Raw genomic sequence first — 60,948 nt, 5'->3', positions numbered from 1 at the left:
TGCAAACATCAGGACCTGAGTTCAAATCCCTGGAATCTTTGTAAAAAGCCAGATGTGGTCATGCAGGCCTGCAACCCCAGCACTGTGTAAGGAATAGAAACAGAAATGCCTGGAGTTTTCAACTGCTAGTCTAGCTCCAGATCGGATGCTGGGTCCCACCTCGAGGGGTAAGACAGGATGTACAGTGTCCTCCTATGGCTTCCGTGTGCACACGCACACTCCCATGTGTCCACACAGCATATACATGCACACACATACATTACACACACACAAACAAACACACACCCTTATATACAAATGTGGAGAGTAACAGAGGAAGACACTTAACTATGCTTAGCTGTGAGCTCTGGCCTCCACAAGCACAGACACAAGTTGTACGTGTACCTGTCCTCGTAAGTACATAGGCATGCATGTACCATGTACAAAGAGGTCAGGACACAGAAAATGCAGAAGCAAATGACTATATAAGACACCGGGAAAACATGCCGGCCATCCACAAGCCACGGAGCAGCCACGTGGTGTGGCATATTCCAACAATCCCAACACTAGAGAGGCCAAAGCAAGAGGAATGAGAATCTGAGGCCAATCTGGACTTCAGGGTGAGTCAGAGGCCAGCCTGGGCCTGAGAACTGTCCTAAATAAATCAATAGCTAAGGAGCTGTCCCTGGGAACGAACCGGCTCCAGTGACGGCTTAACTCAGATGTCTAGCTCTACAGTGGTAGGGAGTGCACTTTTTGTTGAGGCTGCTCAGCCTGTGGGACACTCGTCCGTCCATAGGCTCCTTACCAGAGGCTTCAGTGAGGTGTGCACAGAAAATGAGGCTGGACTAAGATGGCCCCTCGGTAAGGAATGTGCGCAGACTTTCTTTGCTGTGATTCCCTAGCGACACCGTTGTGTGCACGAAGCCTTTGCCTTCTGCTGGGGACTGTCTACAGGAAGTCGTGTGGAGGTTCCGTGCATACACTACGCCATTTTTAAAAGGGTCTGAGGCTTCTGTAGACTTTGGTACCTTTGGGAAGGAGACCGCCAAATCAGTCACTTGTGTGTACCAAGGGTCAGTTGTACTGATGATGACAGTTCCAGGAAAGAATACATATACGCAGACCTTGCCCTGGGTGACAGTTCTGTGCACAGAACACTTAGATTGGCCCCCGGGCTAAGAGCATGGGGGGGAATGCTCTTCTTCCCTTCCTTTGCTATTTGTTTTTTTATTATCTGGTGTAGAAGATCCTTCTGTCTGTGTGTTGCTTTTATTGGTTAATGAATGAAGAAACTGCCTTGGCCTGTTGATAGGGCAGAGCTTAGGTAGGCGGGGGGGGGAAGGGGGGGCAGGGGGGGAAACTGGACTGAATGCTGGGAGAAGGAAGGCGGAGAGAGAGAGACACACACACACGTCATGGAGCCGCCGCCGGAGATAGACGTGTTGAAACTTTGCTGGTAGGCCACAACCTCGCGGTGATAACACAGATTAATAGAAATGGGCTAAATTAAGATGTAAGAGTTATCCAATAAGAAGCTAGAACTAATGGGCCAAGCAGTGTTTTAATTAATATAGTTTCTGTGTGATTATTTCGGGTCTAACCTAGCCGGGTGGCCAGGAACCAAACCAACAAGTGGCCTCTCCAACGTTTATTTATTTTTGGTTTATTGGAGACAGGGTTTCTTTGGTGACTGTCCTGGAACTTGCTCTGTAGCCCAGGCTGGCCTTGAATTCACAGAGATTTGCCTGCCTCTGCCTCCCGAGTGCTGGGATTAAAGGCATGCATCACCACCACCCGGCTTCCTTCCTTTTCTTTTCTTTAGTAATAGGATGCTATGGACATCAACCGTCCAGGCCAGCACCTAGCATTGGCGGACACTGGCAGCCCCTTTTACTTGATTTACTTGAATTTATTTGTTTGAGACAGAGTCTCCCTGGCTGGCCTGGAACTTGCAGTGAGTATGTGACTGACTCCCGAGTGTTGGGACCGTATGCCCAGCTGGTGATTTGATTTTGAGATTGGGTCTCCCTGTTTATCCCAGGCTGGCCTCTGGTTCACACTCCTGCCTCAGCCTCCCGAGAAGCTGTGATTACAAATGTGTCCCACCAGGCCAGGTTTGGGTGCCCTCTCAACTCTGCAGGGTGGCCTCCAGGGGGGCAACTGCACCTCTCTCTGCCTTTGCTTTCAATGGAGGAGCTAGTGAAGGGTCCACGGTGGGAGAAAGGAACGCTGAGGCGAAGGAGGGCCTCTTGCCAACACAACACAACACGTTCTCCAGCCAGACCTGGCTGCTCAGAGCTTCCCTCTGTGTCCCTGCCCCAGTGAGATGAGGCAGCTCCCACAGAGTCTGGGTGCAGGGGCAGAGGAGCTGTTCCAGGATGACATCAGGGATGTGAAACGCAGAAGGAGCCCTGGCCAAGGCCCTTAGGGAACAGTACCCTGGGGTGGGCAGAGGTGAGAAACTCAACGGGAGGAAATGAAGGCCTCAGGAGGAGGGATCTAGACTGGGCCAGCCTGATGGGGTGCTGTCAAGGGGAGCACCCTGCTGGGCACAGGGAGCGGGTGGGTGGAGACACAGCTGCCTCTGGATGAGGAGTGGGGGTGAAGATGTTTGTTCAATGGATACATGAGGACCAGCGGCAGGGTGTATAGCTGGGGCTGGGCTCTTTCTGCAGTGTCCCCGCAGCCGAAGCAGCTCAGGCCCCCCCCCCCAGAGTCCCAGGGCCCACACCAAGGCCTCCTCAGGCTACCTCTGGTCCCTGAGGTTACAGCCTGAGGATGCTCATTGTAGCTTGGTAGACATGCTGGGGCTTCCAAGCGTGGCCTGTGGACCTGGGTCAGCCTGGGTCTCAGTTTACCACAGTAAAGCAGCTCACCAACTGGGAGCCACTGTCTCCAGGGCCATAAATGGTCACGTTCAGCCAGTGCTGAGAAACAGGAGACCCACCCATGATGGATCACTATCTTTCAGAGAAAGTGAAACCTGGTCTCCAACTGCCACCGCAGCAGCCCCCCCCCCCCCCCCAGCTTCCCTTCTGAGCTCACGGCTTCCCCATCTCCTCCGCCCCCTCTGTATCCCGTCCCCCGAAAACTAGTACTTGGAATTCGAGTTTTGTCTTTTCCTTTTATGTCCATGTTGGCAGTGGGCCTTGTAAGGTGAACCAAGAAATGCTTTTCTCATTCTCTTTTCATTTCACAGGTGAGGCTCAGAGTTGTTAAGTGACTTGTCTCACGCCACACAGCATGTCAGAAGGTTTGAGATCTAGTCTCTGTCTTGTCCTGAGTGCCCAAGTCTTCTTAGATGATCCTGTCTACAGAGAGGGGACCTGGGATTGGGAAGGATGTAGGGGACAGCTACTGGGGGAAATGGAAATGTGGACTTGGGCTAGAGGATGCTGGTCTAGGATTAGAGCCACAATCTTGGGGCCCGAGTCTGGCTCTGTGCCCAGAGCCTGGTGGTTTCCGCTCACAGATGTCCCGACAGCCCAAGCGAGAGGGTGGGAAGGGCACTCAACGAGGAAGATGTCTAGCTCCTCTTTAGCCCTAAACCTCAGTGTCCTGTGAGGTTGGTGGTTCCTGGGCCAAAGATGGCCTGGGCTCCCAGAGGCCTGGCTTTGCAGCTCCTGCCCTGACCCCTGAACTGACTCCCTGAAGATGGCATGGACCCCCGTGCTGCCCGCTCACTCCAAGAAGGCTGGGCCTGCGGTTTACATCATCCTTGGGCGTGGGGCTGACCTCGAAGAACGAATTCGAAGAAAACGGGAGGAGGAGCGGGCTTGTCATGGCGCCCAGCGCCCATTGGCCGCCTGTGGAGACTTTGGTTTTTGGGGTCATGTTCCCAGAAGGCCTGCCCTTCCCCCTCCCCCTCCCCACCCACCTCACGAGGTGTTGGCCAATCGCCCTGTCGGGCATAAAGTGGCTGCCAGCCCGCAGGACACCCAGCCGAGCCCTGTCAACCCAGAGCAGCACGGGCCGAATCACCAGCACCCAGCATGCGGATACAGCTTCCACAGAGAACACTGCTCAGTAAGTACTTCCTTCCTTTCTGCCAGCCCAGGGCACAGCTGTGCCACCCGGCGGCTGTGGGCACTTCTTCCCTTGGGGAGCTGCAGATCTAGCATCAGGTGAAGAAGGATGCTGATGAGAGGGAGAACTAGAAGACCAGGGGTCCGCTGAGACCCCAGCATCCCTACAGGTGCAGATGAGGTATTCCTGGAAGGCTAACCGAGGGAGGCGAGATAGACTGTGTTGGGGACCAGAACATGAGGAAAGAGGATAGAGCAGAAAGAAGCTGGAGAAGCCTGGGGCAGATGGGAGAAGAACAGAAAAGGAAGTTGCAGGAGACCTGTGAGGAAGTGGGGCAAGTCCTGGGATGGGGCCTCCTTCTTGCCCTGATTCAATTCCCAGGGTCTAGGGTAGACAGAAACTCAGCAGAGTCTGAGGGCCTCAGATCATCTCGCTTCACGCACAGCCACACCCCCATGGAGACAAGCAAACAAAGCTGCCAGTATGGGTGAGGGGCTTCCCACACACTGATACAGGAAGGCTTACCTGCAGACCAGAACCCCGAAGAACCGGGAGGGTACCCCCAGTGCTTCACGCAGCCTATGGGCACACCCCTACAGGCTCTGGCCCACGTGCACTGGTTACATGCTCACCGTGGGCCCTCCCTGGCAGTGTAGCTACAGACACCTGGGGAAGTTGGGGAGGGGACTTGTGGTTGGCACGCCTGGGCTCCTGACTCTCCCCAGCAGCTGGCCCTCCCCAAGGGGCTGGTCGGTTTGTAGGAAGGGAAGGATGGTGTCACAGCCTTCCGGGCCATTGCACCACAGGCCCCTTCCGACCACGTGGCTGCCGGTGCCTGAGGGTGGGGGCCAGCAAGCTGGAAATATGCTAGTCTACCCTCACCCACCCCCACTACCTTCTCGGGGACTCCCAGTATCTCTGGTGTGCGTATGCGTGGGGCTTTTTTGACGGAAGGGCAGGGAGGTCGAGGAGAGTTGTGGGCATGTGTGACCTGAGTAGGACTTTCTCTTGTACCTAATTCACCTTTTAGTAGACCCGGTGTCCCATAGGTGGAGAGTGCCTTCCCTGGCTCTGTGAACAGAGAGCAGCTGCCCTGGGGAGTGGGGGTGGGGTGTGCACCCAGGTCCACTACTTCATTCAGCCTACATGGGATGTTATGGTCTGTACGGAAGTCAGGGACCCCAGGTCCACTACTTCATTCAGCCTACATGGGATGTTATGGTCTGTACGGAAGTCAGGGACTTGACCAGTCAGTCTTAGGTCGAGACCAAACCTTGTGTGTGAGGCCAGCCGTCTCCTAGTGGACCCAAGGCCAACAGGGATGCTTGTGCAAATGCCCAGCTTCCAGGCTTGGTGATTGCAGCCGCCTCCTCACCCTGTTTGGTCTGTGTGGTGACTCACTGGGAAGGTGGTGGCCTCAGTGAGGGTTCCTATGCAGACCAGTGCCTGCTCCATGCCCAGCTCTTGCTCTGAGCTGCACAACCAGGCATGAGGGTTGTCCATGCCACCAGCGGGTAACCATACCCTTCCTGTCTGCCCCAGGTATGGCCCTCAGTCTCCTGTTCCTGAACATGGCACGGGCCACACGCGGCTGCTCCAGCTCTTCTGCACAGCTCCTCAGCCAGCTGCTGAATCAGGCGAACATCACGGGGAACACGGAATCACTCATGGAGCCCTATGTAAGCCTCAGTCAGCCCTCAGGGTACCCGAGCCCCAAAGACTCTTAGGGACTAGTGAGAGAGTGCACACATGGAGGTCCTGGTAGGGACAGGTGGGGGAACTGTGTTTGCTGGGGACAGTGGAGCTGCCTGGCTCCCGGCTCTGTCCCTCGGTGACCACCTGCTGTCACCTGATGGTTTGGCACATGTTCTAGGTTCCCAGATATGGGAGAGAGTGAACTAGTCCAGTGCTTCTGCAGCCCCCACCGTACCTAGGGACCCTCACCCAATCCACTGCCCACAGTGACCCCCACGGCCCCAGCAGCCCTCCCGTCCCATCTCTGCTACTCAGACTCATCTCTTCTACCTTGGCTTTTGTATCTCTTTGCTGGCAAGATCACACAAGATCTAGGGTTTCAAAGGCAGCAAAGGCAGGTTCATCTGTGTGTATTTGCGGGGTTTTGGCATGCAACCCTCACTCTCTTCCTTCTTCAGCTCCTCCTCCAAGGCCTGAACACAACTACCCTGAGAGCTGCCTGCACCGAGCACCCTGTGGCTTTCCCGAGTGAGGACAACCTACGGGCACTGAGCAAGCCTCGTTTCCTGAACACTGTCCACGCCACACTGGGCAGAGTCTGGCACCAACTGGGTGCTTTAAGACAGCAATTTCTGAACATTAAGAATTTTCCAGAGCTGAAGAGGGCCAGGGGGAACATTCAAGGCATCAGGAACAATGTCTACTGCTTGGCCCAGCTGCTCCACCACCACCTGGAGATACCTGAGCCCACACAAGCAGGCTCTGGGGCCTTGCCGTCCACTACCACACCAAGCATTTTCCAGGCCAAGATAGACAGCTGCCGCTTCCTGTGGGGCTACCACAGCTTCATGGGCTCAGTAGGGAGGGTCTTCAGGGAGTGGGGAGATGGCCCTAGTCGCAGACGGAGACGGAGACGGCTCTAGGCTCACAGTCCGCAACGCAGCCTGCTCCGGGGCTGGCGCAAAGAAGCCCGCAGAATCAGACCCTCCAGGAGCAGCCAGAGCTCTAAATCCAGGGTGCAGGTGCCCCGGTAGCCTGAGGATACACTGACGGACACAGCATAGTCTGTGGATACGGGATGTCGCCTCTCAGAGGCTTTCAGGGATGCTCCTACATTCAGAGCTTTGAAGAACAGCACTTTAAAGCGTGGCTTCGGGTGGCCCCTCCCACCACGACTGGACTGCAAGGGTAGTCAGGTTGTGATGCCCCACTCCAAGCCTCCAATCTGAGTGGGGCAGCTGGGTCAGGCCACGTGGGGTCGGCTTTCCATTGATTCAGGGGTCTGATGACACACGCTGACTCACGGCTGGGCTGAAACCCCCAGGCTGTTGGTCCTTTCCTCTCATGACTTGAAGCTGTTGCCTCCAGACTTCCTCCTTTCCCTGTGGCTGAGTTCCAAAGGGGAGGTCAGGTCCAGGGCTCTCTCCTGTGTCTCATCCCACCCAGACCAGATACCTGGACGTCTGGGAGACCTCACATTTGCCCGCAACAGGGGCAGGGTATCCTAAAAGGAACACGGATGGAGAAGTTTAGGGGAAGAGAGTTCAGAGTCCTGGCTTGTTCCCCGAGTCTCTGTATGGCTGTGGTCAGGACACTTTATATATCTGAGTGTTAGCTTTCTCTATGTAAAGCTGTGGTGTGTGTGAGTGTGAGTGTGAGTGTGTGTGTGTGTGTGTGTGTGTGTGTGTTTGGGTCCTTATTTAAGGCTCTCACCGCCTGTCAGCTGCTGGACTCTGTGACATAGGGTGGACATCAAAGTCTCTGTAAATGGGAACAGGGCGCAAACGGTCATAGGGTGGGTTCATGGGAGCTCTCCCAGCGCCTGTAAGCCCTGTCGTGGGTCCTCGCTGCTTGTTGCTCCCTCTGGTGGTGTATTGTGGAATTTTCACACGCTGAACCGGTCCTCCCGGAAGGGGACTCAAAAGCAGATGAGTAATTAATTACTTGGAGAGACATGACTAATTTATTGTTTTTTATCAGTTTTAATCACTTTTATATTTATAAGGCTTATTTATAAATGTATATTTAATGTTAATATTTTGCTAACATATTTAAAACTTGCCGAGTTTCTAAAGTTGGTGTCAGTCTTTTCTTATGCGAGGTTTGGAGACCTGCCTGGGGGGAGGCCTTTAGGTGTCAAGGCCAAAGATGCTGCGCTCTAGATTAGAGGTCTGAGTTTCCCTCAGAAAGGGAAATCCCGCGGCCACAGCTGTGTCACACACGTGGAGCATCTCCTTTTCCTTAGCCGCGCATGCGTGATTAGGCTTTTCCTGGGGAGATACAACATGCGCACATCTCCTCGGTACCAGAACGGGAGCCCATAAGCGACTACAGTTCAAGGCCGAGTTGGCGAAGCAGCGCGTTCTATCGGTGTTACACACAGGAGCGTGGTGAGGGGTTACTCAGGGGAGGGATGAATCAGAAGCAGATCTTCCCTGAAAAGCCCACCCAGCGCAGGTGGCAGCAGCAGCAGGGTCTCTGAGCACTGTGCAGTCCGCTGACAACCCACTGTCCCCTCTCTGAGGCATCAGCTCAGCGCCCTTCTCCAGCACCTCCTCCTCCTTATTTTCTGGGGAGGGACCCTTCGGACTCTTGCGAGTTTTTGTTCTCCCAGAGCTATGAACTTTGGTTTACTCCCTGAGGCTCGTGAGCCTCCTGTCTCCTGGACAGTGATTCAGTTTTGAGGAAATTGTCCCGGAACCCTGTCACTGAACCTGGAGCTCCCTGTTTGCTAGGCCATATGCCTCTTCTTCTGCAACTTGGGGGTTACAAACCACCCTCCCTTTAAAGATTTTATCTGTGGGTCTGCGCACACGAGTGCAATGTTGGTGGAGGCCAGGAGAGGGCATCAGACCTCTTGGGACTGAAGTTACAGATAGTTTTGGGGGCATGTGAGTGCTGAAACTCAAACTCCAGTCCTCTGCAAGAGCAGTAAGTGTTCTTAACTGCCAAGTGTTAGAAATATTTCCTAACATCATCTCCCTGCCGATACAAAATTCCCAATCAAGCCAAATCAAAACAAGCCAAACTAAGAAATATCCAGGTTTAATGGGAGTTCTGCACTCTCAGGTGGCCCCGAGGGGGAACCAGGAAGCAGCAGGAACGCTACCCCTGGGAGGAAAAAAGGGAGACCACCTGTGTTCCTCTTTTGGGAGATCATTTAAATAAATACCCTGGGGAGTGGTCCTGACCCTATCCCCAGGGAGGGGTCAGGACCTGGCATGCCAGGATTTGGAGTCCAGACCAGGCCTGGGGGCTGGGATAGATGCGAGGGACTGGGGCCTACACTCCCAACTTGACACCGAGCTAGCTTCCCAGCTCTGGGCACACAAAATTTAACCACCCAAAATTTATAACACTTTTTTTAAAAAATGATTTATTTATACATGCAGAGTGCTCTGCTTGCACACCTTTGTGCTGGAAGAGGGCATCAGGTCCCATTACAGATGGCTGTGAGCCACCATGCGGGTGCTGGAAAATCGAACTCAGGACCTCTGGAAGAGCAGCCAGTGCTCTTAACTGCTGAGCCATCTCTCTAACCCCAAAATTTACATTTTCTAAAAAAGATGTCTGTCTGTCTGTATGTATGTATGTATATGTGTATTTTATTTGCATGTTGGAAGAGGTCATCGGATCCCACAAGACTATAGTTATAGACAGTTGTGAGTCACCATGTGGGTGCTGGGAATTGAACCCAAGACCTCTGGAAGAGCAGTCTGTGTTTTAATTGCTTAGCAATCTCTCCAGCTCCACAAATTTACACATTAAAAAAAAAAAGCTAGATGTACTCCCCCATACTGACAGTTATGTGTACCCTATGGCTGTCTTGTTTGCGATTGGAGACAGTTTTATATTAAGAGTATTTAGGGGCTGGAGAGTTTTAAAAACTGCTTTTCACACAAACAATACACGAAAACAATTAGCATAGACACATATGACACAATTACATGGAATCTAGGGGCACTCATTTAAAAAGTAGAAAGTTTATATCCCTGTATCTTTAAAACGAGATGCCGGGTGGTGGTGGCACACGCCTTTAATCCCAGCACTTGGGAGGCAGAGGCAGGCGGATCTCTGTGAGTGTGAGGCCAGCCTGGTCTACAGAGCTAGTTCCAGAGCCGGAGCTCAAAAAACAAAACAAACAAACAAACAGACAGACAAAAAGGTGTGGGGCAGGAGCTGGAGATCTGCCGCCCAGGTTGAGAGCACTGGCTGCTGGCTGACCTTCCAGAGGACCTGGGTTTGATCCCCAGCACCGGATGTGAGGAAGGGTTAGTAGCTGTGCTGCTTAGTCTTTTGTCACCTGGACACAAGCTAGGGTATCTGGGAAGAAAGAACATCAATTGAGAAGACCCCTCTATTGGACTGCCTGTAGGGAAACCTGTAGAGCAATTTCTTGATGGATAACTGATGGAGAAGGACGCTGGCCATTGTGGATGGTGTCACCGCAATGGGCAGGGGTCCTGGGTTCGATAAGAAAGCAGGCTGAGCAAGCCATGAGGAACAAGTAAGTAAGCAGCACCCTCCATGGCCTCTGCATCAGCTCCTGCCGTGAGTTCCTGGCCTGATTTTCTTCATTGAAGAAGTGTTCCTCTAGTGTAAGCTGAAAAAACCCTTTCCTCCCCAAGTTGCTTTTGGTCTTTGTGTTTTTTCACAACAATAGAAACCCAAAATAAGATAGTAGTTTAAAAGATCAAAAGATGGAACTTGTCATGCAGACTGAAGATATTATCGCTTCCTCCTTCAAGAGCTGCACAGCCCAGAGAGAGATGCTTTTACCAGTGAAAATGTTTTCCTCAATGTAGTTTTAAGCCAGGTGTGTGCGTGTACGTGTACACATATATATGCATGTGTTGTTTTAATTTACAGTGAAGGTAAATCATATTCCCCATGATTTTATTTGTATATGAAAGAAAAAGGAAAGAAATGTAAGAAGTGTAAGTTTTGGATTAAGCATAATCTGGACTTTGGTACCCTTACCTAGATTTGGTTATGCTGGCCAACCTCTTCTCTTGCATTAGGGAACACAGACTTGTCCCATATAGCTGTTTCCCCAGCTACCTTTTAAAACGTCTTATAAAGAGGTAACATGTGCAGATTAAATGTACTTATTTCGATCTTAAAAGTTAGAGAAGTCAACCTCTGGTTCAGAACACTGTGCGGGAGGAAGCTAGTGGACTCCTCCCTGCTGAAGCTGCTGGCTTTTCAGACAGCTCAGACAGGTAGGAAAGTGGAGAGCAGTGTCAAGACTTGGGAAGCCAGGCAGCGGTGGCTCATGCCTTTAGGGAGACAGAGGCAGGTGGATCTCTGAGTTCAAAGTCAGCCAGGCAACACAGAGAAACCGTCTTTTTTTTTTTTTCGAGACAGGTTTCTCCATAGCTTTTTGGTTCCTGTCCTGGAACTAGCTCTTGTAGACCAGGCTGACCTCGAACTCACAGAGATCCGCCCGCCTCTGCCTCCCGAGTGCTGGGATTAAAGGCATGTGCCACCACCGCCTGGCCAAGAAACCCTGTCTAAAAAAAACCAAAACAAGCAACAACAACAAACACCAGATATGCTGGAAACAGAAAGGGATCTACCAAACAGTATGCTTAAAAAAACAGTGCAGAATAAACAAATGGACATTGACCAAACCAAGGGAGGTCTGAGAGAACTGGGAAAGAGCCTGCTGCAGTCTGTAAATGCCGGGTGTTGCCTCTCAGAGGCTGTCAGAGATGCTCCTGCGTTGGGTGGCCCCTCCTACCACGACTGGACTGCAGGGGTAGTCAGATTGTGGCACCCCACTCCAAGCCTCCAATCCAAGTGGGGTGGCTGGGTCAGGCCACGTGGGGTCGGCTTTCCATTGGTTCAGGGGTTAGACTGTGTCTACCCAGGTTACTCCTCCGGTAAAAAGTAGACTATTTTCAGAGCCTCATGTTTGGCTCCATAACAGTCAATGCAGAAACACAGCTCTTACCTCAAACAGGTTGAGAGACGGCTTATTCTGGAGCCGAGTATGTGTGACCATGGCCATGGAACACAGATTTAGGGCACTCCAAATTCCGTGTTCCAATGTGGAGGTTGTTCCAGGAAGTTTTCTAACAAGCAGGATAAGGAATATCACAAATTCGGAGCTGGAGAGCTGGCTCAACAGTTAAGAGCAGGCATTTTCATCCAGGGGACCCAAGTTCAATTCTCGGCACGCACAGCAGGTGTAATTCCAGTTCCAGAGGGAAATCTCAGTCCTCTGGCCTCTGACCTACACATGCACATAATTTTAAATAATAACAATAAATCTTTTGGAAGTCATAAGTAAGGCACTTTTCAAATACATTAGGAGAAACACCAGAGAGGTAGTTTCAACTTGAAGGTGTAACGTCTCTCTGGGATGGTGTGTCTGTGTGCGTGTGGTACAGGTGATGAGTGTGTATAATGGGTGTATTTGATGGATTTGCACACTGATGGAGGATGCATGATGGGATTGTGTGCTGACGGCTATATACGATGGGTGCATGTGTGTTGTTCAGTTGGCTTGCTAATATGGCTGTGTGTTTTTCTGGCCTCATTTTGAAGCCCGAATATTGAAACAGACACTTAGAAATGCTGGTATGTTTCATGATAACATATGTGGGACTAGGGTGTGTTTCTAGGCTGGGTGCTCATGTGCACACGCTAAGTGTACCACCCTCATGTGTGCAGGAACAGAGGGCACAGGTCTGCCTGCTGTTTGGACCACAGTAAGTGCCGTCAGCGTTCCTGGAATGAATCACAGTCACACCCCTGCCAGCCAACACCCTGCTATCTCTGTGGCAGGTCAGGAAGACGCAGCACACAGGACAGGCTGGGAGGCAGCACAACAGAGATGAGCAGGCCTGGCTGCTTCGTTCTCCTTCCAGGCCCCTTCTGGTCTGGAGGACACTAGGAAGATTAAGGCTCCGAGCCCCGCCTTCCTCATCTGTGTGCGGCACAGGGCAGAGCTAATGACTTGATGGTGTTAACTCTCTTCCTGATGAGCCTTGCATTAGAGTTTATATCGGAAGCCCAGGGGATCGGGTCCCCGCAGCCCACAGGTCCTCCCTTGGGAGAGGGACATGCCTGTAGGCAAGGCAGGGGAACTACCAACAGATGTCAAGAGATTGGCTTTTTCTCTTTTCCTTTTGAGGTTATAATTTAATTACAACATTTCTCCCTTCCCTTTCCTCCCTCTGAACCCTCCCACATCCCCCACCCTCCTTCATATTCATGGTTTATTTTTTGTAACTGTTATTGCACGGATATATGTATTTGTGTATATAAGTATATTTCTAACTGTAACCTATTCAGTCTGTATGTATATTTCTAACTGTAACCTATTCAGTCTGTATAATGTTATTTGCATGTGTATTTTCAGGGCTGACTATTTGGCCCTGGACAATTAATTGGTGTGCTTTTGCCAAGGGAAGGCCACCTCTCCCCCTTCAGCATCTGTTGCCTATAGTTCTATGCAAGGCCTCATGGACTTTTTGCGCCATCCCCTTTGGCTCGTTCATTGGTGTCATCCTTGTTCAGCTCACGTTTGGACAGTCATATGGGCAAGACTTTGAACTTGGCTTTTAACATGCCTTAGGCATGTAGAAAATTTGTGTGTTCTTTTTCCTATAAAATGGGGCCGTGGGGACGTAGCTCAGTGGTGGGGCACTTGCCCAGTATGAGCAAGGTCCCAGGCTCAACCCTAGCATCACTAGAAAGAAAAAAGAAACAGATGAACACCATCCAATCAGTCCCCATTTCCCCCACTTCCTGAAACAGGGGCCAAGACGGGACTAGTGGGGAGTCAGCAATGGATGTCAGGCTGCAGTGAGGATGTTTGAGAGTCCTACACAGGCTCTCCAGCAAGTAGCTGTGGGCGGCATGGTTAGCATTCAGGCCCACTGGGTCCCGAGGCAGGGGCATCTTTCTGAGACTTTCTCCTGCCTCTGCAACTTGGTTGACAATTGCAAGAGTCCCTAGAGACACCGAGCTCCGGGGCAAGGGGCAGACAGACAGCAGACAAGCGAAGAAACCAATGAGGGCATCTGAGATTGCACGGACCAGGCCAACGCGGTAGATGATGTAACACGAGAGTGGGAATCGGGCGATGTGGGTGGTCAGGCTAGAGTCTGGAGAGGTGACGTCTTCGCTGTGGTCTGAATGACGTAGGTGTGATGGGGACAGCGAGGGCAAAGGCCCCCGGTGTTTAAGGGTCAGAGGTGAGTGAGTCAAGGGATGTGCTTATTCCAAGAGCTCCAGAAGGAAGAGCCCTGTGCACAGGCTCCCAGAGCGCTTGAGCTAGGGCAAGAGCCAGAACTCCAGGCCCAGGACTTCCACGCAGCAGTTGTGGAGGGCGGCTGCCTATTTGCCCAGTACGGAGCTGAAGAGATTCACTAACCACACTGGCTGTCCTGGGGCCTCCCTCGAACATACTGCTATCTTTGCCTATGATAGCCCCACTATCTTGAACGCTGTTCCTTGTTTTTTGGGGAGTCTTTTTGTTATTTATTTATTTTTTGCTAAGTTAACCCTCCCCGTTTTCAGCCGTCCTCTCAAGGGCACAGGGCTGAAGCAATGGCTCCCAGGTTGAGAGTGCACACACTGTTCTCACGGAAAGCCAAAGTTTGGCTCCCAACAACCATAACTGCAGCTATGGAGGGATCCAATGCCTCTGGCCCCCACAGGCACCTGCACTCAAGAACCACATACATAATTAAAGATAAACTAAATCTCAAAAACAAAGACCAAGTGGTCTGTGCGTTTTTCTCAAAAACCGTTCCTGTGGGAACATTCTCTATGATGCTCCCATCCCTGACTACCTTCCCAGTAGGCCTATGGCCTCAGAGGACAGAACCATCCTCTATGCCTTCATTTTGTCTCAGTCTAGCACACAAGGAGCTAAATGGGAAGGAGGTGGGATAGGGCCCGCCCTTAGGGGGCTAGGCGCCGCCCTCAGGGAATAGGCCCCGCCCTCAGCCCAGAGAGGACGAGGATGGCTGCTCCTGAGCCCACCGGAGGAGAGTTCACTCTACCCATCCCAACATCCCCACAGCTGGAGCACCAGGTCTGCCAAATCAGAGGATGGCTCTCTCTCTCACGGCTGCCCTGACCACAATGAAGAAGGGGGCTTTCCTTGGCTCCGGCTGCTGGGAAGCTGTGGGTGGGAGGTGATACCCACAGAAAGACAGGCACCCCCAGCTTCCTGAAGCAGAAGGGGAGCCGGGGCTGCGGCAGGCGCTGAGGTTGCCCACAGAGAGGGCAGAGGTTGGTCTGCAGAGGCCGGGCAGGGAGGCCTGTGGCTGCCCCGCCCTGGCTGAGTTCCGCACACAGGAGGCTGTGTGAGCTGCCTCTGGCCTGGAGCAGCTGTTATCCTAGGAAGTAGCTGAGGGAGTTTCCTGCTCTGTGGAAGAGTCTAAGGTATCACCAAAGTCGACCAGTGTCTGTCTCCCAAGGCTGGCTCCTGCTCCTCCTCCTCAGCTCCGTAAGACTGAAGGTGTTTAAATCAAGTTCACCGTCTTCTTGGCCAGCCCCATCCACTGTCTGAGTTCTGTTTGTTCCCCCACAATGTTGTGGAATCCCAGCCCACCCCCTAACTCTCCACTGTTTATCTAATGCTCCTGCTCCTCCCCCATCCTGTAGGGCTCATGCCTCATCTTGCTCCACGTTCAGCCTCTTTTCCCCATCTGCAGCCAGAGTCTAGTTCTTTCAACACATTTTAGATGTCTCAGTGTTATCATGTCTTCTTCCACTCACAAAATGTCCACAATACCTTCCTGCCTTCTAGACGGAAGCTTCCATTCCACACGACCCTCCCGGTAGCTGGGCTACCTCTCAGGCCCAGCCCATCTGTTTTGGTCGTTGTTCTATTCACTGGGGGCGTGCTTAACGTTTCCTCATGGCAGGAAGCAGACAGGCATGTCCTGAGAGCTTTACATCCTGATCCACAGACAGCTAGCAGAGACTGGGCCTGGTGCAGGTTTTTGAAACCTCAAAGTCCACCTCTAGTGACACACCTTTTCCAACAAGGCCACGCCTCCTCATCCTTCCCCAAATAGGTCCACTCCTTGGTGACTAAGCTTTCAAATATATGAGCCTATGGGACCATTCTCATTCAAAGCACAACATCCTGTGCAGCCTGGCCCCTCCTCTCAGGCCAAGCACAGCCCTGCAGCTGTCCTCTCTGTCTGCTCCCCCAATTCCAACCGCTTGCATGGGCTTGCTGCCTCTCAAGTACCCCCCCCCATCTCCTCTGTCTCCCCAAGAGAAGGACTGTGGGGCTTCCCCGTTGCTGGCAGCAGCTCCCAGAGTGTAGAATGTGCAGTCTGCACTGGCCCAGGCACGCGTGTAGGAACACTCAAGATGACCTGCTGAGACAGGACTCTAGGCAGCTGCTTCTGAGCCCCCGGGTGTGAGGACCCACAAGGTGGCTTGCATAAATAAACAAGTCTCTCCATAGTCCTATGGCCCACAGAGGAACCATCACACTCCAGGAAGACAGAAGGACCCAGCCCGTTTGAAGCTGAGGTTTGTTTTTTGTGTGTGGGGTGGGTGGCAGTCGCGACCCAGCCATTGATATCCCTCACACATTTAAAAGCTGAGCCCGCAGGAAGGCTCAGCTGTTGAGAGCAGTTGCTGCTCTGGAATCCTAGTACGCAGTGGCTGCTCAGGGCAGCCTGGAACTCCAGTTCTAGGGGACACTCTTACGGCCACGGCGGGAACCAAGCACCCTATATATGATATCCTAAAAATAAGTAAGAAAATAAAAATTTTAAAGTTCTCTGGGATAAGAGGCCCGATGGTCGGAGAACGGGTCCTAGTGGATGCAGTTTGTGTTCCAATGATCCCACAGTCTGAACACTCATCCTGGACACAGCAGAGTCCGTGTGAGCACCCGGGGCTTCTGCGCTCTTTGTTCCAGCTGTCTTTCTTTCTTTGGTTGCTGGGAATAGAAACATGGGCCTTAGTCAGCAGTGGTGGTGCCCGTCTTTGATTCTGGCACTCAGGAGACAGAGGCAGGCAGATCTCTGTGAGTTTGAGGCCAGCCTGGTCTACAGATCAGAGAAACTCTGACTCAAAAAACAAACAAATGAAAGAAAGAAATTAAGAAAGAAGGAGAGAGAGAGAGAGAGAGAGAGAGAGAGAGAGAGAGGGGGAGAGGAAGAAGGAAGATGGGCTGAGCATCTGAGCATGTACTCAAGGGCCCTCCCTCAGGGCCGTTACATTTGTTTTATTTGTTGTATGTGGGGGTCTCAGTATTCTCAGCTGGCGTTGAATTTACCATCCTCCTAGATGATGGACATGCTGTCACATTGGCTTTCTCAGATTTAAAAAGAAAAAGGTGTGTGTTGAAAAGTTAAATCCCCCAGTAGTAACACCACCACTGATGTAATAAGTCAAATCAGGCTGAATTAGTAAATCCAGGTTTAATTTAAGCAGAGCAAAGCAACTCGTGGGTGACCCTTGGGAAGGCAGGGGAGGAATCACATGGCAAATATGGCTACCAAGTCTTTCTTATACAGACTGTGGACGCGGTCTTGAGCAGTCCCAGGAGGGGGCTGACTTTTGGTGGACTTTCTCAGGGTTTGGAATGGGAGGAGTGGGACCAGAGCGTGGTGTGTGGCCCCTAGCTGGAGACCCCAACATCCCAACCTTTCTGGGTATGTATGGATGGTGGTAGGGCTTCCACCTAAACGTGTGTGTGTGTGTGTGTGTGTGTGTGTGTGTGTGTGTGTGCGCGCGCACACGCGTGGTGTGTGGCCCCTAGCTGGAGACCCCAACATCCCAACCTTTCTGAGTATGTATGGATGGTGGTAGGGCTTCCACCTAAACGTGTGTGTGTGTGTGTGTGTGTGTGTGTGCGCGCGCGCGCGTGCACGTGCACGCGTGGTGTGGTTTCTGCATAGGTCATGTGTGGACAGCAGAGGTTGGTGTGAGGATGTTTCCTTCCTTAACACTTTTTTTTTTTTGGAATTATTTGTGGAGATTGGTTGTGGCACAGCTATTAATCCCAGCACTTAGGAGGCAGGGACAGGAGGATCTCTGTGAGTTTGAGGCCAACCTGGTCTACAAAGAGCAAGTTCCAGAACAACAGGATTGCATAATGGAACCCTGTATCTGTCTGTCTGTCATCTATATTATTTAAAACATTTTTTATATGTGTGTATGTGCACGTGAGTACAAGCGCCTGCAGGGCCAGAGGAGTCGGATCCCTATGGATACCTCTGGAGTTGGATTACAGGCAGCTGTGAGCCACCTGACTTAGGTTCTGGGAAATGAACTTGGGTTCTCTACAAGAGTTCCTACTCTTTAACCACTGAGCCATCTCTCCAGTTCCTCCATTTTACTATCATTCTTTGCAGATTTGTTTTATATTACAGGTTCTGTGTTTTCCCCGTGTGTATGTTTGTGCACCTGCTGCCCTTGACTGCTGGAAGATGATGTATTCCCTGGAACTGGAGTTATGTGAGCCACCACGTGGGTGCTGGGGACTGACCCTAGACCATCTACAGGAGCAACAAATGTTCTTAACCACTGAGCCATCACTCCAGCCCCAATCTACCTTTTTCCCTTCCTCCCTCCCTTTCTACCTCCGTCCCTTCCTTCCTCCCTCCCTCCCTCCCTCTCTTTGAAATACAGTCTATTATTGAACCTGACACCTACCGTTTTTTCCTAGGCTGCTTGGCCGTTTGGCATCAGAGATGTCTGTCTCCCAGAGCTGGGTCATAGGCACCTGCTGTAGAGCATTTTACCCAGTCATCTGCTGATCATTGTCCAGATTCCAGTTTAAAATATTCTGTGTGTTTTACCAGCTGGTGAGTATGTGTCTGGTGCTGACACCATTAAAAGGGGGTGCAGATTCCCTGAGCACCCTCCAGCCCCGCCACCACATCCCAGCTTTAATGTAATTCTTTCCAGTGAGAGGTGGAGACCTCAGAGGTAAAAAATGAAAATGACCCCTGCTCTTGTCTTACTTGACCTTCACAGGTAGGTCAAGCCTCAGTTTCCCCTCTGCATCGTGTGCTATTGAAGCCAACTTTCCCACTTACAGGATTTCCTGGGCAACATGTAGGGCAAACCTTGCTGGGGGTGGGGGGCAGATTTGTAAACTGTAGACAGTCCCTCCCTCCTTTATCCCCTCCCTTTATTCCCTTCCTCTCTCCCTCTCCTTCCCTCCCTCTCTTCCTTCCCTCCATCTTTTACTCCCTCCCTTTCTCCTCCCCTCCCTCCCTTTATTCCCTTGTTCCCTCCCTCTCTCCCCTTTCTTCCCTCCCTCTCCTCTTCCTTCCCTCCCTCTTTTACTCCCTCCCCTTCTCCGTCCCTCCCTCCTTTCCTTCTTCACTTCCTTCTTCCCTCTTCCCTCACTCTTTCTCCTTCCTTCTCTCCTTCCCTCTCTCCCTCTTTCCTCCTCCCTCCTTCACTTCCTCTCTTCTTGAGACTCTTTTTTTTCTTTTCTGTACAGCTCTTCTTTTAGTCCCTGTCCCCAACTATCTTCTGCAGCCCATGCCAGGCCTGTCCAGGCAGTCCACAGAATCCCTTGTGGCACCAAGAAAAAGGTCACAGTCCACAGTGGATCAAGAGGCCCTTAGCACAGGCAACGAGGTCCTTGCTTCCTGGAGTGTCCCCGAGGGCTGGGCTTGCCCAAGGAGGGACGAAGGTCCCACAGCAGGTGGGGCCCTGAAGCCTGGGACAGAGAGCAGATCAGAAGGGCCAGGGAGCTCCCAGGTTCTGAGGTGGGTGCTGGGGCAGGGGCAGCTATGGGCCTGTGGCTCTTCTTAGGACAGAGGCAGGGGATGGCTGTTTTGCACACAGCCTATGGCAGGTCTGAGTCAAAACACCTAAGGCCGACCCCAGCTGGTCATGAGGAAAGCTGCCCAGTCATTGCCTTATGCTGGCTTGGGTCACCCAGACAGGCGAGGCGCGGCCCAGTCAGCTGTGACTCAGGCCACAGTGGCCTTGCCACGCAGCCCAGGGGCATCGAGTACAGGGACGCCCCCTCCCCACACCCGGCCCCGCTGCTTCTCCTCCTAGCAACCCAGTAACACCTTCCCCACCCGTGCCAGCCTCTCTGTGCTGTGGGCTTTCTACCTCTGGGGTCCTCAGATTGGGGGTGGGGTGGAAGTAGGGGGAGCCTCAGGCCATCAGCTCTGGACGGAAGTCAGGTGGGGGGCAGGGTGAGGAGCCAACGCCTGAGAAGCCTCTGCAGGAGAGGGAAGGAGCAGAGGGGCTCAACCACGATGGTGTTGCCCTGAAGACCAGACGAGCTGTGCACACCGTGACGGGCTGCGACAGAGACCACGGTAGGCTTCCCTTGAGCGGGCAGGATTGTGGGGCGCTGCTGCTCCCCACACTTATCCCCAGGAGGGTAGATGGCCCATCAATTGCTCCCCTGTGCGTCAGGGGCAGTTGCTGGCCCACACAGCTCTCCAGGACTCCGGCTCCCAGTCTGTAATGGATGCATTGTAAGGCAGGTTCATAGGGTTCTCTTGGAGGATGTCCAGGCAGAGCTGGAGATGGGCTGAGACAGTGCCCTGTGGGTTAAAGTTCATGGGATAGAGGGCAGGGGGAAGAGCACATGTATTCCAGTCTCGCCTTGTATGATGGTGGCAGGATAAGTTGATTCCGAAGGTAGTCTTGATTTCTGGGTTTCCAAGGGACATTCAGGTTCCATTCTTTCTTTAAGAACAGTGGGGTTCTGAGCCTGCAGAGACCTCCTTTACCCTGTCCCTCCCGAGTGGGCTGCAGTGGGTGGCAGGGTGTTCTGGGGAACTTAATTAGCCAAGGTCACCACTCCTCTGCCTTTGACCTTGGGCCGGATCAGAGCTTGGCAGGTCTGTGAACCTGGACATCCTGGCCCCAGAACAGTGACGGGTGTGGGAAGAACAGAAACCGGGGCGGTGTAGAGACCCGAACTGAGGACTGGTTGCCCACAGTTAAGAGAGGCACTCATCTATAACTTGCGGTCAGTGCTTCTCCAAACCTGGTAGAGCTGCCATACAGGAGATGGTCCCCAGGATCCTGTCCATGCCGCACCATGTGGGACAAAACAGGGTAGTGGGGAGCCTATGACCACAGATGGCACAGTCAGGTGTCTCTGGGGTGAATTTTGTTTGTTTCTCTTGCTGTGTGGATTAGGGCAGCTCATTTTCCTCTTCTGGGTCAACCCGGCTCCCCTGTAAGACGAAGAGCCTGATCCCCACCTGGAAGACCTGTCAGGCCAAGGTGGGAACAGGTGGAAGGACCCAAAGGGGCGCTGCCCCCTCCTCCAAAGCCAAGGCTACACCCCCTTGGTCATGGCATGTGGTTTCAGCACCCCCTTGTGGCCACTCTTCTGGGCTTCACCCTGCAAATGTCAGGCAGGGTGAAGCCTCTCTGGGAGCCTTCAGAGGACCCTGTGTTGGCTGATGGCCTCTGCCCACCCTCGCCCTGAGCCCCAGGCACCCACTCACTTCCTCAAATCCACCAATCCAGCTCCACCTACCTGCTTGCAGCAGCTGAGTTGGCATGACCGCTGTACCTGCCACTCCTGGGCAGCGGGAGGCGCTGTTGTCCAGGACTTGCAGCTACTAAAAGTTTTCATGGCAAGGAGCCCTGAGCTCAGTTTTCCAGGATACTGAAGGGGAGGAGGGGGAGGGGGAAACCATCCACATCTCCAAGGTCAATGACTGGTTCTAGTCAGGGAAATGGAGTCTCAAGAAGCAACTCCTCTGTGGAGTCCTCAGAGGCAAACCAGCTTTGAAGCCCTGGGGTCCCATCACCTTGGAAGCCCAGGACAGGTACCAGGCCATATACTACTAAGGATGGCCCCTGATTTGCTATGTGGCTTTTGGAAAGTGTCATCCCCTCTCTGGGCCTCATCTTTGAAGTTGTACCAAATAAAGATGTCAATAAGAAAACCAGATCTGTGGCTTTGCCAACACATGATTGGCAATACTGTTACCAAGTTTACACACGTTGAAGCAGGTTTGCGTGATGCCTCGGGTGGCCCAACTTGCACGTGACAGAGTTAGGACTGGATCTGAGGTCTGACAGATTCCAGGGCCCCTGGCCCCTCTCCTCCAGCCCACAAGGTCACACCCAGCTTGGAAAGATAGGCAAGGATTCTGTGTAGTGGAGGTGGGGTGCTAAGACCAGCGCTAGAGACGACCTCTTCCCTTTAAGAGGGTCCTCAGCTAACAATCTGGAGGTCAAAGTCGGCACTGGGGAAATGTCACAGCGGAGGGGTTCACAGAGGGCCAGGCACAGGTCCCACCTGGAAAGGGAGGGAACGGAAGCAGGGTCCAGGGGTGCGGTGGGGTGAGGCTAGCTGGGCAGGAGATCAGAGCGGATTGTGTCATGGGGCCATGTGGCTGATAAGCGCTGGCCACCTGGCAGAAAGAAGGAGGTGCTCCCCTGGGGTGCCTGGCTCAGAACCCCTCACAGATCTTGCTGCCACAGCCACCCTTCGACTTCCTGGGCCCATTTTGGAGAGGATGGGGTGGGGTGGGGTGGGGATGCAGCCTTTGCACACTTTGTGGCCCTGAACATTTCATTCAACTCCCTGAGCCTCAGTTTCCAACTATGGCAAAGGAGAAGTGCCCCAGATGAGGGTGGGGCTGGAGATCTTAGGGTGTCTTCTAGGCACTCTGCCATGATTTTCTGGAGTGGAAGGGGGGGGGGGCCCTGGAGCTGATGAACATGTCAGCCTTGTGCCCTGAGAGGGTCCTTGAGATCTGCCGAGTCCCAGGGGTTTAGGGCTGGTGTGAGACTGCAGTCAAATCCGCGCTCCCTGATAGGGCAGCCGGTCCTGGTTGTGTCCTGCTGTCCTGGTGGCTCCACCTGCCCTGTCCCACAGAGTTCAGTTATTCCTTTCTTTCCCAGAAAGCAGACAGTTCACCCAGACAAGTCTTCCTCTTAACCTTCCTGGGAATGGGATCCTTCATTCTTCTCATTATTTCGTTGCTAAGATCTTAAAAAAAAAAATTTTTTTTTTCAAGTCTCCCGGGCACTGAGAGTTGAGACAGGGCTCAGGCCACCTACCCAGCATCACCTCTTGGTCCAGTTAGGTGGCCCTAGTGAACTCGCCTGGAATAGTGGACAGAGATGAGGCCAGGCCCTACGTCTGCGGCCAGCTCCCAGCTTCCTGTGTGTCTGTCCGCTGTTGTTTCCTGTTCTGTTTATTGCCTCCAAGTTCAGGAAACCAATGAGTGGCACCCCCCACACACCCGTGATTATTTAATAGCAGCCGTGCTACGGTCTCTCTTTTGGAAAACCCAGTGGGAAAAGGAAGCTGTCAAGTCGGCTCTGACATCAGCATTGTCCCTGTGCCAAAAGTCAGGGTGGCCAGGGTGGGAGGGGTAGGGCGGGGTGAGGAAACCAGCTGCCGGTGGCCCCCGTGACACAAGGCTGCTCCATGGTTCTCAGGGGCAGGGGCTAGACAGGGAAAGGCAGGGATTGACAGAGACACAGGGGCACATGCATACATGAACATGGGGTCATGCCTGTCTACCAGCCAGACTCACTATCCTTTACAGACACACGCGCGCGCGCACACACACACACACACACACACACACCAAAGGACTTGCAAATTCCAGCTCTGTCTTAGCCCCCCAAACACAGGCAAACAGCATAATCGAATGCACACGCTTGCATGATAGGGCCAGACACAATAAACACAGAGTCATGCTGACCCCATTCTGGCTGCACACACCCACAGTTCACTGAGACTCCACCAAGCGTCTGCCTCACAGGGAGCCTGCAGGGCGCCCTCTTCTGGATTTGGCTGGGCCTCTGGGCCTAGCCCCAGTCACTTCCTCCTCCCATAGTGCCTAGGAAGGGCTCCTGATGCCCCTGAGGAAGGGCTTGGTAGTTGTGGCGGTCTCCAGCCTCACCCAGGTAAGGCCAGAGCAGGGCAAGGATCCCTGAGGGTCTGAGGCTGAGGAAGGAAGTGGTTTTGGAGAAGCCGGGCTCCACAAGGGACTTCGTCACTGCTCAACCTGATGCCAGGTCTCCACCCCCACACCGTGTCCCTGGTCTGCCCATACCTGGGCCCAAGATGCACCTCTGTCCTGTTCCTGAGCTGGCTTCAGTGGCAGCCATGGTAAAAGTCAGACACTATGTGCTGCCAACTGCTGGGTGACTTTGGGCAAGTCACGCAGATTTTCTGGGCCAGGCTTGCCTTACTGATTCCCATAGTAAGAAACATGTGGGCACATAGAGACAACCGGAAAGAATACTTCAGGGAGCATGCTTGCCCTCGCTCTGGAAATGTCCAGGAATTTCATTATTCTATTTCTCTTTGAAAGCGTACTGGCTCCTGGTAACTTGAGCCTGTAACCCATGGAGCGGTAGAGGCCAGTATCTCTGCCTGGGACAGTCCTGGATATTCAGGGAAAAGAGAGCCATAGCCTAAGTGTTTACACAACATGGCCACAAAATACTGGGCCAGGGCGATCATAGCCTAGTTCACAGATAGAGGCTGGAAGGTAGTGTCAGGGTGGGACCAGCCACCCACCATGCCACAACCTGGCCTCTGGCCCTGCTGATGCTCAGCTCTGTGGGCTGCCACTTCCTTTGCAATTTCTATCAGAAGTGAAGGAGGGAAAAAAATGCAGCCACTCTGATTCACCTCCAGGAGCTCCGATTCTTGACGCAGAACCAGTCAGGAAATGTCGGGGTGATGCTGGGGCTGCTGGCCGTTGGCCAGGCTGCTTCTGGCTCTCCTTTGGCCCTGAGCGGATGTTACTGGTGTCGGCCAGAGATGTGATGGAGTGAGGGTGAGAAGAGTCAGGTTCCATGGTAGCACTAGACTTCGCCAGGACCGTGAGACAGGAGGGCTTGCTGGTACTCTCCAAGGATGCCGGCTCCCAGGGGTCATGCCCACCCCCAAGGACTGAGAGCCCCTCCCCCCCCCCCAGCCACCTCAGCTCTAACCATGAGGACTATGCTGGGTCCAGACTCCTAACTCCCCCAGAACCGGAGTTGACAGAGCATCTATTCTGAACCATCCTTGTTTTACAAATGGGAAACTGAGGCTTAGAAACACCATGGCCCAGGGCCACACAGCTGGAGTGTGGTTTGTGTTGGATTCAGACCTCACTGTTTTCCTGGATAAATAGCCCACACCACCCTCCACCTGGCAACACAGCCCACTTGTTTTAAAGGTAGTTAACTTATCAATTGGAGTGAGGGCTGCAGGTCTAATGGCACCTTCATTTCTCAAGGTGGAAAATGGAGGTGCCTCTGCCTCTTTGGACGTGGCATTCCCTGTCAAGTCCATGCCAGGCACATTCCTGAGTCTCCTATTTCCTTTAACCACCTGTCGTGAGCTCTGGCCTTATGAAGCACCCTCCAGCCCTCAGCTTCCTCCTCAAACTAGCTCCCCTTCCAGGTGAGGACACCAAAGCCCAGCTAAGGCTTTGTTTTTTGAAAACCTGAGCTCCTCCAGGGCAGGGAAAGGGTGCAGAGAGAACGGGGCTGGCCTGACTGTGGGGGCAGCTAGGCATCTGGGTCACCAGTCTTGGGGAATTCCCAGTGCCCAGAGAGCTGCTTACTTACCTGCTGAGTAACCACTGCCCACACAGGATGCCTGGCTGACAGGCCACCTCCCCAAAACTCTGTAAGCAGTCACAGCCATGTAGCCCTGTAGCCCTTTCTCCTGAGTCTGAGTGCCCCAGGGCCCAGGAAAGAGACAGCACAGCAGGCAGGCAGGCAGGCAAGGGGGCTAGCCCCCACCCCCGCGTCCTTCCCCCAGGGGCTCTGCAGGGGGGCAGCTGGTGATTCAAATTCCTCTGAGCTGAGCTTCTCAGACGGGGTCTGGGGGGTGAATCAGCTCCCGCACACGGGTGCTGTAAAGTCCAGCCAGCAACTGTCTTCGGCTCAAGCCTCTACTGGGGTAGCTGGTGTGTGTGTGTGTGTGTGTGTGTGTGTGTGTGTGTGTGTGTGTGATATGTATGTGGAGGTAAGACAGGTGTGTGTAGGTCTGTGTAACAGGTTGTGTATGTGGAGGGGTGTGTAACAGGCTGTGTGGGGGGTGTTGTATGGCACAGGAAGGCACACTACCATACCAGTTCCCTCTATCCTGTCTGCTCATCCTGAGGTATCGCTGAAGGGGAGCTGTGGGTGAGGAATATCCCCTTTCCTGTCTGTTGTTGCCCTTGTCTCCGGAGCATGGCAGTTTCTTCATCTTTAAGTAGGACGAAGACCTCTGTTTCTCAGAGGAGTCTTTAGGGTCTATGTTGACACGCGGGAGGTTTGCCGGGTGTCAGGAATCCTGCTGAACCCCAGACCCTCGCAACGAACCCATTATGTGCGTGTGTGTGTGCCATCATTCTCACTTAGAGATGAAACTGAGGGTGAGCAGTGACCACGTCCCCAAAGCCACACACCCTGTACGGCCCTGAGCCGAATCTCCAGGCTGCTTCTGAAAGAGGTCAAAGTCCACGCCTGCTTCAGCCCACTGGAGCTCCTGCCTTTGCCCAGACTGCTTTCAAGGTGTAGAAGTCACATTAACATAAGAACAAAAATAAATAGCGTCTGCTCGGCTGTTCTGCTGCAGGACCCCCTCAGAGCCCTCAGAACAGGGCAGTGTGTTCAAGAATGAGCCCGAGAGGACCAAGACCAGATGAACAGGTCAGGGCTGCAGGGGGCTGGGGGCGGGGCTTCCTGTTTAAGTCCTTATTCCCTCACAGAGGGATCTCTGTGGCCTTGTGAGACGGAGGCTTGGGCTCTGATGGTCTTTGTGTACCCTTATGCATGTGCCTTTACTTGCCCTTAGCGTCCACAAGCGCAAAACAAACAGGCCACTGTGATGTTCTAGGAGAGAGCTGGGATTGCCGAGTGACAGGCAGTGGGAGAAGCAAGGCCGACCGGCTGTGTGTTCCAAAGTGAACGGGAGCGCGGAGGGGTTAGGCCCCCCAGCCAGTCTACAGGTTCACTTCCTGGAGAGACACAGCCACCTGGAGACAGCACCTAGGGCCCAGCACGGCAGCCCCCTATCCTTGCTGAGGGAGTCCCTGTGTGGAAACTGCCTGTCCCCCTCATCCTGAAGCCTGTCAAACCCCCAGCAGGCCCAGTGTGCAGAAGCTGGGCAGGCTGCAGATGAAATCACAGCTGGAAGGGGCTGGGCTGGGGCTGCCACTCCAGGGTGGGGCCCAGGGTCATAACCCTGGGAACCAGCAGCCAAGAAGGGAGGATGCCTTCCTCGAGGCAGCAGAGGGGAAGCACACAGCAGCACAGAGAGAGAGGGAGGGACGAAAGCAAACTCCTGCTGAAGCCAGCCACGTTGCAGGCAGCTTGAAGACAGAGGCCCAGTTCTGCGCGGAGACCTTTCCTGGCATCTCCCCAGAGGCCCATCGCAGGTGGTACTCAGACATGGACTGGAGCAGGAGGCAGGGCCTGGGGCACCGAGGGGACCAGAGCGCTGGGGGAGAGCGGACTGAGTCAGGTACTGTGAGAGGGGAAATTGAGGCACAAAAGAGTCAGCTAGGAGCCTGAAATAAAAAGGCCCTAATGTCAGTGTCTTCTAGAATCTATTCCCATTTCCTGCTTCCTGGAGGGTGGAGCTGAGATTAAATGGCTATCGAGGGGGGGGGGGCTGTAGTATCAATGTGTGGTTTAGGGATCCAGAGGTCAGTGCAAGGCCTGGAGCCCGCCGGAAGGATGTAGAGGAGAGTAAGGAATAGGAACGGAACAGACCGGACTGTGGCCGCCAGGAGCACTGGAGCACTTGAGGGCTTAGCCATGGGAGAGACGAGATGGACAGAAAGGACCACGATGGGTTCCTGGGCTGATAGATTTGGGACCCATGTGAAGGAGGCTAAGCTGAGTCAGAGACCAGATGTCTGGAAGACAATGGTGGAGCTGGAGCTGATCTGGAGTTCAAGTTCTGGTGCTGGTGGTGCGGGCTGGGATGTCTCCACTAACTTATATGTTCAGGAATGGTAAGCCTCAGGTAGGGCCGCCAGGAAAAGACAAGGTGTGTTGGAGTACAGGGAGAAAGAAAGGGTGCTTGGCCTCTGGATCCGGCCCCCCTCCATCACTGGGAAGTACCAAAGGGGAGGGGCGGTTTTATCGCCCCAAGGCTCTGCCAAAAGACCACAAGGAACAAGAATCAGGATGGGGGAGGGTGTATGTGTGGCGGGGCCGGGCGGGGTGGGGTGGGGACAGCAGCTGGCACAAGGGTTCATCCTGGTAGACGTGGGAACATCTGAGCAGATCCTGGATGAGCCTAGAGGCAAGAGCTGGGGGCATGGAGGTGACCAAAGGTGTTTCAGCGCCCGGGCAAAGCTTTGGAAAACCAGTTGTCCCGACATCAGACAGAAGGGTTGGGATATGGTTCTCAGGGCAATGACATCCCTAGGTCTGGAAGGACCCAGTGGCTCTGGGGACAGGATGGCCCTAGGTAGGTGTGCCTTGTCAGTTCTCTCTCACTGCCTTATGTTTAGTCAGGAGACTCTGATCTCATTTACTCCGTCCTCTTCCTCCCTGTCCCTGAGACAGCCAGTAATCCACCAGCAGGGACCCACGCCAGGTGTGCAGACCCTGCCTTAGACTGCAGAAGCACCTGTTGGGAGTCATCGTCACACTCTGAGACCAAAGCACCAAGGGGCTTCCAAGGAGTGATTGGGGGTCATCAGCCATTCCTCTGTGCCCTAAAGGAAGCTAGGGTCCCATTTTTCCCAGCCTCCCTGGATCTCCGCTTTAGGGGTCCCTCCAGAATAGAGGCTGAGGTACCTTCCTGAAGTGCCTCCCCAGACGGTTCCCAAAGAGACACAATTTCACATCTTCCCAGAGCTCTCAAGTGCCAATCAGTAGAGGGGGCATGCTGACGGATGGATGTAAGGGGGCCAGAACCTTTGGCACAATGGTACCATACCCCGGTAGTCTCTCTTTGCCCACTGGCAATGGGCAGGCTAGAGACAGGCCACCCCTAAAGTAGCTTCCAGCGTTCATGTTCTGCTTCACTTTATGACTGTCTAAAGTCCAAAAGGGCCACAGCCCCCCTTCCTGGAAAACTGTGTCTCAGTGGAACACCAGCCCCAATTCTCCTGCTGTCCGGCAAAGCCCCCCTCCCCAGGGTTATAAAGGCAGCCTCCAGTCTGTTGCCACCCTCCAAATCCAGGTGAACCTGGGGCGTCTGAAGGGCACAAGGCTGGGGACCCCATCTGAGTTCCCCTGAGATCTCCTTCCCACCAGACCCATTTACAAACAACGCCCAGAGCAAGCCACTCAGGAAAACCACAGGGCGTTTTTTTGTTAAGACTTCATTATAATTTTATCAATCAAATTCTTAGAAGAAGGAAAAAGTCTGCCCTCCCCACCCTCCCCCTCACTCGTCCCCCTCCCCCCTTCACTCTCACTTTCTTCCATTCATAATTTCCTATGATGCACCTCAAACAACTTCCTGGACTGGGGATCCCGGCTAAATATAGCTGTTTCTGTCTTACAACACAGGCTCCAGTATATAAATCAGGCAAATTCCCCATTTGAGCATGAACTTCTGAAAACGGCCTGCATCTAAGGTCTCCTCCAAGGCCCTCTGGAGTCCAGCCCATAATGAAGGTCTTGGCCGCAGGTAAATCCACGCGCCCGGCGCCGGTTGCGAGTCTCGACTGCGGGCGCACCGGCAGCCTGGGGCACTGGGCGAGCACTCGCGGGACGCTGGCCCGCCGCGCCACTCGGACACTTGGGGCGCCCGCGCAGTTCCGAGCCAGCCGGAGGCGCTGGGTGGCGGCCGGGAGCGAGCGCCGCACATGGTCCGGGCACCGAGCGCTCAGCCAGCCGGGGCCAGCAGGTTGGCAGTGAGGGACCAGGCCGGCGCAGCCTTGCTCCATCGCCTCCACTGCTGGCCCCACTGCTCTCCCGCGCTGCTTTTGCTTCTCCGCTGTCGCCCGGATTCACCCTCCCTCTTTCTTTTTCTTTCTTTCTTTCCGCTTTCTCTTTTCCAACTGCGTCCCGGGCTGCTCCCTGGGAGGGGCGCAGGCGGCTGAGCAGCTTGCAAACTCCGGCCAGGACCGGCGCAGGTGCCGCTTCCGTCTGCTAGTCCCTGGAAAGCTGTGATTGGCGCGAGGTGAGATGCGGGTATGGGTACCCCCGCAGGCATCCCGGGGCCTTAACACTGTCTGGGGATGCTGGGATCAGCAGGGGACACCAGGGGAGTGAACTTAAGGTTCTACGGTCTTTTTAGTCCCAGCATGGAGAGTTCAGGTGGGAGATCTCCAACCTCCAAGAGTTGATTTCAGCCTCTATCACCTTTTGGTGTCTTTAGCCTGGTGTTAGAAAGGCTGGACTGGGGTGAGGGGGCCGTGTAGCTGAAAGTGAAGGAGGGGCAGGCGTCCCGGGGGAGGGGTGATTCTGGACAGGCCCGGACAGCTCCCTGTTCTCCTGACACCTTTTGCTTTCCTCTTGCGTGTCCGCCTGCGACCTTTTCCCTGGTCTCTTTCCTGGTTACACGGTTTCCTCTCACTCCAAAGTCTGTGGAGTTGGGAGCTCGGGTGGTGGGGGAACTCTAGCAAGTTGGGGTGTAGATGATTTGGATGGAGAGTGGGGACCTGCAGAGCAAACAGGTGGAAGGCTCTGCGTAGAACCTCATTGAGGAAGGATAGAGATGGATTAGAGGCAATTGGCCAGGGGAACCAGAATCTAGCTGCAGGTTTGAGAAGAGAGGGCCAATAGCAACCATGACCCTCAGCCTCCGTGGTCCGCAAGGGGTCCAGTTTGGCGTTCTAGGCCAATGAACATCGAGTAAGCTAGGAATCCGGCCCACCCTGACACGGGGAAGGTGGGATTCTTTTCTCTTCTCCTCTGCTGGACCTAATGCCATCCAGTTAGGGGACCAGGCTTTGAGACTTGGCCCTCCTGAGGGACAGGGCTAGACAGTTGAGTGGCCTCCTGGACCCTGGAGCTAGAAAAAAAAAAGGCTCCTGTCTTGATATTTTGCTTCTCCACTCAAAACAATGGCACGGGTGGGGAAACTGAGGCCAGGGAGCAGGGAAAGAGAAAGCAGAGAGAACTGGGTCAAGAGACCTGGAGCCAGGGAGTCAGAAACTGCAGCTGAGCAGTGACGCTATGGAGGGGGAGGGGGGCTTTCTACGCAGCCCCCATGCAAGGAGCCACGAGCCTCCAACTGGTCTTCCAGCTCCTCCATCCAATCCTTGTCTCTTCCCAGGAGTTGTGCCCTTACTGCTGGTTCTGCACTGGAAACACGGGGCAGGGAGTCCCTTACCCATCACCCCTGTAAATGCTACCTGTACCACACGCCACCCATGCCACGGCAACCTCATGAACCAGATCAAGAACCAACTGGCACAGCTCAATGGCAGTGCCAATGCCCTCTTCATTTCCTACGTAAGTTACCTACCTAGGGTCCCAAGGAAGGTGGGGAGCTGCCTGGGCTGGAGGGGAGCCCTTAGGAGTTGGGAGACACAGTGACAAGGGACTTGGTTCAAGCAAGCCCATCCCATCTATGGCTTCCTCCTCACACCCTAGCCCAGGCTGGAGACAGGCAGTCACTCTCCCAAGGTCACCAGTGAGTGGAGGGAGGAGGGCAGAGCTGGGCTGAAAGGTGGGGGCTTGTTACCCGGCTCAGGGTGGGCAAAGAAGAGGGATGAAGCAGTGGGTGAACAGAGGGTGTCAGTGAAAACATTGGGGTGCCCAGGAAGAGACGGGAGGTGATCAAAAGTGCAAGTGTGTGTGGTGTTCTGGCTGAGGTGACGCCTGTGAAATGCCACATTTCCTCTCTATCCATTTATGTCATAGTGACCTTGGTGAGTGAGTTCACACTTTGATTACTGCTGACTCATGATTCTAGTTGCCTCCGAGGCAATAAGTTGAGTCGCTTCCCCCCCCCCCCCCCCCCCCCCGTGTCCCAGGTGAGAAAGGAAACCCAGGGTTGGTGGCAAGCTGGAACACTCATCCTGACCCCCATGTGATCCCCTCTGTTCCTTTGCTCTTTAGTACACAGCCCAAGGGGAACCGTTTCCCAACAACCTGGACAAGCTGTGTGGGCCCAACATGACAGATTTCCCGTCTTTCCATGCCAATGGGACTGAGAAGACCAAGTTGGTGGAGCTGTATCGGATGGTCGCGTATCTGAGTGTCTTCCTGAGCAACGTCACCCGGGATCAGAGGGTCCTGAACCCCAATGCCCAGAGCCTCCACAGCAAGCTCAATGCTACTATAGACATCATGCGTGGGCTCCTCAGCAATGTGCTTTGCCGGCTGTGCAACAAGTACCACGTGGGCCATGTGGATGTGACCTATGCCCCCGACACCGCCAGCAAAGATGCCTTCCAAAAGAAAAAGTTGGGCTGCCAGCTCCTGGGGACATACAAGCAAGTCATTAGCACGGTGGCCCAGGCCTTCTAGACAGGAGGCCTTACATATGGACTGAGAGATTTCAGGAGCAGGATCCAGATGTGGGGGGTGGGGACTCAAAGTGTGCTGGGGTTCAGGGCATTGTTAAATGCAAAGGGGGCTGCTGGCAGACCCCAGGGATTTCCAGCCACTCACTGCACTCTGGGCTGGGCTGTGATGGAGTCCATTGAAGCTGAAACTTCCATAGGCAGGGCCTCCAGATAGCCCAGCCCCAGCAGGAAGTGGCATGGAAGAGGCTAAGTGTGGTGAGATTTCTGTCCCACTAACTTCCCTCGGCCTGTTGTTCACTAGGTGTGTGAACAAGATGCACGTGTTGTCTATAGCGGACAGCAAAGGTCTGAGGAGTCTCCTGGTCCCCTGCAGAGTGGCCACCATCTGGACTTTTGCTGTCCCTTTGAGAGACTTTGGAAGGCTTGGTGGTAATGTGGGCAGGCCAGAGGATCCGAAAGGACTCCTTGTCTTTTTGAAGTTTTGTGGGTGGAAGGCAGAGAGGGTACCCTGTGATGGGATGTATCTTCTCTTGAGTTTGATTGGAGAGTTCAGGCTTAGGGACTGTCATGTCAGGTGGAAGATTCTGGAAGGTCACTGGCGGTCTGGCTCTTAGGGATGACGAGAGGCCATCTGCAGGTCTGGAAGTCCCTGAACGAGGCCGAGGCCATCAGAGCGCCATGGACTCATTTTCCCTGCACTTTCCCCCACAACCTGGCACCGTTGGGGTCTCCCAGCTGGACCTAGAGGTGGGGTGTGCACAGGTGGGAAGAAGCAGGTTACAAAGGCAGGGGAGGTGTTCAGCAGGTTCCCAGAGTCCTCCCAGGGACGCAGCTGTAACCCTAGGAGCCAAGGAGGGAGCAAGGCAGGCAAGGTGGGGTGCTAGAAATGCGGGTTTCATCTGTTTCTGTTGATGCCAGAGAACAGGTGATCCTAAACAGACAGAGAGGTAGCCTAGAGTAGAAGGTCACGCCTGAGGCCCTGGAGGTCACACAAAGGTACTTGAGGGGACCGGAGGCTGTCTTGGGTTCCTGGAGCTTGGAGAAGCAGAACTTGAGGTCAGGGTCTCAGGGAAGCTGGAGACCCCAGGGCGCTGTGTGTGACCCAGTGCTGCTTTCTATTTATTACTGTATCCTATTTATGTTAACTTATTGGTGCTTGAAATGGCAAAGTTAATTCCCCGAAACAGTTTGAGGCCCCTTACATGGGTCAGGCCTCACCTTGTGGGGTTTGGTCTGGGAGCTGATGATATTACAGGGAGAATAAGCCTCATGGGTGAAGCGTAGAGAAGGGTCGAGATCAGAGAGCTGCCTAGCTCCGCTGCCTCCCACTGTGACTCACTTTGAGGGTGTCAGGGACCTCCAGAAGGAGCTGGGCCAGTTTGTGGAGTGGTTGATTTTTTTTTTCCTCTTTCTGGTCTCCAGGGGGGCGGAGCAGTTTGTGGTTGTTGTTGTTTTGTTCCACGGTGCTCTCTGGCGCCCCCTGGATTCCTGCTATGCGGCGCACCATTCATCACGAAATGAATGGCTCTGGAACCTTGGGCAAAGCAGATTCCTTGTTCCTCAAAGAGCAGCTGAAGAACACTGAGACATCCTGACTGGGCACCCAGCATGCTTCCACCCAGCATGGAAGCTCCTCGGGTGGCCTGAACACCCACAGAATGCAGGAAGTTGGGGCAGCGCAGGCCCTGAACTGGGCCTGAACGGCTGCCCAGTGCTCCGGAGAAGGGGAGAGCAAAGCCTGGGACACAGACCAGGAAGCTGCGGTCCTTGCTTCATCGCTGCCTTCCCACTCCCGCCCATGTCTGGGCTCCCAGGCAGGGAATCCGATCTGATCTCTCCTTTGTGCTGGGGCCAGGCAAGCAGAGGAACGCCCTCGATCTGGGAGCAGGGTAGGGAGGAAGGCAGCCAAGCTAGGGCAGTGGCTGAGTACAGCACTAGCTGCCTCTCAACCTCAGAGCAGGGCGGCCCTTAGCGGTTCAGCTGCAGGATTCTGCTCCATGCATATTTGCACCTTCCTTTGTCATCCTTTAAGCACTTTACCTGGACAGCAGGAGGATAGCTCCTGAAGCTCTGGGTAGACAGGCCAACCACGGACTCGCGTGCGGCAGATGCGGCAGCGACACCGTGGGCCCCGCTCTTGCCGCTGCATCAGGCCCAGCTCAGGACTGGCTGCGCTTCTCCAGGCTGAGGGGCAGCATGTCTCTACAGCGGGGGCCTGCTGGGCTTTGCCATCACTTCGCATCCCCGTGGGCATGGACTCCCTGGGCTCAGCCCACCTGGCAGCTCTGAAGCTCAGGGACCAATGGACTCTGTGTGCACAGCCCCTGGCTCCATAATACAGCCACCACCTGCCTACATCTGACTCCAGCAGTTCAGAGCCATTTTGCACAACGTCCCAGAATCATGGAGCCTTTGGGCGAAAGAAACCCTTTAGGGGCAGGCAGCTGTGCACCTTGATCTCTTACACCTGCTAGCTGTTGACTCCCATCTGCCATGGTGGGTGGGTAGTGTGCTGGGCCGGAGGAGGAGGGATGGGGCATTTCGCAATTTGTCAAGAGAGAAGCATAGGGTCCCTTATTTATTATTGAAGACTTCAAACCCCGAAGCACTGATAGTTCACTGGTCTCTCCTCCCTGTCCTTGGTCTTTGCTCAAGTGACCCAGCTCTGCTTTGCTGGCTCTCTGGAGCAGACATGGCACGTGGGCCGGAACCCCAGAGTCTTGCACGGGAGTGACTTAAGACGTGCAATGGTATGGCTGTCTGCATTCGAATGACCCCCAGCCCCAGCCCAAGCTCTCCTCTGCACTGCTGGTTCAGCCCATGGGGCCTCAGCTGTTTCCCCTTTCCTTTTCATTGGAAGGGATTTGGCCTTGGGTGACAAATTCCTCTTTGATGAATGTACCCTGTGGGAGTGTTTCATACTGACAGATTATTTTTTATTTATTCAATGTATTTAAAATATTTATTTTTTATACTGAAGGAGTACCTTTTTTTTAAAAGAAAAAATGAATTAATAAAGAACCCACTCTTGTCAAGCCTTCTGGAGTGTATTGATATGGGGGGGGGGACAGCTTGTTGGGACTTGGCTGGACAAAGGGCAGAAGGGTGGAAAGATGAGGCTCCTCCTTTGGCACAGATGCCAGCATCAGCGGGGGTAGAGGGGTGGGATTTTAGCCCAGGAATAACATGGCGAGTGGTGTTCAGAATACGAACTGCTACCCAGAAAGGGGACAGGTTGCTTCCGTGAGTGCTACTGTGTCATTCACCCACCCACGAAACACTCACACCAGCCCAATCGATCTGTTTCCACTTAGCTGAGGCGGCAACTGAAGCCCAGAGAGATGGAACGCCATGTCCAGAATAATTTGAAATGTTGAGGTCACCCCTCCCAATAAGAGGTGCAGCTAGTCCCCAGACCAATGGGCGTGGGCCTGTTCGACTTCAAGCCTCGTGTTCTTCCCTTCACATGGAGTTTCAGGGACTTAGAGATGCCAGCTGTCTGGGACTTTGTCATCCAGGAAGGGTCCATAGTGACATAACGGGTATGGGCTCCAAAGGCCTACATGAAGGAGACAGGTCCTACAGAATCACACGAGACACTAGGCTCTAGCTGGGCTGACTAACCCACGACAGTTTTTCTGCTAGGCTTTTGGGGTACAAGTGGCTCCTCAGGAGCACTGCTGTCAACCCACTCCCTCCCACTGAAAGACGCCTCTCTACAGCGACCTTTCTCCTATTCCTTGGAAAACAATGGGGTTCAAACTGGATAGCCACAGACAGATGTGTCTCTGGGGCTTTGGTCTGGGATTTGAGTCTGGGGGTTCCCTGGGAGAGTCATCCTGGAGACAGGGCAGGGTTCCCATATCTATGGATTGATGCATAGATGTGTCTGTTTGCTGTTGCCCGGATGCTCAGGCTGGACAAGGTAAGGGCTAACCGGTTCTTCTGGGGAGATGGCAATGAGAGAAAAGCTTCTTAGGAGTCGGGGTTAGGGGCAGGAGGTTATGGAATTCCAGAGTCATCAAGAACCTTCAGCCAGCATCCATTTCCTCCTCCGTGCCAGGATAGGATTCACTGCCTCCCACCTCTGCAGAGCTGCTTAGCGTGGACCTCACTGGGAGCGGATTACAGACATGGACTCTGAGCATCTCCCTCCAGCAAGGACAAACTGCAGCATCAGAAACCAGCCGTACCCCTGGGCACCTGTGGGAGAAAGGAAGGCCACACTAACCCACTCCTCCTGAAGTCTCTCTGCCAGCTGGAGCACAGTAGCCCAGGCCTGGCAATCATCCCCTCGCGGGAAGCTGTGATGGTCCTCCCCTCCTTCAGGCAGATGTGCACTGCCCCACCCAAGCAGGCCCTTAGCCGTCCTCAATCCTTATCTGGGTTGGGGGAAAAGCAGGTTGAAGTTCCTTTAAAAGCACAGGCAGGAGCTGCAGGGATGTGGAGCTAAGGTGACCTCTGGGTCTGGTTTTCTCCCCTAGGTCTTTGGTTCCTGGGCTGAAATGACCACCTGCTTGCCCTTTGGAAGAGGGCCCTGATAGAACGATGGTCTGTGAGTTGGCTATTGGGTCACTCTCGAGAGGACAGTGGCAAGCACCTGTGTGCTGTGTGAGAAGGAGGTGGTGCTGCAGGGTCCCTGTGCTGGGGAAGGTTGACTGGGGGTCCTTACCTCTCAGTATCTCTGCATCTGTGAACTTGCAAGAGCAAGCAGTAATGGGAACTGCTCCCTACCTAAGGGTGGTACCTGAGGGAGCGGAGGGGCGAGGAGACAGAGATAGCTTATGAATTGTATCTCTCTCCAAGTCTAACCTGTCCTGTCATGGATGGCAGGGACACACAGCTGGGTGAATGTCACACCCCAGCTGTCTGACTGCTTTGCCATAAGAGTCTCACAGTTCCCCAATGGGCTTAGAAGGGACAGTTCTGCTAGCTCTGAGTCCAAAGCCAGGGCCAGGCTGCTGGGGACGAATTAGAGAGAGTGGATGAGTCTTCCAACAATTGCTCCCCTGATGGCAACTGAGACCCAGGTCCACAGGACCAGGTTACAAAGGCCTCATGCCCTCTGGTACATGGTGGAGCTCTGAGACCAGGGACTGTGCCTATGGGATTGTCCCCGCCCCAGGAATTCAAGAGGACAAGGCCCCTATCTTAAAGTATGACTGCCTACAGATATCCCAGCGGCTCCACAGGTTCATGGGCTCCTAGTTTACAAAGAGCTTTGGTCTTTTGGTCTTCTGTTCCCTTCTGCTTCTGACTCTCATCTGCACCTGGCCAGAGGAACGTGGTCAGAACTGATAAGGGTCTCTTTGTACCAGGGTCTTTACCTAAGGGGCTCAAGTGTTAACTAGAAGAAAGAGAATCTCTTGAGTTAAAAGCCCAGTTCTGAAGATAATGCAACAGGAGAAATCATTTATTGCACCAAACCACCCTGTTTTCAACAATAAATGTGAAGGGCATAATGGAGCCACTGGCATGTTTATCTCCTGATTATAGTCTTCATTGTTCTCAATAGCAGCTACCAGCGGCTCACAATAGAAAGTACATTAAAAAAAACCCTACTGATAACATAGAGAATCAATAACAGAAGATTCAAACTAAAAGAGAGGACTAAGACCAGGGTGGAGGCATGGCGGGAGGAGGGGGGTTCCAGAGTGCAAAGGGCCACGCGGTGCCTACGGCTGGACTTCAAAGTTCCCTGACAGCAAAAGGAAAAAGGGAAATGTGATCTTGTCACATGAGTCTTACAGTTAGGAAGGTAAGCAGAACCTGGGACTAGTCCCTAGAAATCCCTGGAAGGTGGAAGTGAGCCCTACTTGAAGCAACACCTGTATCCCTGGGAGGGCCGTTTCTACCTCAGTCTGTGCAAATGCTGAGGCCCAGTGCAGCCCAACGGGGACTCTACAAGGGGACAGGACGACGGGCATGCAGCAGGACTTTGTCCCTCCTCGAAGGGGAGACTTTTGAATCTTGGTACTAAAAATGTCTCAGAAGCTTCCATCTGCCTTCGGGCTTTCAAAGCCTACTAGGGGACAGAGGATCCAGGCAGAGTCTCATTATGTGCCCCTGTCTAGCCTCAAACTGAAGACCCTCCTGCCTCAGCCTCCTGAGATCACAGGTAGGCACCATCGTGTCCCACTTCCTCTCTTCCTCTCATTGGTTTTTCAAGACAGGATGTCTCTGTGTAACAGACCTGGTTGTCCTGGGACTCAGGAGGTAGAGTCAGGTGGATTTCTGAGTTCAAGGCCAACCTGGTATGCAGAACGCTGGGATTAAAGTCATATGCCACCACCACCCAGCATGCCCTGCTTTCAAAATGCTTTTTGTTTATTTCTGTGTGAGAGTTGTGTGGTGTGCATGTGCTTGTGTGTGTGTGTCCCAAGCCACAGTGTCACAACGAAGGTTTTCCTTCTTTGCTCTTCTTCATCTCAGTTTTGGAGACAGGGTCTCTTGCTGAAACCGAAGCTCACGGGCTGAACTGGCTGGCCAGCAAGGCCTGGAATCCTCCTGCCTCTGCGCCCCCAGCACTAGCATTGCTGCATCCTGGTTTTCCATGAGTTTTGGGGATTCCAACCCTGGTCCTCATGCTTGTACCTTTAAAACCCCCCATTTACTGATCTATAACCAACTCCTAGAACAGGTAGCAGGGTCTTCTCCAGGAAGATTCTGTGAAGGGCAGAGCCCAATAGCAAGGGTGTCCTGAGGGAGCCAAGGAGGTGGCAGGAAAGAAGACCAGGAAGGGATTTAGAACTTGTGGCCTTGAGTGTCTGCCCTCACACCTTATTCCAAGGCTACTTGGGTCTGATGGAAAGTCTTTGGTCACTGGCTTTCCTGGCAGCTTCCGGGGCTTCCTCCTGCAATCACAGAGGCCCAGCTTGAATCTTTCCCTTTGACTTGGGGAAGTCTGGCCTCACCCCAAGCGCCAAATATTTCAATTATGAGGACGTGGTCCAGCCCTGCCCACTCCATCCAGCCTCGCGGACTGGGGGCGGGTGTATGTGAAGAAGAGGGGGAGAGCCGCAGACGGACCACAGATGGGGACCAAGCTGGGATGGGCAAGCAGAGCAGACAGGCTCTCTCCACTGTACTGACACTGAGTGAAACCGCGGGCTGAGAGGAAAATATGCGCGAGGCATTTTTGTCATTTTTAGCAGCCTGGCCAGCTCCTGCCCAGACGGTCAATGAATCAAAGCCCAGAAGGGCTTTACCTGTCAGCGGCTCTCCACCCCCGCTCCGGCCCTCCTGAGGCTCCAGGCCTCTGGGCTAGCAGGCTAGCTGGAACCCTTCCAGGTCCCCAGAAAGGATGACCTACGATCTCTACAGGGAAAAACGTGTCACGGGCAAGCCCCAGGTGTGGACCCTAAGTCCTCATCCTGGTCCCTTTCAGGAGTATCAGTGAATTCTACCCTATCCTGCCCAAAGTTAGGACTGGCGCTAATGCCCCAGGGCCGGTGACCCCCACCTTTGGGAAACAAATCTGTGCAAATTCTCAGCACGAGAGATCTTGGATTATCTAGTCAGTCTGAACTCTAAGAACCACTGTCTTCATAGAAGACACACAAAGGCGAGGCAGAGATGGCCGTGGGAGGCAGACTGGGCAACATGTGGCAAGCCAAGGGCTATATTGGCTACTGGAAGTTGGAAGGAGCCAGCAGGGGCCTTCCCTGGAGGCTTTCTGGTAGTGTGCTCCTGCAAGTCTTCCTTTTAGGTTTATGGTTCCTGAAGCCACCTTGCTTGTGACAGTTTGTAAGGACATCACTGAGACATTGCTGAGCTTTGAATAAGTTTTCTTTGAAGGCTCCATTACTCGAAAGTGGTGGCGCCTTAACGGTCAACGGGGAGGTGGTAGCGCATGCCTTTAATCCCAGCACTCCGGAGGCAAAGGCAGGCAGACCTCTGAGTTCTAGGCCAGCCTGGTCTACATAGCAAGTTCCAGAACAACCAGAGATACACAGAGAAACCCTTTCTTGAAAAACCCAAACAAAACACAAACGAAAACAAAAAACCTGTGGGGTCTAGGGAGCTGGAGAGATGGCTTAGCAGATAAGAACACATATGACACCCCCATGGCATCTCATGTCCATCTTTAACTCCAGTTCCGGGTGATGTGGCACCTGCTTCTGACCTCCGAGAGCACGAGGCGTGCACTATTAAAGCATTCATACACATAAAATAAGATAAAAAATAAGATAAAGCTTTTTTTTTAATGGGCCCAGTTGTAGGCTTTGGGTACGGGGAGCATGCTATGAGAGGGACCGTGCGAATTTAGCCCTTTCCAACCGGTGCGCAACCACGCCGTCCTGCCCCACCACAGACAGCAGCCGGTGGACCATAGACCCAGACTTTCAGACCTGTGACTCAAGGAACGGCTCTTTTCAGTTGTCTCCGGCATTTTGTTACAGCCACAGAAGGTGAACTCGCCTGCCTCCCGTAACCCAGATCTTTCCCACGCCATCTCTGTATCAAAGCTGTTCTGACGGGACTGCGTGGCCTGAGGTCCCCTGCCCCCTCCACTGCATCCCGGCCACAGTCCTGCCACAGCCCTCTGTGCTGTAGCAACAGCCTTCCTGCGCATATCCTTGCCTTAAGGCTTTCATCTCATCAAGTCATCTCTCTTCAGAAGTTCTAAAGTTTCTGCACAAGGTGCCAACAGGATTAGACCCGTTCCTTGTCAGTCACGATCTAATCCCAGCGTCAAGGCTGATTTCATGTGTGTGGACAGGGTCCTTGGGCAGAAGGGCCCTCAGCCAGGTTAACAGCCTGCTGTTGCTACCTGGCATTTCCGTCTCACCAGCTAACCTGGGCTTCCATCAGCCACAGCAGAGGAATCTCATCCTTCAACTCTTCCCTTTGTCTATAATGTCTGCTGATCCTTTAAGGCCATTCTCCCAGAAGCTCCCTATTTGTGAAGTGTTCTCTGGCTCCAAGGGTTAGTGGCTTTGCGTGCCTGCCCGGCTGAGGAAGGTGCCCGATTTTCCCTTCGCAGGGTGGTGTTTCACAAAGGCCTCTTCCCATTGAGCACCTGCTGCATACAGAGCCCCGTGCTGATTCTTCGTCCAGGTCACAGCGGACACACGTTCCCTGCGGCCTGGCCTAGATACCCGAACATGCTCTGCAGTAGAACGAGGAACTCACTGCCCAGAGCTGCCCACACTAGCGAGAGTTTAGACTCTCAGGCTACTGAGGCAGGAGGATCACCACGTGCAGGATGTATCTGGATTACAGGGTAATTCAAGGCCAACTTGAGAACTTAAAGAGACCCTGTCTCAATATTATAAGAAGTAAAGAGAGGGTTGCAGCTCAGGGCACGTGTAAGACCTGGGGTCCAGTCCTCAGTAATGGATGCTCCGAAACACAACACAAAACAAACAAAAACCCAGCCAGAGTCTCGGCCTGTCTCAAAACAGAAAGGCAGGGAAGCTGGGGGGTGGGGACACAGCGAGGTAGCACAAGATGCCCCCATTCAGGTATCTGGTTGAAGGGAGGAGATGAATTCCAGCCCAGTTAACAACTGCTTAAGGGCGCTCTCCTGCCCAGCGGTGAAGTCCAGTTTTCTAGGAATCTTGCTGCAAGTCCCATTTACAGGGGAAGGGCAGGGCATGGCTGGCGCTAAGGCATTTTAACCACTTACTCTCCCTCGATGAGTCCATGCCCACACTTGGGCACTGCTCTCTTCTGGGTGCCTTTCTCCTAACGCTCTTGTTAAACTTATATTAAAATCTTTTCTAAGACCTCTAATGCGACTTTAGAAAGTAGCTAGTTTTGGAATTCTTTTCGGAGTGGAAGGGACGAACTTGGGGTTGTCCTGATTCAAGGTCCCTAAAAGATTAGGTGAGTTCCTCAAGCTCTCTCTCTCTCTCTCTCTCTCTCTCTCTCTCTCTCTGTGTGTGTGTGTGTGTGTGTGTGTGTGTGTGTGGCGGGGAAACTATGGGGTTGCATGTCTGCCCCATCACAGCTGCAATCTACACTTTGAGGAGACTCTCAGGGGCTCTGTTCATTCCAGACGACAGGAGCTGAGGAGCCATAATACATAGACCCACGTGGCCTCTGTTACGCTTCTTGAATGCTAGGGACCACGGGTTGCTACTGAACCCCACGAGAGGTAGCTTTGAAGGAAGCCTCCATGCAACCAGGTAGCACCTGCCTTAGCGATCTCAATGGTCATTAATTTTGGGAATTTTCCAACTCCCACACTGCAATAGAAACCGTCAGAAGGCGAACCCCAGCTCTCCTGAGGTAGATAGGGAACTAAACGGGGTGTCTCCAGGTCCAGCGGAGAAAGCTCGGCTGACTCCCTGCCCTAGTTCCTGGAGGTCCAGCTTCCTGGAAGCAGGGCCGGCTAGGCGAGGCAGAGAGAGACAGACGCTGGTGGAGGGGCCGGGCATGAGGTCAGACCCACGTCAGCCCTTCTCTCTTTCTCCTAACGTGGCTGGGAAGAGGCTGCTGAGCGGGTGCCAGTCACAGAGGAGGTCTGTCCCCTGCTTTGGGGCCAGACCACAGGCAGCCATGTTGGGCCTCGGCCAGGCCCGGGGGAGGGGCGTTCTCAGCCCCTAGCTCCTCTCTGTCTGGGCCTTGGGACCCCTCCCCATCCCAGCAGCGGTCCAGGGCTCTTCCAAGCAGGTGAGGTCATTGTCTCCACCAGACCAGCCTGACGCAAAGAAGTCAGCCACCCACATGGCAGGATGCATACACCCAGGTGCCCCTCTCCCCATAGCAGCCCTGGGCCCCTGAATTTCTCCAAGGGACCCACAGAAATCCGCTCCAACACCTGCTGGGGGGCAGAGGTGGGTGGGCTGAGACCCGCAGAACAAGCCCAAGTGAGCCGGAGTGGATGTGAAGCAGACAAGTTCTGGAAGAGTTCCCTTTGGCATCATCACTGGCATGCCCACGGGACTCTTCTGTTCACGGCTTGGCAGTGCCAAACCCTTAATTCTGCATTTGGGGCTTCCCAGTACTGCTAGGATTCTGGATACCAGAAAGTTCTTAGGGAATTCCTGGGGAGATCTGAGGCCCAGAACGGGCAAAATCAGGAATTCTCATCCCTCACCAGGATGCTTGGCACTCAGGAGATAGTTTTGGCTGGCACACACCACTGCTGGGGAATCCTGGCTTTAATGGGCCAAAGCCAGGCCTGTGATGCTACTTAAGCATGTGCCACAATGCTCTGGGCAGCTCCACACCTGCCCACAGCCGTTCCTCTACATTGCAGGCTGTGCCACTAAAATAAATCTGCCCATCGGTGCCACTTCTCATTTCTCCCTGTCTAACCCCCTCGCAGTGGCACCCGAGACGTGATCCAGATGCCCAGGCCAGACTGTCACTGTTTGGCTCTTTGGCTTCACGTGTGTTTGTGCACATACATGCTCCTGTGCATATGCATACACGCATAGTCGTCACATAGAAGTGAGGTGGCCCTGGGAGCCGAGTGAGCAGGGTAGGCAGCTCTTCACCCTAGCTGGGGGCAGGCTTCCCTGTCTTAGTTCACCCTCTGAGCTTTGGCTGTCAGATTATCACAGTGTGAGGCTGCACGAGCTAGCATGAGCTGGCACAGGCTTTGGAGCCCGACTGCCCTGGCTTAGTCTCTGCCCCTCACTGGCTTTAGGGACCAGACTTTCTCCTGTTTTTGAGTTCCCATTTCCTTTCATGTCAAATGGTGGCCTCTGCTCAACTCCCAGGGCCACTAGGAAGACCTAGGAGATGTCACACAGAAGACACACCTAATGCCACCTACCCAGTAGTCTTCCATGACAATGGTTGTCCCTTTCCTTTGGAGTTCCAAGCCAGCCCAGTCGATACCCAGAGGTCAGTCAGGGTTGCAGTCAGGGTCAGTCAATCATCCTAGAGTTGCAGATAAAGGTATGCCTCAATGTAGCTGAGCATCCTGAACTTTGATTGTTCAATTCAGCTGCCTGCCTGCTTTTTTTCTTTTTGTAAATAAAGCTTTATTAGAACATAGCCTAGCCCATTAATTTACATAACCTCTGTACTTTTGTGCTCTACCCGAGATGGGTAGTGATAATAGAGACTGTAACAGTCCACACAGGTTGTAATAGCTGGGTTCTAACTTTCTGCAGGAAAAGTAGTCTGGTCCCTCGTCTGGGTCTGGAAATACTTGCTCAGGAGTGGTTGGCACGTGAGGGAAGGCTGCGGAGTGATTGCTCCTTGGTTAGAGCCGTCAAGAAGTGTGCATGGAGACAGTGGGCATTCTCCATCTCCCCGGAGTTGGCCCGGCCTGGGGTTGGAGGTTGGGGTGGCTGCCTGGGCTCTAGGCTTGGACTGTTACTTTGAAATGACCTTCACAAAATCTATTTGCGTCTTCTATTAGTTTAACACATGTGTATGGGATTTGTATTATGTTCAACACGCAGGCTGCACACAGGGCCCTGCTCTTAGGAGCATCCATCCCAGCTGGACAAAGAATGATGAGCAACTGGTCCATTGATAACAGGGTGCCCTGGACTCTGAGAAGGGGCTGGCTTAGCTGAGTAAGACCTGACCTACGAGGAGAAGCCTCAGTTTCCCCATCTACCACCCCCCATGGTACTGCAGAGGTTGCTTAGGGGAGAAATACAGTGACTAGCCAACTGGCATTTGCCTCCTAGATCCCTTTGGGTAAGAGCCCTTGTGAGGTGCAGGTGCCCCAGCTGCTTTCTCTCTTGTTTCCCAGGGAAGCATCCTACACTGTACTGGACCCATGGGAGGCTTGTCTTGCAGGCTTCCTGTACAGGTCAGCCTCTCTGAGAAGAGCCCATTTCTAGCTATTCCTGACAGTTTGGGTCACTCTCTGCAAGCTTCCAACCTCAGTGTCCTTTGAGATAGGTAAAAGGGCCTCACTGAGGGTGGCGGCTTTATCGTGGTCAGGCCGTGCTCCCTGAGGCTCCTGGCATTCAACAGCCTGACCCCACACCGCAGACTCTCTCTGGTTCCCATTCTTGCATTCAGACCAGTTTCTGACGGGATTCATTTGGTGATGAGTCATCTGCGAGGGTGACCGCGGGTGATGGGATCCCGGGTCAGGAAGCCGGCCGCTCAGAGGAGACGCTGGAGGCCACACATTCACATCTGCACTGGGGCCCGTCAGCGCTCTGAGGCAAATGGGTGACTAACAGCCATGGTTTAGGAGGCCTAAGGCCAGAGGTGTGTGTGTGTGTGTGTGTGTGTGTGTGTGTGTGTGTGTGTGTATGTGTTTTGGGGGGGTGTTGGTCAGACCCTTTGGTATATAATGTGTGCAAAACATTGTCCCTTACTGCCAAGTGGGGCTTCCAAGTTTCCTACCTTGCGCTCACCTCATAGGCACTATCAGGACTTAATTCCTCGCGGCCTCTGTGGGAGAAGCGGGCCTCATTCCACACAAGGCACCAGAATCCTACAGGGGACTCCAGAGTCACTGCAGCTGGTTAGACAGCAGTAGAGTAGGAGCGAGGAGGAGATGAAGGCCAAGACACAGCAGGTGTCCTTGTGAAGACCCTGCCTCTCAGCTCCCCATGGTCGGGTGCTCTTCTGTTCATAGCAGCATTGGCCCAAGACAGCTCTGCCGTCCTCCCTCTGCCAACGAGAGCACTGGTCAGTATTCAAAGAAAAGTAAGATTTTGTGTTCAGAAAAGTTAGGGCAATGGTGGACTAAACAAAACAGAACAGGAAGTCTTATTTATTTATTTATTTTTTTTGGTGGGGGTTCTCAAAGCTTCCGGGACAGCTGGGTGGGAGAGGCATGTATGGCATGCCTTCTCCAGCGGCTCTTCCAGGACTGCGTTCCGTGTGCACCACCTCCTGTAAGGTCCCATTAGCAAGTCCCTGCTGTGCCCTCCCCATAGGCCCCGCCCACAAGAAGGCTGGCCTTAAGGTGAATTCTCTCCCCATGCACCAGGCCCTTCAGCCAGGGCCTAAGGATTTTACCAGTGCCTCCTGACCCAAATTGCAGCTCCACCCCACACCTGGAGCTGAACTCGAGGCCTCTGCCCTCACCACATTGGGTCCCTACAGAGACCCTCCGACTCTGACCTCACCAGGCCCTCAATCAAGGCTAGAGCTAGGGAAACCTTTCTGAAATCCAAACTAGGACCAGAGAGATGGCTCAGCAGTGATGCTTCCAAGTCTGGCAGTTTGAGTTTGATCCCGGGTCCTATAGTTGCCACCTGACCTCCTTGTGTATGCACACAAATAAATAAATAAATAAATAAATAAATAAACAAACGTTTTACACACACACACACACACACACACACACACACACCCCAAACCAAAACAACAAGTAACTAAGGTACCCCTGCTCAAACTCCCTGAAGATCAGGCCAAAGTCTGCTTCTCACTTTCATTCCCCATCAATTCCTGATTTGCACTTTATAAAACCAAACTGTGTTAGGAACCGGATGTGCCCTGCTCACTCCTGTTCTGTGTGTCCAGCCCAGTCCCTGAGCATCCCTTCTTGTCATGTTCTCTCAGTGGCGTCTGCGTCCCTCGCAGTGATCTCCTCTGGGCTCCTTCTCTGTGTGACCCTTCCCATTCCCAGCAACATGCCCACTTTCTCTCTAGCTAGATCCCAGACCTTCTCCATCGGGGCCCCAGAATCCACACACCTGTACTGATTGCTATGAGCCCAAATTTTTCCGGACTCTAGAAAACACAGGGATCCCAAGGGGACGGTAGAGCCACAGGCAGGCTGCATTGTCCAGATTCTCTTCATATCTCTCTTTGCGGTGGAACAGGACATGGTCTAGCCTGTACTAAATGGTATGCATGTAGATCCCGCTGCAGCTGGGGTCCCAGTGTCAAACACAAAATGAGGCTATTGGATGACAAGCTCCAGCAGAGGACGGAATGATGGCTCTTCCCAAAGGACGGAATACGAGCATGCGATCTCACTGGCCCACAGCATGGTCGCTGTGGATGTAACTAAGTCAGAGTCCCTAGATGACATCGTCCTGGACTGTGAGGGGTTCCCTCATTCTAACATCAGGGGTGCTAGGAGAAATGCAGACAGTGCCTCTGGCATGGCAGGATCCTCTCCACGACCCCTGGATGGGACACCCTGCTTCAGACTTCTGGCCTCCTGAACTGTAGGTGAATGTTGGTGAAATGCCTGTTGTTTTAAGCCACAGTTTTTGGTGATTCACTGTGGCAACCACAGGGAAAGAGTTCTCCAACTCAGGGACTTTGACAAATCTAATAAGATATCTCAGTATCCCCAGAAACTGAGAATCCAACTCTGGAAAGAACTTTGTGTGCGTGTGTATGTGTGTGTGTATGTATGTATGATGTATGTATGTATGTGTGTGTATGTATGTATGTATGATGTATGTGTGTATGTGTGTGTGTTTATCTAAGATATTTGCCGTGGATACCCTGTCCCCTTTCACGTCACTCCTTAATGGCCTTCTAACACCCATGGAAGTTACAGATGGAAGAATTCCCTCAAGATGTCTCAGCCCCTTGGCACAGGTTGTACCTTCTGGGGCACCTGTGCTTCCCCAATACCTCCTCTGTCACTGGCCTGCACAGCCTGGAGATATTCTATTCCTGGTAAAACCTCTCTAACAACTCCCCCAACCAGCAGAGTGAACCTAGGCCCTTTGTCCTAGGGACCATGGCTTCCCCGATTTCTCAGCACTCGGGGTTGACTCGATTGGAATCCAGAGCAGACACAGTGCATTCTTGTTTCTGGTCTTCAGCTGACAGACTCATGTCAATGTCCCAATTTCCAAGTCAGCTGGCTTGGTTCAGCTTGGCTTCTGCCTTGGCAGGTGGGTGTGGGAGGTCTCCAATCACGAAGTTGCGGCTTTCATCCCTGGGAAATGATGCTGTCTCTCTGAGCATTCATTTTCTCAACAGATAAGAATCAAAACAAAAATTTGCACGGGAAAACTCAAAGGACAGAGCTGATGCTTGCATTGCTTTTTGGAGCTCTGGCCCATGACAGCTGTCTTCCTGGGGCTGTGCCCGCAGCTGCCAGTCGGGTGCAAAGTTGGGGTGTCTTTACTCTGAGCTCTGCCTTCTAGAATCAGCAGAGCTGCCTGGGTCTGTAACCCTTTCTGGGATAGTGCATCTTTGCTGATGTTTGTAAATTCCTGTTTACACTGAGACCCACTGAAGTAAACAGGCCCTCAGCTGACCAGAATTTTCCATCCTAGTATGTTCAGGGAAATCCCAGTCACAGTGTTGGCTCTGGCTCCTGTCGCTGAATCGCCCAGCATCCACTTTGTTATATGGGGGTACATGTCACTGTCAGGTGGGGGCAGTTGTAACTTGAAGACCCCGGTCCTGGATGGGCTTGCGGAGAGCCCCACGAAACAGCGATGTCACCCACTGCCTCTTTGCATGATATTTTCCTTTAAGAAGTAGGGGTTCTCTCACTACAGACAAAATAAAAACACCCACAATCGCTTGGAAACCACCAATTAGTTTGAATCTTCTGTGCTTTACAAAACAGACCCAGGATAGGCGCCCTCACAGGGCTGTGGCTTCCATGTGGCCCCTCACAGGGCTATGGCTCCCACGTAGTCCCCTGGCAGAGCTGTGGCCTTTCTGAGGTCTGGGCTGTGGTGTCTCCTTAGCCCAAATTCTCAGTTCACTGGGCCATTTACCTCCTGAATTCTTTTTTATTCCAAAGAGCCCTCCTTCTAGACTGGGGGAAGGGTACCCCTTGGGTGTGTGGGGTTGGTGGACAAGGCTAGGGTGTCACTCCCTCCTCCAGAGCAGGGTTCTGTCCCATGGGGTGTCATCTGCATCAGAGACCTGTGCACAGGGCCCAGGCAGCACACATCACCAGCAGCCTGTCCCCTGAGGATGCACTTGGGGCCATGGCTGCAGAGCTGGGCTGCCCAGGGTGGGTCGGTTGGACAGCTGTGTGTATTTCTCTTCTCACACATGACAGCCTCCAGAGAGCACATGGGGCACTCAGGCTGAGTGGAGACTCAGGATTGAGCAACACCCAGGTCTCCAGAAGTCTGCTGTCCAGAGGGAAGTCACACATGGAGACGCACAAACTCCACCGCTTTTAGGGAATCACTGACAAGGGGGACCTGCAGCATCTAGGACATAAGTTAGCACTGGAGAAATCCTGACTGAGGGTTGGGGAGTATGTCCTGAGAATAGAGAGCAGCCAAGATAGCTAGGACATTAAATGGGATGACTCAGCCAAGGCTTAGCATCACAGAGGGCACGGCAGCTCCAAACACGGGGGATTCCTGTGGTTCCTTGTGTACAATGAAGACATCATAGGATCTCTGGAAGCTTAAAGGTCATCTACCAGTCACTCTTAATCAGGGGTGAGTTTACCTGGTGTGTACAGGCACCGTTTGGGAGCAGCTTTCCTTCTCTCGCTACTGGGAGAGCTGCTAGGATGGAGGGGTGAGGGACAGGGTTGCTGTCAGTCCAAAGGACAACCCCACCTCGGAGGGTGTCACTTGTGCCAAGCCTGTGAGCCAGGCTCTGGGCTCCCTCCCCTCAGAGTTTTCTCTCCAGATTCCCTCTCCCCACTGATCCTCATAATGGTACTTCGGTGCCCTCTGTGACGGGGACTTCACTACCCATTCATTTTACTCTGTCCATGGCCCTGGCCTATGACCCTGGCCCTCCTTGTCTGACTAATAAGTTCAGAAGGTCACATGTTCCATGCCCTGGAGGAAGGCTGCAGGGACTAAGCCCTGAGGAGAAGCCCAGCTACTCTCTCAATTTATCAGCTCCCTTGCATATACAGTGAAGTCTTCCCAAACCCTAAAGACTGGGTTCAAGAAGTTTCTAGACAAAGGGAGGTTCCTTGGAGGAAGTGTCACAGAGCTGGAAGTCTCTCCCTTCTTCTGTTCCTCCCCCAGACACCTCTTCATCTGCAACCTTTGTAATAAACCCTGTGACAATCCTGTCCACAGTGGTGCTTCCCCGACTTCTGTGAAAGGCTCAAACTAACGGAAACCGGAAGAGAGTGTGGGAACCATTTTAGAGCTGGCAGGTTAAAAGCCAGGGAAAATGGCGGGCGTCTGAAGGCTCACGCTGGGGACAGCCCCCGCCTGAGTGCTGACCTGAGTGGACTCAGTGCGTGTGCCGTGTCGTGTATTTCCGAGGGACTCGATCTCTTGCTGCTGGGCAGAGGTTTCCACGTCTATTGTGGTCACAGAAAGGGTCAGGAGGGGAAACTGAGTCAGAGGTGGAATGGCTTCTTTTTATCCAGCCTCAGATGGCTCCTTGGGCAGCCCGTTCCATCATGGTCCCTTGTCCATGTTCGTGTTACCCTGACCTTGGGACTATCATGAACCAGTCTCATTGAGCTTTGCCTATGAAGTCGCCACACATTTGAAGACATCTGTGGGAATTTTCCCTTCATGAGACCCAGGCTGCTGTCTCTTTCTCTCTCCTTCCCTCTCTCCTCCCCGTGTGTGTGTGTGTGTGTGTGTGTGTGTGTGTGTGTGTGTGTTGCTGTGAACCCAGGGCCTTGTCCACACTTGGCAGGCTGACCCAGGGCACGTGACATGAATGTAGATCTGGTCCCCTGCTCATGCAGAAGTTCAGGTTCCCTGTCACCCCCTCACCTCAGCCCAGAGCCATTGGGGCTACAGGAGAGTGAGGGGGAGCCGCAGGAACCCCAACACCTTGGGTGCCTCCGTGAACCTCAGCTTATCTCCCACAGAGCGGATACAGGACACCTGAGGCTTTCCTCGCTCATGATGTGACCATGAAGGGCATGAAGGTGAGGTGTGGTCACAGTCCAAGAGGGCACAAGGGACATGGTGGCACAGTTAGCTCTGCCCTGGAACCTTCTTGGCGTTTGCACACAGAACAGTGAGAGTGACACCAGTCCTGGAGGACAGGGGTCTTCAGTGCTGGAGTACCGCTCAGAGTCCCACTCACAGGGTGGGAGGGCGAAAAACCAAGAGCAAATGGCAACACAGCCGGGCTTCTGCCTCAAAATTCAGGGCCCATAAACACCAGGGAAACAGGGACTCGGGGGCCATGGGAGTAAGGAAGAAATTGTAGGACTTCAGAGACAGGAGGCAATGGGAGGCTGGGGGGGCAGGGAGCTGTGGGCTCTGTGTTCGTGGAGTGTGGCCTGTGTGGCCTCCGCCCAGGCACCTGCCTCTCTCACACCTACCTCCTCTTTCACTTCCTCTCGTGGCGTGAGTTTCCTTCCTCCCTTCAAAGCCCACGAGCTCTCACCTCTGGAACCACTCTCTGTCTTTTCTTGGAATCTGCCCAGGAGGTGACACCTGCATTTCTGTTTCGATTTCTCCTCAGACACCAGTGTTTCCCCGGGGAAGGCCCAGGTGGTTCAGGGCAGGGACAGAGGCCACCGTAACAGGTAGGGAGGCAGGCAGGTGTCAGGGCTTGGGGTCGTGAGTCTCCCTGGATTGCCCGCCCCATGGCCCCGGCATGTGCTCGCTGGTGTCCCAGATGGAACTGTTCACACATCTGTCCTGATTTATGAGTCCTGTCAAATCTGAACCTTCAGCACCTTCTCCCTTCCTGCTTTTCAGATAGGGCCTCACCGTGGAGCTCAGGCTAGCCTCAAACTGGATTCTCCTGTCTCTCTTGTTAGAGTGCTGGGATTACAGGTGTCCGACTCTAACTTTTGCTTTTTAAAATAGCTTCACACAGCTGGGCGGTGGTGGTACATACCTTTAATCCCAGCACTCAGGAGGCAGAGACAGGCGGATCTCTGTGAGTTTGAGGACAGCCTGGTCTACAGAGTGAGTTCCAGGACAGGCTCCAAAGTATACAGAGAAACCCTGTCTAAAAACAAAACAAAAACAAAAGCCAGTAAATAAATAAAATATAAAATAAAAAAATACCTTTGCAGAGTTAGGATGTGGACGCTGTTCAACTCATGATTCAGGGGCCTCTGACGTACTTATGTGCACCCACCACGGGCAATTACAGAACATTTTCATGGCTGTAAAGACAGCCATGCTTGCCATGGTGGCACAGATCTGCAATGCCTGTACCTGTGAAGCTAGAGGCCAGCCTGGGCTACTGTCTTAAACAAAAACAACCAGTGCCCTTTGGCTGTCCCCTTACACCTTGGGAGACCCACCGTCTGCCTTTTGTCTGCGTGGAGTTCCCTGCTTTGGAAATGTCATACAAACGGGATCACACACGTGGCCTTTGGGGACTGACATCTATCACGTAAGCTAGGGTTTGCAAAGGCCCTGCTGGAGCATAGCGTCCTTCTTTTCGTGACGGGGTGGCTCTCCATTGTAGGGATAGAACATACTCTCTGATGTTTTTCTGACTTAGCAGCTGCACATCAATCTACTGACATTTTAATTATCATCTGTGGCTCTGCAGCCCCAAAGTCAGCGTTCTGCTGGCCACTCAGGCTTCAGCCTGGCGGGGCTTCTAGTCCTGAGGAGGATGCAGGTATGTAGGTTTAAATTAAGTCTCTATCATTCTAGTGATAAAAAAAAAAAAAAACCTCAGAAGTCATATGTGGGGGTGAAAACCTACAAATCAGAGCAGCCGAGAAGGCACCAGCTGACCTTGGTTTTTGGCCAGAGATCCAGTAAGAGATGTGTCTCTTCCCTCATCCCAGAACCCAAAAGAAGCTCAAACTTCAGTCACCACCCTTTCCTTCCTACTCATCTTCATTCTCTATCCAAATTCATGGCTTCTCTATGGTCAGTTCCTGTCAGCCAGTCTCTGACTCCACCCCTGATTCAAGGTGACCTTTATTGGACAGCTCAGTGTCAGAGTGTAATCAAAATAGCCCACAACAATTCTCTTCCCCTGGTTAGGTGACCTCCACGACCTCTTCTTTTTGAGACAGACTCATGGCCTTGAACTCCCAGTGCGCCCTTGAAGTTCTGACCCCCCTTCTCTACCTCCCAGATGCTGAGATTATAGGTGCACACTACCATGCCTGGTTTATGGGGTGCTGGGAATCAAACCCGGGGCTCCATGCATGCCAGGCAGGTACTCCCTATCCCTAGCCGACAGGTGTATCTTCGCTACCCTGAAGAACGTTGCTGTGAACACGGCCATACAGGTATTAGCTTGGGCCCAGTCCTCATTTTTCTTCTATGTGTATTGAGCTCCATTTTGAACTGTTGGAGGAACGGCAGCCTATGGCTGACCTACAGCACCTGCACCAAGCCATGCTTCCAGCAGACACGGGTCCTGGTGTGTCCCCACCTCACGGCTATCTCTGGTTACAATCTGGCTTTTGGACTCTAGCCATTCTAGTAGGTGTGAACTGATGAACCCTAAACCTTATTTGTTGAGCAATGGGGCCTGGAGGTGGCCCCGGGCTGAGCGCAGATGTGAGATGAGGTCATAACCTCAGGGTAGAGACAACGTAGGGTGTTTAAATACAGATGCTGGCCTAAGACATGTGCTCAGGAAACAGCATCACAGACAGTCCCTCAGCCTGCTCTGAAAGGCTTGCCGAGTGGTCCTTGGTGGCATGAGGGTGGCATGGAGAGCTGGCTGGCATGCCATGGGAAGGCCAGGGTTGCTACTTCAGGGTCTGATTTAGGAACCCCGTGGCCATAGCCTGTATCTAGGCTGGCCCTTGCCTAGCCTGTGGACCTGCTCCTTTCTCCAGTGGTTGGAGACTCACTCAGTCCAGGGATGCCTCCTCCTGATGGTTTGAATTAGAAAGCAGTTGACGCTTTGTAGAAAAAAGTTGAGGAAAACATTATTGTTGGAGGCCAGTTCTCTCACTGGCAGAGTAGACTGGCCTGGCCTGGCATTCCAGAGTACAAAAGCCTAAGCTGGCAAAATCGGAGCCTTCCTGTCGGAACTCCCCTCCCTCCCTCCCTCCCTCCCTCTCATTCTGGGACGCTGGGTCTGGGAACCGCCGGCTGCCAGGTAGGAGTTGGAAGAGAGTCCTTTGGTTATGTGGGCGCCTACAGCCAGCAGCCACTCAGTAGACTGAGCTCTGACTCAGCTCCTGGCCTGGCGAGGCCCTGGGTGTCTGGCAGTGTGGAGAAACTACTTGCCAGAGAAAGAGAGAAGCACTAGGAGGTGGGGGAAGAGAAGATGGCACCGGGCTAGCCGGACACAGTTGGAAGAGCAATGGTGTTACGGTTGCTTTTTCATGGCTGTGGAAACTAAGGTTCCAAGAGGCCCACGTCCAAGAGCCGTGGACGAGAACCGGGCCCAGGAGGCCCTGCCAAAGGCCCTGCACGAATGCCAGGAGCTTTTAGAATCCATGCTGCTGCTTTTCATGTTCCTTTGGACCCAGAGTGGCCCTGCAGGGGCCGGAAGGTTCCAGGGAGGCCGCCCTTCAAACTGGCCATTGTCCTTGTGGCTTCATTTGGTCAGCAACAGTCAGAGCCCCATGACCGGGGCTGCCTTATCTCTGGCTTGTGACAGGGTGCCTGGCCGTGTTCACAGAAGCCTGGCTTCAGATAGACAGTGTGATTGCCAGGCCCTGCAGGCTGCTGATAATGCCCTATGGAGCACAGGGTTGAGCAGGCAGAGGGTCCCTGGTGCCACTCCTTCACCCTGCCCCAAGTCCTAGCTCCTCCTTCGAGACAGGCATCTGAGGGCCCAGATCCCATCCAAGGTCCCCTCCCCTCCCGCACTTGGGCATGAATTGGCCTGGTCCTAAACAGTCCTATTACAGCCAATAGATATGGGTCCCAGACCTCCATCCTCAGTTGAGGGGCTTTGGTCCCCACCCATGAGTTGCTGATATAACACATGTTACACATAACAGCAGATGGCTTGTGGCAAAGGCGCCACAGACGGTCACATCACTTCCCAGCCCTTTTGCCTCCATGGGATGCTCCCCGGCCTGGAATTTGTCTTCTTTGTGGCCTTTCCAAACCCGTCCCTTCTTTTAAGGCCAAGTCCAAATTCCACTTTGTCCACAGGGTCATCCTGGTCCCAGAGCACCCTGCCCCCTCCTTTCTACAGCACTCAAAATAAGCCTTATCAGAGAATGAATAACACATCAGCTTGGAAGGGTGAGCTATCAAGTGATTTCAGCTCTCCTGTCTGCTGAACTAGGGCGGGGTATGCACAGGCGCGCATGCATACACCCCGCCTTTCCCAAATTGTGCATAATCTGAGCACATCAAGCTCATTGCTGTACGCTTGAAGTTCCTGTCGTTCAGGCCGCTACGTGGCCAGCTTGGGCATCACAGGGAGACCCTGTCTCAGAAATACCACTTTTAGCCGGGTGGTGATGGCGCATGCCCTTAATCCTAGCACTTAGGAGACAGAGGCAGGCAGATCTCTGTGAGCTGGAGGCCAGCCTGATCTACAGAGCTAGTTCTAAGACAGCCAGGACTGCACAAAGAAACCCTGTCTTGAAAAAACAGCAGCAACAACAACATAGATATTTATAATTGGGAAAAACTTCACAGATGTGCTGTTGGGAGAATCCGTCCCCTGGTTCATGCAGTGAGTGCGCCATGCGCTAAACTTCCTCTCACTGATGGGTCTCCCACCCTTTGGACACGCAGCCACGTTAGCCTTTGAGTATGACAATCACTAGTTTGCACAGCCTTGGCCCCATTGGCTACAGTGAGGTACGTCTGAAACCTTCTGAGGAGTGTTGCGTCACCCCGGCCCCCCAGTTCCACTTCAGCTCCTGGAGAGGCTTTGGGGGCCACTCCAGGTCATCTCCTGTGGCACCTGCCCATCAGACTTTCTCTTTTTCCTTGGTTGCGACAGTCACTAAGCACCTGCTTCCCTTGCTAGATCACAAGTCCTTTAAGAGTGGGAGCAGGTCCTATACCATGGCCACTGGAGCCAGTGCTCGCCCACGGCTCAGCAGATGCCAGGGGGGCCTAGAGAAGGAATCCTGAGTCCTGCTTAGGGTTATAACAAGGCTATGATAGTCACTGGGTTCTGACCTCTCTTTAAGTGGATTTGGATTCGGTCGGTCACACAGCACTGCCTGGCAGTCCAGAGACCCAGGGCTATCGGGTGCATCCTACTGAGCAGAAAGGGGGATGGGGGAAAGAGACACCCTTCCCTTTCCCAGTGGCGACCCCAGGCTTTCTGCAGGCGGGTCGGCTGGGGACAGTTGAGTAGACTCTGTGGCCTGGGGGGCCAGTATACACTGGCAATGGGGATTTGGGCTATTGCCTTTGTCAGGACAACAGTGAGACGGCTAGATCTATATGGGAGGACCTAGACACTGGGCAGGGTAGCACTGTCCACATTCCCACTCAACCTCCATCAACTGCCTGACTCCTCTCTGGATCGCTCTAGCTGAGTCAGCAGTCCACGAACCCAGATAGAGACCAGCGTCTGTGCAGGCTGGGGTCTTGAGAAATTCTTCATTTCTGCTCCAGGTGCCACCAGCTCTCAGGTCTCTGAGATGTCATCTGTGTGGGCAGCTTCCCCAGCCCTCACCTCTGTGCTTTTCTATAGTTAATCTAGTAGCTCCCTGGGGGCAGGGAGGGCCCACTTGGTTCCTGCTGTGTCCTAAGGCTCCGTGCAGGACCACACAGGTGGGTCTCAGGGAGAGGAGGGACTGTTGAGGGACACTTCCTGCAGATCCCTTCCTTAGCACACAGCTCACCATGAGTCTCTTTGAGTCTCCCAAAGGATACGACAGGGGCTGAGAGTTTTTGCAACATGTGACTCACGATCTGGAAGCTGACGGAACTCCAATCCCTGCTGTGGTCCCTCGCTGTGCAATGTTGAGGAAGTTATGCAACCTCTCTGTGCAATGGCCCCTTAGAGACGGTAGCAACTCCTTCATCAGTGCTAAGGATGTGGGATTACACAAATTAAAGACCACAATGAGTATGGCTGCAATTGTTATTGCTGGAAACGAGTCAAAATGTCCCTCTTTCCAATTAATATCTTTGTCCTTTAGCAGACAGAGCCAAGGTCTTGCTCAGAGAATTGGAAAGGACTGGGAGGTAAGCCAGCGGCCAAGACTGCAGCTCAGAGGACACTGGGTCATGTGACCTGAAGGAAGTCACTCTATCTCAACTGCCAGGCAGATGAGCAGTAGCAGCAGCAACCACGTTTCCTGATTTACTACCTGTCAGGGCTGTGGGGGAGAGGAGAGGATTGGAGGAGGACTGTCCCCCACAAGCAGTTGCTGAGTACCTACTATGTTCTGGGGTTTGGAGGGAGCCAAGGCAAGCAAGGGCTTGATGGCACAAGCTCTCTTCCAGCACCACATCTGTAGGGCCAGGCGTCGCTGCAACTCAGGTCTATCCCTGTTGGGCCTTCTTCCCACCACGTGACCTGGGGAGCTCCCCTGAGCTCAGTGCCTGAGTCTGTGACTGAGATGGATTTTGCTGTGGACAGAGAAGTGCACCTTCCTCTTGGCTCTGGTGTGAGGATGAAGTGAGTTCATTTGCGTAAAGGCTCAGCACTAAGCCAAACAAAAACAAGGTCACGCCTACTCCAACAAGGCCATGCCTCCTAATAGTGCCACTCCTTATGTGCCAAGCATTCACACACATGAGTCTATGGGGTCTGTTCTTATTCAAACACCACATCCCACTTCCTGGCCGCACAGGTTTGTAGCTATACTATAATGCTAAATGCATTTAGTCTAATTTCAAAAGTCCCTATAGTTGCCGGGTTTGATGGCACATGCCTTTAATTCCAATACTCTGGAGGCAGAGGCAGGCTGATCTCCGTGAGTTCGAGGCCAACCTGTTCTAAAAGTGAGTTCCAAGACAGCCAGAGTTGTTACACAGAGAAACTCTGTCTTGAAAAACAAAACAAACAAAAATAAAAGTCCCCATAGTCTATCATGATCTTAACAATGTTTAAGAGTTCAAAGTCTCTTCTAAGATTTATGCAATATCTTAACTGTAATCCCCTGTAAAATCAAAATTAAAAAGCAGATCACATACTTCCAGAATATGATGACACAAGGTGAACATTACCATTCCAAAATAGAGGAAAGGGAGCATAGTAAGGAAATATTGGACCAAAGCAAGACCAAAACTCAGATGGACAAACTCTAAACTCTGCATCTCCATGTCTGATGTCAAAGAGTTCTTCAGATCTCCAACTCCTTTCAGCTCTGTTGACTGCAACACACTTCCCTCTTGGGCTGACGTCCCACAATGCTGACAGCTCCAACAACTTGGGGTTTCCAAGATAACCCATCTTTCACCTTCACAGATTCACACAATGGCCTCCCTAGGCCTCCATGCAGGGACACCCCTGACACATGCCTGGCCTCAGCAGCTTTCCTTAGATAGAGTGAGATTTCATAGCCCCTTTCTTCTATACTTGATTCTTTTATTTTTCTGTTTTTCGAGACAGGGTTTCTCTGTAGCTTTGGAGCCTGTCCTGGAACTAGTTCTTGTAGATCAGGTTGGCCTCGAACTCACAGAGATCCGCCTGCCTCTGTCTCCCAAGTACTGGGATTAAAGGCATGTGCCACTATTGCCCAGCTTGATTCTAAAGCCAGAGCCATATGGCCAAAGCTGCTAAATTCTGATGCTTGTTGGGACTGGAACATGGCTTCTGTAATGCTCTGTCCTGTCTCTTTAAGAGACTAGCCACGCCCACTCCCCCCTCAGCTGAGGTGGGCAGATCTTCCTTCCTGCTGGTGGAAGCCTGAGTCTCTTCCTTTTCTATCTCCCTCTCCAAAAGGCAGCTCTGTCTCTCCCTTCTCTCTTTCTCTCTCCTCTCCCTTCTCTCTGTCTCTTTCTCTCCCTCTCCTCTCCCTTCTCTCTCTCTCTCTGCTCTTCTCCTCTTCTTCCTTACCCCTCCATAACACACTAAATAAATATCCAACCTCACTCTGCATGGCGTGCCTATCCATGTCTCTGTCTCTTGCCCACTGGCACCACATGGCTTGCCTGGGACCAGCCACCTTTGGAGACCTGCAGCATGGTCTCGTGCACCATCCCTGCCTGGGACTGGCTGCTTTCAGGACCTGCTGCCCCCTGCCTGCCACCACATAGCCCTCTGCCTGCTGCTGCTTGGGGACCTGCAGCGTTTCTGCCACTGCAGCTACTGGGAGATCTGCAGCAGTTTTTATTAATCCATTACAGCCTCCTCATTCAATTACATCTTCACTAGTTTTTTTGTTTTCAATGGTTTCCTTCACTGCCTAAGCTTGGCTGTCCTGGAACTTGTTCTATAGAGCAGGCTGGCCTTGAACTCAGAGATATGCTTGCCTGTGTTTCCTGAATGCTGGGATTAAAGGCATATACCATAATGCCTGGACCTAAGCTGTTCTCTAATTCATTTTCACAAGTTAGAAGTTTAACTGGGTGATGTCTTGCTCTGAGGTCACCACTCCCTTTATTCCAGTTCTTAATCTGTTTATCTCCTTGAACTTAGCTCCATTCTACTTCCTGGTGCCCCTTTTCTCCTCAGTCTGTACATATTGTATTTTTCCTTGCTTAGCTTGCTCCTTTTCATTATAGATATTCATGAGAGTAACCACTAATAACCACACAACAGAGTGAACACTAGGCTGGTTTGGGATTTCCTCTGCCAAAGGAATTAATCCAAATCTCTTCACTTTAGCCTCAGGCAGACTCTTTAGACAGGGCAATAAGCGGCCACATTCTTTGTGAAAATATCACAAGAACAGTCTGTAGGCTACATAGTAAAATTCTTCTCTTCTGAAACCTCTTGAGCCAGGCCCCCACAGTTGAAAATCACCCTCAGCACCAGTGTCTTCCATGCTCCTACTGGTATGACCCATTATGCAGCATTTAAAGCATCCCACTGCTCTCCCAAGCCAAATTTCCAAAGTTCAAATTCCTCCAAACAAAAGCATAGTTAGGCCTATCACAGCAATACCTCAGTCCCTAGTACCGACTTCTGTCTTAGTTGGGGTTTCTATTGCTGTGAAGAGACACCATGACCACAGCTCAAATATTTAATTGGGGCTAGTTTACAGTTGCAGAGTTTTAGCCCATTATTATTATAGCAGAACGCTGCGGCATGCAGGCAGACATAGTGCTGCAGAAGGAGATGAGAGTTCTATGTCTTGATCCACAGGCAGCAGAAGGAGACTGTGTCCATACTGGGTGTATTTTGAGCATAGGAGACCTCAAAGTCCACCCTCACAGTGACACACTTCCTCCAACAAAGCCACACCTCCTAATAGTGTCACTCCCTATAGGCCAAGCATTCAAACACATGAGTCTATGGGCTGTACTATTCAAACCACCACAACATGTGTGCCTGCATGGGTTTCTATATACCCTAGGAGGCCAGCAGGTATTGTACCCCTGGAACCAGAGTTATGGGCAGTTGTGAGCCAGCTGATACTGGTGCTCAGCATCAAACCTGGGTCCTCTACGAAGGTAGCAAGCACTCCTAACTGCTGAGCCAACTCTCCAACCCTCCACCTTAGTTTCTGAGACAGTTTTTTGACTCTCTCAGGCTTTCAGCTAGACTGGCTGGTGAGCAAACCTTAGGGATCCTCCTGCATCTGCACTCCCAGCACTGGGATTCTAGGGGTGCTCTGCCATGCCACGCTTTATGTGGGTGCTTATGTTTGTGCCTTCTCACCCGAGCTGCCCCCATCCGTGTGATAGTCATTTTTAAGTGTACAGTTTGGATTCATTCACACTCTTCTGTAGCCACTGCCGCCTGCCATCTCTAGGACTTCCTCATCTTCTCCAGCTGACACCCAACACTGAGTACTATTCTCCCAGTCCCAGGGAACATTCATTCCTTCTACCTTGGGCTATGCAGGGTGCTTCACATAAACAGGACCATACAGTGTGTGTCCTTTTGTGTCTGGCCTTAGATTGGTGCCCTCAAGTTCATAAATCTAACAACCTGTGCCTGAATTTTATTCTTTGTAGAGCGTGAATAATATTCAATACATTACTCTTGCAAAAGATGATTGGGGGAAAGCAATCCACTGAATGCCTTTGAGAATCTGCCTCGTTGAGGGCAAGGAGGAGGTGGAGGACTCCCTGGAGTGGCTAGAACTTGTGGCTTTGTGATGGGAGCCACAGCTGAAGAGCTGACATGGAGGCAGGTGCCTGTAATCCAGTCCGGGATCCCGTCAGACTTC

The 60,948-nt window shown here is 53.0% G+C and overlaps 2 protein-coding genes across 2 annotated transcripts; both read left to right on the top strand.

Annotated features, from left to right (window-relative positions):
* Positions 1-3,974: 3,974 nt before the first annotated feature.
* On the top strand, positions 3,975-6,626 carry LOC121459274 (oncostatin-M-like). Its single transcript, XM_041668805.1, has 3 exons — positions 3,975-4,008; positions 5,551-5,687; positions 6,162-6,626. Exons 1-3 carry the CDS (start codon positions 3,975-3,977, stop codon positions 6,624-6,626), a joined length of 636 nt encoding a protein of 211 aa, XP_041524739.1.
* A 13,247-nt stretch (positions 6,627-19,873) lies between these two features.
* Positions 19,874-34,083, top strand: LOC121459648 (leukemia inhibitory factor). The gene is made up of 4 exons (XM_041669567.1): positions 19,874-19,988; positions 29,125-29,245; positions 30,839-31,017; positions 31,627-34,083. Exons 2-4 carry the CDS (start codon positions 29,227-29,229, stop codon positions 32,035-32,037), a joined length of 609 nt encoding a protein of 202 aa, XP_041525501.1. The 5' UTR covers positions 19,874-19,988; positions 29,125-29,226; the 3' UTR covers positions 32,038-34,083.
* The last annotated feature ends 26,865 nt before the right edge of the window (positions 34,084-60,948 follow it).

The sequence above is a fragment of the Microtus oregoni genome, unplaced genomic scaffold (assembly GCF_018167655.1).
Source record: "Microtus oregoni isolate MIOR12 unplaced genomic scaffold, Mior012 000019F_ref0000042, whole genome shotgun sequence".
Classification (NCBI taxonomy): Eukaryota; Metazoa; Chordata; class Mammalia; order Rodentia; family Cricetidae; genus Microtus; species Microtus oregoni.
The sequence above is the reverse complement of the archived record's forward strand: the minus strand, read 5'-3'. Positions and strand labels throughout refer to the sequence as shown.

Coding starts and splice junctions, on each gene's coding strand:
- LOC121459274 (XM_041668805.1), top strand. CDS start 3,975: ATGCGGATACAGCTTCCACAGAGAACACTGCTCA. Junction 4,009..5,550: donor TCCACAGAGAACACTGCTCA/GTAAGTACTTCC, acceptor TGTCTGCCCCAG/GTATGGCCCTCAGTCTCCTG. Junction 5,688..6,161: donor AATCACTCATGGAGCCCTAT/GTAAGCCTCAGT, acceptor TTCCTTCTTCAG/CTCCTCCTCCAAGGCCTGAA.
- LOC121459648 (XM_041669567.1), top strand. Junction 31,018..31,626: donor ATGCCCTCTTCATTTCCTAC/GTAAGTTACCTA, acceptor TTTGCTCTTTAG/TACACAGCCCAAGGGGAACC.